The sequence below is a fragment of the Enhydra lutris genome, unplaced genomic scaffold, assembly GCF_002288905.1.
Source record: "Enhydra lutris kenyoni isolate GAN:26980312 unplaced genomic scaffold, ASM228890v2 scaffoldscaffold90, whole genome shotgun sequence".
Taxonomy (NCBI): Eukaryota; Metazoa; Chordata; class Mammalia; order Carnivora; family Mustelidae; genus Enhydra; species Enhydra lutris.
Window position 1 is genome coordinate 942,154 of NW_019154174.1, and position 60,948 is coordinate 1,003,101.

Here is a 60,948-nt window from a genome sequence, read left to right on the forward strand (position 1 = left end):
TAGCTATGTTTATGAGCACAGGATAACCTAGAGGATAACCTAGAGACCTGTTGAGTAACTATGTTGTACACCTGAAACTAATGTAACATTGTATGTCATTTATACTTTAATAATAATAAATTAAAAAGTGCTCAGAACTGTGTTTGGCACACGTTAATCGTAATATAAGTGTTTGATAAATATTATAAACTTTCCGAGGGACACTGAGCCAGTAAGTGGTAAAATGGGATTTGAACCATCACAGCCTGGGTTCTAGAATTGTCACTCTTCACCACTCACTATGAAACCCATGGTAGCAAAAAAATGTTTTTAAAGGTGTCCTCTGGTGTCCCCTTCCCTGACCTCCATTCCCACTGCTCAGAAGTCATCAGCATCAACGGTTTCTCGGGGGTTCTCCATCAAAGTAAATACATGTATCCCTTATCATTTTTCACATGGCTATTTTTAGAGGTTCAAAAAAATAATAACTCAATGTCCAGTCCGTACCAGACTCTCCGTTATGAGGGTGAGGCATCTATCTAGAGAACTCAACAATGTTTCCACATGCACTGAAGGAATTATGTTCTCAGCTGTGGGACAGAAACCAGTAAAATGCTTGGTACCCTGAGAACTGAAATCAACCTCTTCAATGTTATCACTTTTCACTGATGTCCAAAGCATAATGCTTAAAATGTCCAAACTTAGGAGACTGCACAAAAATGACACATTAAAAATACAAATGCTTGTTTTATATTGCTGACGCATGTTGGTTAGGGATAATTGGACCCAAAGCAGGTTCAGAAAATATTTTTTTAATCCACTGGATTTACATGCTAGGAATAAACTAGTTTTAGGCACTCCTTTGATGTGTGCCTTCAAGGAGGATGGGAAATGAGGGGCGGACTTTGGAAACGCAAGTGAAATATATATATATATATATATATATATATAATTGGCATAGTATCAAAATGAAACTGTATTCAGCTTCTAGTAAGAGATCCAATTACCATGATTAAACAATTAAGGGTTTATTCTCGGACCTAAAAGGCTGGAGCTGGTATGTCACCTCCACAAAGTTATTTGGGATTCAAGCACCTTCTCTGATTCTTGGCACATAACTTCAAACCTCAAGGTGAAGGTTGTTCAAGTTCACATTATGGCTATGGCACTCATACCCTAAGCAGGCAGAAGAGGAAGAGACGAGTGGGATGTTCTCTCCCCCTGAATATCCCTCTATAAAGAGCTTTAAAGACCTGCTTATATAGCTCATTGGCCATCCTTAACTGCAAAGGAAACTTAGCTAAGCACTCTGCTACTCCAAATAAAATCAGCTTTCTATGATTAAAGAAAGGGAGAATGGATGGGCAATAAGAGACATCTAGCTGTCTCTGCCACAGGCTCTCTCTCCAAGAAAAGATAACCTTTGCACAAAACTCTTTATTTTCCAAATGTATTTCCTCCCTAGGATCTCTGAGCTTTATAAATGGCACCATCCTCCAACCGGATGCTCAAGCCAAAAACCTATGAGCCATCTTAGAATCTCCTTTTACCTTATTACCTCCCATTCAAACCTTGAGCATGTTTTGTGGACTGTACCCTCAAAATAGGTCCCATGCCTTTCTCCTTTTTTTTATTTTTAAGTAACCCCTACACTGAACGTGGGACACGAGCTCATGATCCTGAGATGAAGAGTTGCACGTTCTACCAACTGAGACAGCGAGGCACCCCATCCCATGCATTTCTCAATTTAACCTCTATTGTCCTCTCCTAGTCTAAGCCACCGCACTGCCTACCTGGTCTTCCTACTTCCACTCTTTTCTTCTTTTTCTTAATGACATGTCCCTACGAGTCCCCAGACCGGGGAAATCATCAGCTCTAGAGAAGACCTGGGAAGCTGCATTTTTCATAAAACATGGGGTAATTCATCATCATCATTATCATAACTGTGATGGTGGTAAAATACACATAACAGTCAATTTGCCATTTTAACCACGTTAAAGTTGACAATTCAATTGCATTACATGCATTTGCAATGTTGTGTAACCATCACTAACTAGTTTCAGAACTTTACTCATCGTGGAATGACGGAATGGAAATGGAAACCTCATATCAATGAAGCAGTCAAAACCAATTCCCTAGAGGCACCTGGACGCCTCAGTTTAAGTGTTTGCCTTCAGCTCAGGTCATAGTGTGTGGGTCCTGGAATCAAGTCCCGAGTCGGGCTCCCAGCTCCGTGGGGAGTCAGCTTCTCCCGCTGCTCCTCCCCATGCTCCTGCTCTGTCTCAATCGAATAAATAAAATCTTAAAAAAAAAAAAAATTCCCTCCTGCCCCCAGCCATGACTCTGCTTCCCTGTCCCTATGCATTTACCTATTCTAGAAGGAATTATACAATCTCTAGCCTTTTCAGGATGGCTCCTTTCACTCAGCTTTGTGTCTTCAAGGTCGTCCCTGTTGTGGCCTGTATCCACACTTCTCACTGTTGAAGCTGGGAGACTAGAAGGGGGGGCTTTCACACCATACCACAAACCATCAATCACAGGAAGGACCGTTAATTACAGACCCTAATAGAAGAACTTTCACCGGGAAAGAATCATCAGCTACAGTCCCCAACAGGAAAAGATGGACAGTGCATCTCCTGTGAGACATTAACCACCCCTGCGACTTAGTGAGTGAGGAACTGCCACCACCCCGACCTCCCGCTTTTCTCCAAGCGACCTCCCGAGAGAACAACCCCATCCAGCTTCCTCCCTCCTCCTCTATAAAAATAACATTCTTCTGCTCCTCTCTTTGTTGGACTGGTCTATGTTTTTGGCCAGAGCTTGCTTGTCCTGAATGGTAATTCCCTCCTATTCCCGAATAAACCCATTTTTGCTGATAAAATAAACTTTCAGTATTTGAAGATCTATTTGTTTATTTAAGTAATCCCCCCACACCCAACCTGGGGCTTGAACTCACAACCCTGAGATCAAGAGTCACATGCTCTACCAACTGAGCCAGCCAGGCACCATCTATAAATTTTTATTTTTAAGGTCAATATTACCTAGGGTTGGAACTGCTGGGTCATATGGCAATTCTGTTTAAGTACTAAGGAACTGTCAAACCCCACTTCTACTCCACTCCCTCCTAATCCATTCTCCACACAGCAACCAAAGTGACAAATTTAAATTTTACAAAATGTCATAAATTGCCCCCATTTAAAACTTTCCGATGCCTTCCTGTGCTTCCTAGAATAAAACCCAAAATTTATACTGACCTATGTAATAAAGTCTCCACCTCTTTCAATATATCTTTTAACTCTCTCGCCTCACTTACTGAATACTTTCTGTTCCCACCTCAGGACCTTTGTACTTGCTGTTCTTTCTGGCTGAAATGTTTTTCCTGCTGACCACTGCATGGCAGACTTGATCTCAACCTTCAGGTCCCACCTCAAATAGCACCTCCTTCACCAACCATCTTATCTAAACTGGCCCGTCCCCAGTCTCAGTCACTGCCTATAAAGTCACCCTGCTTTTCTTTCTTTCAGCACTTAATCTGTATTTGAACTTCACTTTTTGTGTATATTTACTTTCGGTATTGTCTTCCAGAATAGGAGCTCTATGAGAGTGGGCTTGGTTTGCTAATCTATGTTATATCTGCTTGGCTTGTCAGTGTTAATGAATATTAATAGTTAATGAAGTAATCATTTGCTTGAGACGGAGTCTGAAAATACTGCTCAGGGTCAGGAGGGAGATTGGTAGGGGTTTCGATAAGAAGTGAAGATTTCAGTGTCACACAACTTGTGCTGGGAAGGGACAAGCAGGTCTCTTAAGTACTGTAGGGGAGGACAGCTTTTCCTTTCTTCGTTTCTAAGTTCTTTGGTCTAATAATTAAGTTGACGTAAAACAGATTAACAGGAGAAAAACAAATGTAATTTTATACATGCAAGAGATCATATGATAATATGAGACTCAAAGAAATGACCAAAACAGGCAGTGTGGTTCTTTTCAGACAAAGAGATAATAGGTTTGTTGACTTACACTACACAAAGTGGTTTGGGCTTGGGGTAAGCCAATTCATGAAGAAGTAATAAGAATGTTTCTACAGCCTTGTCGCCCCACGTCTGGCGATAAGGACGCCTCTCTCCTCCAGGTACAGGGCAGGGAATTCCCTCCTGCTCTCTGGGGATAGAGGAGGACACGGGTGTCCTTCTGGCACCGGCTGTTTCTTAAATAACTTCAATTCAAAATAATTAATATGCCCAAGTGGCATATTTGGGGGCAGCCTGCCCTGAACCTTATCGATATCAAATGAGTATACCCTGAGGGAGAATTAGGAGATTTCGCACATAAAATTGGAAGAAAATCAAGGAGGATGTTTAATGCAAAGAGATGCCTATGTGACTGGAAACCAACAATTTCTCAATAGACTAATGGCTTAATGATTTAAGGGCAAGAACCATGAATTTCATGACTTACTAGATACACGACCTTGAGAATAGGACTTCACATACATAACATGGAGTTAATAAAAATACCTAGCTCACAGGTTTAGTGTAAGAATTAAATGACATGATGCTTGTGGAGGGCTTCGTCCAGTGAGAAGTAACTGTAACTATTATGACTTTATACTTACAATTTAGTAAAGAATATATATATATAACATTTCAAATAGTGTAGTTTAGAGCAATGTTACTAGAAAACCTTGGTCATCACTGAAAGAGAAATTTCAAGGGGTACCTAGGTGGCTCAGTGCATTAAGTGTTTGGCTCTTTTTTTTTTTTTTTTTTTATTTCTTCAGTGTTCCAAGATTCATTGTTTATGCACCACACCCAGTGCTCCATGCAATATGTGCCCTCCTTAATACCCAGCACCAGGCTCTCCCAAAACCTCACCCCTCTCCCCTCCCAAACCTTCGGTTTGTTTCTCAGAGCCCACAGTCTCTCATGGTTCATCTCCCCCTCCGATTTACGTCAACTCACTTCTCCTGTCCTTCACCCAATGTCCTCCGTGTTATTCGTTATGCTCCACAAGTAAGTGAAACCATATGATAATTGGCTCTCTCTGCTTGACTTATTTCACTCAGCATAATCTCCTCCAGTCCCAACCATGTTGATACAAAAGTTGGGTGTTCATCATTTCTGATGGGGGCATAATACTCCATTGTATATATGGACCATATCTTCTTTATCCATTCGTCTGTTGAAGGGTATCTTGGCTCTTCCCAGAGTTTGGCGACCGTGGCCATTGCTGCTGTGAACATTGGGGTACAGGTGGCCCTTCTTTTCCCTACCTCTGTATTTTTGGAGTAAATACCCAGTAGTGCAATTGCAGGGTCATAGGGTAGCTCTATTTTTAGTTTCTTAAGGAATCTCCACACTGTTTTCCACTGTGGCTGCACCAACTTGCATTCCCACCAATAGTGTAAGAGGGTTCCCCTTTCTCCACATCCTCTCCAACACTAGTTGTTTCCTGTCCTGTTCATTTTGGCCATTCCAACTGGTATCATGGGGTATCTAATGTGGTTTCGATTTGAATCTCTCTGATGGCTAATGATGATGAACATTTTTTCATGTATCTGTTAGCCATTTGTATGTCTCTTGATTTTAGCTCAGGTCATGATCTCAAGGTCATGAGATTGAGCCCTGCATTGGGTTCCATGCTCAACAGGGAGTCTGTCCCTCTCCCTCTGCTCCTCCCCCTGCTCTTTCTCTCTCAAATAAATAAATAAATATTTTTAATTTTTTTTTAAAAAGAGAGATCATTCTAAAGCAATACAAAAATACTTAGACATCATAAATTGTGTGAAACTATTTAAGAGTTTAAAGGAGAGGAGAGGATCCAATGAGACTTTGGGGTTTTTAATGGTTTAACCTCTTAGAACATTTGTCTTTATATGTTTATATCGATTTTTACACATGCTCTCATATGAGTCATGCTGTACATACTGTCTGTCAACGACAATAAATATTCTCTAGGGGCGCCTGGGTGGCTCAGTGGGTTAAAGCCTCTGCCTTCGACTCAGATCATGATCTCAGGGTCCTGGGATCGAGCCCCGCATCGGGCTCTCTGCTCAGCAGGGAGCCTGTTTCCTCCTCTCTCTGCCTGCTTCTCTGCCTACTTGTGATCTCTCTCTGTCAAATAAATAAATAAAATCTTTAAAAAAAAATAAGTACTCTCTACAACATCATTTTAAGCAGATAAATACCATCTTGTTTTATGAATGTATCATATTAATTTCACCAGTCCCATTGTGGTGGCTTCATTCTGCTTCCAGTTAGCTAAGCTGGGATTCCATTTCTAATTCCCTTCCCTCATTGGTCATGAGCAAGATGTGGGCAAGCTTTGACAACTGGAAGTGAAGAGACAGCCATTTGTACGCTCTGAAGGTCAGCATATGGTACCACTGCCAGTCACATACTTGGAAGCCAGGCCTGCAGCAGCCCCAGCCACTGGGTGGCCTTTAGTTCCTCCAAATCCTGCCAGTTACCCACAATCATGAAGGTTGGAGGCGGTAACACATGCAGATTCCGGTTTGTCCTTGTAAGTTCCATGCTGTCCTCACGGCCCCCCGTTCATCTTTGCATTTCCGCACGTCATATGTATCTTTCCTTCCCAACTGCTGACCCTGCTGACTTCACACCCAACACCAGATTCAGAAAAGCCACCACCTTGCCCAGTGGTTACCCTTCCACTGATTCCCTGCTCCTACAATAAATCTCTCCTTCCATGTCACCCTTAGTGGTTCTGCTTCTCCGATCAGACGGTAACTGATCTCTGACCCACTGACTGGGCTCTGTGGGAAGCAGACACTGAGATGGAGTTAGGAGCACAGAGGTTTACTGGGCGTGACACCTGGAAACATAAAATGGTGAGGAAGCATTGGCCAGAGGGAATCCCAGACTGCCATGCACCTGGCAGAGGGTCAGCCAGCCCAGTGGGGAGATCAGGAGCGAGACTTCCGGCTAAAGGAGTCCCACAAATGAGCAAAATCCCCCTGGCTAGAATCTGTCAACTCTAGCACACCATGCAGCTGAAGGACAAGTTCCTTCCTTAAAGGAGACCCCTAGTGCTGCACCCCAAAGCTGTAACCACCTACACAGTTAAACAGTTGGCTGACTCGGGTTTTTCCCTTTGTTATAAATAATACTTAAGTGAACAACCTGGTAGGTCAGTCTTTCTGCACATTCAAATTATTTACTGAGGATAAATTCCTAGAAATGAGAGCTCTAGATCAAAGAATATGGCCATTTTTAAGGCTTTTAATTTATAAAACCAAATCTGGTCCTTAGAAGCATCATGGTTCCAATTAGAATTTAATCAGCATCAAGGCTGGACATCTTTTTTTTTTTTAAGATTTTATTTATTTATTTGACAGACAGAGATCACAAGTAGGCAGAGAGGCAGGCAGAGAGAGGGGGGAGCAGACTTTTAATGAGCCGGGAGCCAGCCCTCTCCACTGACGTGGACCGAATGGAACAAAGATTTTTGCAGGAAAAAAAAAAATCATTTCATGATAAATGAGAATTGCGAAAGGGTGAGGCCCGTCTTAAAATTCAGTCTTTAGGGGCGCCTGGGTGGCTCAGTGGGTTAAGCCGCTGCCTTCGGCTCGGGTCATGATCTCAGAGTCCTGGGATCCAGCCCCGCATCGGGCTCTCTGCTCGGCAGGGAGCCTGCTTCCTCCTCTCTCTCTGCCTGCCTCTCTGCCTGCTTGTGATCTCTCTCTGTTAAAAAAAAAAAAAAAAAAAAAAAAAATTCAGTCTTTATTTTTTTTTCAAGTTTTTATTTAAATTCTGGTTATTTAACATACAGTGTAATATTAGTTTCAGATGCAGAATTTACTGATTATTAACTTCCATACAACACCTACTGTTCATCACAAGTGCCCTCCTTAATCCCCGTCACCCACTTAACCCATCCCATCACCCACTTCCTCCAAATTCCTTTTTTAAAAGGTCTGTTTCCCGGGTCTCCTGGATGACTCAGTTGGTTAAGCATCTGGCTTTGGCTCAGGTCATGATCCTGGGCTGCTAAGGTAGGTCCTCAGGTCAAGTTCCTTGCTCTGCGGGGAGCCCGCTTCTCTATCTGCCTGCAGCATCCTCTGCTTTCCTCTTTGTCTCTCTCTCTGACACATAAATAAATAAAATCTTTAAAAAAATAAAATAAAATAGAAAAAAGGTCTACCTCTCTTCCCTGGAAGATTATGCATCCATATAATCCACGTGGTAAGTAAAAAATAGGCATATATTTTTTAATACTTCTCTGCTACAGAGAGGGACTGTGTATTCCCTCCATTTGTAGGCTCTATGACTGTTTTGTCCCGACACGCTTCAGCAGAAGTAATGTGCCTGTGTACGGCCTGGGCTTTCCCACATCTTGTCTCTCGGGACACTGTCTGTGGGAGCCCTGAACTGTCAGGGGGAGAAGTCTTCACATTGCCAGCTGGAGAGACCAACCTTCCATGCATCCCTGTGAAGGTCCCAGACCTTTGAGTAACGTCAAATCAGACCCTACAGACCGTCTGCCAGCTGTATACCACAGGACAGCCTCAGTCCACACCACAGGCAGCAGCAGAATTACCCGGCTGAACCCTGCCCTGTTCCATGATCCACAAAGTCACTGGTTCTGATAAAATGGTGGTTGCTAGGGTGCCTGGGTGGCTCAGTGGGTTAAAGCCTCTGCCTTCAGCTCAGGTCATGGTCTCAGGGTCCTGGGATCGAGCGCCGCATCGGGCTCTCTGCTCAGCAGGGAGCCTGCTTCCCACTCTCTCTCTGCCTCTCTGACTACTTGTGATCTCCGTCTGTGAAATAGGTGAATAAAATCTTAAAAAAAAAAATGGTGGTTGCTTTAAGCTGTAAGCTTAGAGTGATTTGCTGACACAGCAACAGATAACCAGAGTGTCACGTGAAAGGCAGTGGCTCCATGCGAAAGGAGTAAACCTTCCTGCTCCATCAACCTCAGGCTGCAACGTGACTTGCTTCGGCCAATGGTATCCAAGGAGACAAGTCATACGGCAGGTGCATGCCAAAACTTATCTGTTTCCTGCAACAATTTTGCTTTGTATTCTCCCATGTCCCTGGCAGGGCTGCCCCTTCTGCCTTCTGCCTGGGTCCTGCAGCATGTAGCCTCATGGAGCAAGATGTCTGACAACACAGAACATAGGCAAATAAACTCTCGCTGTTACAAACCTTCCAGTGGCTATCCACATCTGCAGTCACACTCAGAATCAGTACACTGTATAGCTGTTATTTCTCCCACCCTTTATCATTATTAGGAAAACCCATTTCCCATGACAGAATCTGAAAATGTCAGATACTCATTTCTCCAGCCTCGCTTACAGCTAGAGGTGTTCTTGTTCCAACAGGTGACAAGTGATGGCTAGTCAATGAGGGGAGTATACTTCTGGAAAAGATTGTCCTCAGTGACCAGGAGGGGGGACATGAAAAAAGTTACCTTTAGCTGCCTTGACTGTCCACTCAGACAACTGTTCTAGACACTGCTCCTGTAAAGAATGTGATAGCTACAGCCACAGCAGCCATCTTGTAACCATGAGGCAACAGATTGGAGAATTTAAAGAGAATATACTGAGAAATGAAAGGATAAAAGATCTTGGGTCCTTGATAAAATTGTTGAACCACTCAGCAATCTAGTACTGCCTACCACCAAAAACATCTTGTAATGGGAGAAAATTGTCTTTATTGTTTAAGCCACTGTTAGTTGCTAATTCTTTTATTTAGAGCCAAAAGAAAAACCCCAACCTGTATATAGTTTTTGTTGATTTTGCAACAGCATTCTGATTTTCCTTTAGGGAAAAGACATACTGCAGCACGCACGCACGCACACACACACACACACTGCATTTGGTCCAAGTGAGATTGCACTCTTCTGTTGCTGGGGCGAGCACATGACCAGGTCCGGCCTGGTCATCAGAGTGGCCCATGCATATAGCTACTGTGAGTAAGCTGAGGTTCCCTTCTGGGACATTGAGCCAGACTATCCAGGAAGAGAGGCTCCCTCTTCATTGGGATCGCTGCTTAGGAATTAAACCAACACCGAGGAGAGCAGAGCTGAGGAATGGAAAGACTAATTTCTGATGGTATTATTAAACTTTTGAGACTTTCCTTTGTCTGGTCCACCTTTGGACTTTCCTTTCAGTTTTATGAACCAGTAAATTCCTGATCTTTCATAAACCAGTTGACAACGGGAAGAATCCTGACTTATACAGACCAGAGTCCTAGTTTACATTTGGGGCCAAAGGGCCTCAGCTGAAGTAAAGCAGAGTTGGGGGGTTGCTGGGGAGGGGAGCAAGCTATGGAAGGCCAACTCCACAAGGTGGCTGCTTGCATCTGTTTCACAGATAACAGAGACTGAGACACTGAAGGGCAGTGGGATCTTACCCAAGGTCGTACAGTGAGTAACCAATTGGAAGGGTGCAGATTCAATTGCAGGCCTAATAAAACTCCAAAACGCAAGTCATTTCTACTGACCCACACTGATTTGCAGGGCAGGTCTCTAACCAGAAACCAAGCCCGTATATTGACTCTCTTTATTGGTGTTGGCTGGGTGGGGCTGAGGACGACTCAGAGTTTCCTTGTATTTGAGAGTCAAGTTCAAGATTCTTCACTGTTTTCCTGATCAGTTAAGAAGAGGCAATGGTAGTCATGATTAAGTCTATCCAACATCACTACCTGGTCCTTCTACTTGCTTCCCTTCCCAGGGCTCCCTACACACTGTCTCCCATTCAGTCCCCTTGGTGAGGAAAGGAGCTCCCTCAGGAACTCCCATCTTTTCTTCAGGATATATAGATGGTATATGGGTCCAGGTCAGTTAAACCCTGTCAGAGCATCCTTGTGGCACCAGCTGGGACAGCTCCAGTGCCTGCCACACAGCCTTCTGGGAGGTTCCTCTCAAGGTAGGATTCCACGCACAAGCTTATAGATGCCTGCAGCCCCTCCCTGACGACTCACCCCTCCAGCTCTATAATGAATCATCCATCCTATCACCCTGCTCCTTTTTCCTGGACTTGACCTTGTGAGTTGACTCCATTTCCATGGCCAACATCTTGCCAGTCCCAATCTAACCAGCAGCCAGCCTGAGGACCAGGATGTCTAGCTCACTTTTGGCTGCCTCCAAACTGTCCCAGCAGAAGGCAAAGCTCTGCCCAGGACTTCTTGGTCACAGTGCCCTTCAGCTTGGGGTTCCCACAGTGTAGGGAATACACAGCTCATGTACATGGGTTGGTGTCTGGTAGTAACCTCTCGGCTTTAGATAACATCCTTGAGTCACGTGGTGCAAAGTTATTTCCTTCCCAAGTCTTCCTCCATCCTTCAGGTCACCAAAGAGAAGCTCTCTTTGGTACAGACACTTGCTAATCTCCCTTTTTGACACTTTGAGGAGGAGGGCTGGTGGCCATGCCCCACCAAGAGGAAAGAGCCCTTCTGAGAATAAAGCCAACACAAAAGAAAGCCGACTGAGAAATGAATCACTGAGTCCTGATAGCATTGTGTGAGCCCTTTGAATCTAACTGTGCCAGAAGACCCTTCCGGACTTTTCCAGCATTCTGAAGATACTTTTCAAACTTTTTTAATTCCATGAGTCCCTAAAAATCCCTTTTTAACTGAAGTTGCTGCAAGTTGGGTCTTCAGTTGCTTGCAGAATATTGCTGGCTGATTCACAAATTTGAGATCAAATGAGTTAGGCTTTATTTAGTACACGCCCTTCCGGCTTTCTCTCCTTGGCCTTGAATGGAGTTTAGTATAGACACAAGAGTACAGTTTATGGAGGCCCTGCCTCTGTCGGGGGCTGAAGACGAATCCCAGGCTGAACTGGCCCATGTAAGCTAGCCAGAGGCACAAACGGGGTCACTTCAGGATCCGGATGCTCATTTTCTGCTCGATGTCCATCTTCTCTAAGGACTGGTGGGGGAAGATGGGAGGTAGTCAGGAGCTCAGTCCTCTAGGCTTCTAACTTCCTCTCCCATCCCCAAAGCCCCACCTTTCCTCGGCGACCCCGGTCTTTCTGCCCACCTCCTCCCAAGTTCCTGTCCCACGTCCATCTGTCCTAGGGACTCCTGATGTCAACTCCCCAGGCCTAAGGTCATTCTGACCTTGGTGAACTCCAGGAAGGACACAGCCCCATCCCCATCTTCATCCGCTTCCTGCACTGTGCGGTCGGTGATGCTCTCCAACTGCTCTTCTGTCACCTGCACCCCAACCATCAGCCGGAGGACCTGGGAGGCGTGGAGGGGGACAGCCATAAAGAGGAGGCCCTAGGGGCGCCTGGGTAGCTCAGTTTTTAAGCATCTGCCTTTGGCTCAGGTCAGGATCCCAGGGTCCTGGGATCGAATCGCCCACATCAGGCTCCCTGCTCAGCGGGAGACCTGCTTCTCCCTCTCCCACTCCCCCTGCTTGTGTTCCCTCTCTCACTGCCTTTCTCTCTGTCAAATAAATAAATAAAATCTTTTAAAAAAAATTTTTAAAAAAAGAGGAGGCCCTAGCTCCATTCCCCAAACCTCACCCACATCATCCAAAATATTACCTATTTTGTAATCTATCCCTCAGCCATTTTTTTCACTCCCCACCGTATCCCCCCAATAATGTCCCCTACGGCTTCTCCATTTGAACCCCCACTTGTCTATTTTACACTCACTTGAACAGTATACTCAAACTCATTACCCAACTCCATATCTTATAACCCAAGTTCCCTCCATCTTCCACCCCATCCCCCACCTCATCTTCCAACTATTCCCCATTCCATCCCTATCCCCCCCACCGCCACTCACTTCACCATATCTATTGCAGAGTTTCTGAATCTCAGCACTCTTGACATTTGGGGCCAGGTAACTCCTTATGGGCGTAAAGGAGTCTATCCTTTGTACTGAAAGATGTTTGGCAACATTTTTTTACTTCTACCTACCAGATGCTGGTATTACTGTCCACTCCCCAAGTTGTGACAACTAAAAATGTCTCTAGATATTGCCAACAGCATTTAGGAGGCAAAATCACCCCCCGGTTAAGAACCACTGATCTATTTCCAACCTCACCCCCAACTGTTCCCCATCCCATTTTCCAACTAAACCCACCCAGTGACGGATTCCCACTTAATACCCCCCCACCGGCATCTGCACCCCCATTGACCCGTCACCGGCCCCATCCCCCCACAACCTTTCACTTCAACCAACCACACTTCTCACATCACATCCCTCATCCTTTTGTTCTTCTAACCTGTAGCATCTCATGCCTGGAGATCTTTCCATCTCCATCCAGGTCATAGAGCTGAAATGCGACTAGAAGAGAATGGAGGGGGACAGAAAGGTGGGTCTTCTCTGGTACTCTTCCAGCAGAAGGTCTCCCTGGAGGTGTGTGTGGGGGGGTCATCTAGAGGCTCGCTAAGAGAGGGGGTTGCCCAGGGCCTCTTCCTGGTGCGGTATATCTAGGGTCTCTCTTGGGGGGGATCGCCACAAACTCACAACGAAGTTTGTTCATTCTGCTGTTGAGGGGTTCAGGTTGCTTGGGATCTCGCATGCCTGAGTCGGTGTCATCGACAGGTCGAAAATGAGCCAGGACTCTGACAAAGCCTCGGAAATCCACTCGCAGATTCCTGGGGGTAATGGAGCGGAGGCAGTGGTCCCCTTCGGCTTCCCTCTGCTTCTGTCCCTAACTCTTCCCAAGCCCTCCCCCAAAAGTCCCCCCCAACCCCGCCGCCCCCAGCGAGACCTCACCCGTCAGGGAAGAAGCTGTCTATAATGCGTTCCCCCAGGGGGTTCACGGCCAGCGCCCCAATCTGTTGCAGATCCACGCGGCTGTCAGGTCAAAGTTCAAGCGGGGTAGGTAGGGCAAAGACAGGAGATGGAGGGTTAGTTAAAGAGGGGAGTGGGCCCAGAAAGACAGAGTGGCAGGTCCTGAAGCCGGCGCCCCCTCACCTCAGGTAGCCCTTCTTGTTCCTGTCCAGTGCCCGAAACCGGTGGTAAAGGCGGAGCAAACTGGCCTGCGAGACTGCGGGGCGAAAGGCGGAAGGGTGACAGGACCGCCGGCGCTGGGGACGCGCGGCGGGACCCTCCCTGGGCGACCCCCGGGCCGCGGGCGGGGGACCCGAGCCCGCTGAAGGGGACGCCCCGGGGACCCCAGCGGGGCTGCAGGGGGCGTGGCGACGCGCTCCCGCGGGGGGAACCGAGGCACCAGGGCCAGCCCCCTCCGTCCTCACCCCCGTCCCTCCCCGCACTGCAGAGCTCGAGGACACCTGGCTGCCCGGCTCCACCTGGCCGCCGGGAGCCCGGGTTCCCGCGCCCGCCATCCCGCACGCCCCCTGGAGCCGCCCCGGCTCCGGACCCCCCGCGTCCCGGGTCGGAGCCCGGCTCCCCGCTCACAGCCGGTCTCCCGCCGGATGCTGTCCCCGTCGGGAATGCGCGCGGCGTGGGAACCTCGGGAGCCCATGGCTGCGCGGGCTGAGCCTCCCGGCCCCGCACGCTCGCCTCCCGCTCCCGGGCGCGGCCGCCCCAGTGGCCCCAGGGCCGAAGGCCGCAGGCCTGGAGCGGAGCCAGGCTCGGGAACCCCTGCGTGCCTCGCCTCCCACCCGCGACCCGGGCGAACAGAGAACAATGCCCAGGGTGGCGGGGTCAGAGGGGCGGCGCAAACAACGGGGCGTTTCATCCCGAGCCGGTGAGGTCGCCAGGGCCCCGCCTGCCCCACGCCCGCCCGCCTTGCGTTTTCAAGCTACAGGACAACCGACCCACGCCCCCCGCGCCCCCCGCCTCCCGCTCCGGCTCCCGGTAAGGCTGGGATCCCGACTTATCATCCAGAGAAGGAATCCACGTCCTTCTGGGAAGGGGACGGGTGGTGGGGAGGGGAGCTGGACCCCTTTGTCCCAATCCCCGGAAGGGTCCAGCCTGGGGCCCCTTCCCCAGGCAAGAAGACAGAGAAGAGGCATCGATGGACACCCGCGCCCCCCCCCAGAAGGGTGGAGTGGGGAGAATCGTGAGCGGTAGAGGGGAGACTGGGTCGCATGGAGGGATCCCTGGATTTGGAAAGAAGTGGATTGGAATCCCAGCTATGCGATTAACCCTGGACAAGTCGGTATGACTGGGCTTCATCTCTTTTGTTCCGTCCACATCGCATAACTGTTGATGTTTAATTGGGTCAGTGTACAAATCAGGAGCTTTAAGGAGAAATCCAGTTCCCAGCTTCTGAGCAATCAAGAGTTCAGACGCCACCAAAGCCCCTTTTATGCCTGGTACACCTGGCTAACCCTGGGGAGCAGTTGTCAAGGGTAAATAGGGCGCTGCTGCCTGTCCACTGGCTCCAGTCCCCAACCAGCTCAGTTCCTTCCTTACCTACCCCGTGGGGTGTCTGGTAGAAGCTCCAGGTTGAAATGCCTTGGACGTCTGGCCAGCCCTCAAGCACCACGGGAACCCACAGTCTGAGAAGTGCTTATAAACATCACTGTGACCAAATTTAATATAATACTAATGGCAACAACAAGGGCTGTCGTTTTGCCCTCATCATGCACCAAGCGCTTTGTGAAACACAATGTACGCGATTAGCTCACACTCCTCAAAGCACCTGCTAGACTGCCTGCCTCCCCCTTGTACATGGTGAAGGCTGCTGAGGGGGTGCTTATGAACTACCGAGAAGCACGTATCCTCAGTAGGAGACATATCTACCCCAGGGGGCAAAAAATCCTAGTATTCTTGTGTACCAAACACAGATACACATAGAGTGCATAGCCTATAGTATATCTGTGGTATTGAAACTTCACAGTATTAAAATTCCATGATTAGGAAAAATAGTCTGGAAACCCTATTAAGTGAGGGCCGTAATGAGGAAAGTGTGGAGAAACTCAGTTGTAAAGGAAGAGGCACCACAGGTGTCCAGTTTTAAATCTGCCATTATCCCATCTTCCCCCATCATAATCACACATTCACACAAATTTCCTAGGAGGAAAAATATATATAAGCCATTTATTACAGGAATTCAAGTTCATAGCTACCTTGGAGAGAAAAAAGCTGAAAAAACGATGGATCTCCAGTCGAAGCCTCCATGCAGAGACTTGGGTCAGATCAGCCTTGAAAATATTGATCGAAGAAGTGTTTACTTCTCTTTCAGACACCCCAGGGACTGAACAACAGGCATAAGGAAAGCTTGATTCCCTTTCAGATGTCCCCCAAGGACTGAAGTGTGTGGGAAACCACATGGCTCCCTAATGTAGCCCAGCAACCACTCCTGTCCGAGGCTCTGAGTCAAGCTGTCAGTGTAGTTTGGGTTAGATTCTGAACCCAGGGAGGCTCAGAGTCCCCGGGATCAAGCAGTAATCACCTCAAGCCAGCTGGCAATGTTGATCTTGGAAGGAGCCACTCCAGCCTTAATCTCTGAGTCAGCACTACACTAAAGTAAAGTGGGCCAGAGATTAATTAACAAATCCCATCCACACACCATCAACAAGCCTAGAGGAAAACACTGTGCTAAAGCGCATTCCTGCTATATGCACATAAGTAGGCTTTTTTAAAAAATATTTTATTTATTTGATAGAGCGAGCACAAGCTGGGGATGGGTGTGTGTAGAAGAGGGAGAAGCAGGCTCCCCACTAAACAGGGAGCCTGATGCATCCCAGGACCCTGGGGTCATGCCCTGAGCCAAAGGCAGATGCTTAACTAACTGAACCACCCAGGAACCTGCAAGCGGGGTTTAAATCAACTTCAAAATATGCACAACTGCATCTTTTGGGGTCATTTAAAGGAGAGATGCTTTGGGGAGAATTTCATCTACTTTGAGGAGAATCTATCTGGCCTGGATTCAGGCTGAACATTTGGGGGTTTTTGGTTTGTTTGTTGCTAGAAAGCCACATAAAAGTTGCTAGCCAATTTTGATGAGGCAATACTGAAGTTCAAATGGAAAAATGCAGATGTAAAAGTAACTGGGGGAGCGCCTGACTGGCTCAGTCGGCAGAGCATGCAACTCTTGATCTTGGGGTTGTGAATTCAAGTCCCACTGTGGGTATAGAGATTACTTAAAAACAACAACAACAAACAAAGTTGGGGCATGTGGGTGGCTCAGTGGGTTAAAGCCTCTGCCTTCGGCTCAGGTTATGATCCCAGGGTCCAAGGATCGAGCCCCGCATCAGGCTCTCTACTTGGCGGCGAGTCTGCTTCCCCCTCCCTCTCTCTCTCTCTCTCTCTGCCTGCCTCTCTGTCTACTTTTGATCTCTGTCTGTCAGATAAATAAGTAAAAAAAAAAAACAACTTAAAAAAAAAGAGTAGTCAGGAAAATATAAATCTCTTACAACTCAATAACAAAAAATGAACCCAATTTTTAAATGAGCAAAAGAACTCGAATAAGCATTTCTCCAAAGAAGATATACGAATGGCCAATAAGCCCATTGGCTTATCGCTTACCATTATTAGCCATCAGGGAAATACAAATAAAACTGCAATGAGATCATCACTTCAAACTCACTAGACTGGCTAGAATTACAACAAAAACAAACGCAAAACCCCAACAAAACAAACCAAAACCCAAACTCAAGACACAGTAAATAACAAGTCTCAGCCAGGAGGTGGAGACATTGGAACTCTTTCATGCATTGCTGGTAGAAATGTAAAATGGTGCAGCTGCTGTGGGAAACGGTTTGGAGTTTTCTCAGTAAGTTAAACAGAATCACTGTATGAGTAATTCCACTGCTAGGACATGCTGTAAAGAATTGGAAACATACATTCACCACAAACACTTGAACATGAATGTTCATAGCAGCATTATTCAGAGTAGCTACCAGGAGGAAACGACCCAAATGTCCACTGACGAGTGGATAAACAAAATGCAGTATGTCCATGAAATGGCATATCATTCAGCCATAAGAGGAAGAAAGTACTAATGCACCCCACAGCATGGGAGAACCTTGAAGACACTATGCTAAGTAAAATCAACCAGTTACAAAGACCACATATTCTATAATCCCATTTATTATGAGACATCAAGAATAGTAAAATCTATAGAGACAGAATGTAGACTGATGGTTGTTGAGGGATGGGGGATAAGGGAATAAGGGAATGAAGCTAAAGGGTATGAGGTTTTGGGGTTTTTTTTAAAGATTATTTATTTATTTATTTATTTGACACAGAGAGAGAGAGAGAGAGAGAGAGAGAATAGATCACAAGTAGGCAGAGAAGCAGGCGCGCGCGCGTGCAAGATAGGGTGGGGGGGAGAAGCAGGCTCCCTGCTGAGCAGAGAGCCCGATGTGGGGCTGGATCCCAGGACTGCGGGATCATGACCTGAGCAGAAGGCAGAGGCTTTAGCCCACTGAGCCACCCAGGTGCCCCATGAGGTTTATTTCTGAGATGATGAAAATGTTTTAAAATTGACTGTGATGTTACAATTCCCATTTAATATTTTAACTACATTTGTACGTCCTCTTAAACCACATTTAAAATTGCTTTAGGGGGCACCTGGGTGCGCCTTTGGCTCAGGTCATGATCTCGGGGTCCTGGAATCGAGCCCCACATCGGACTCTCTGCTCAGCAGGGAGCCTGCTTCCTCCTCTCTCTCTACCTGCTTCTCTGCCTACTTGTGATCTCTGTCAAATAAATAAATAAAAAATCTTTAAAAAAAAATAAAATTGCTTTAGGGCACCTGGGTGGCTCAGTCATTGGCTGTCTGTCTTCGGCTCAGGTCATGATCCCAGGGTAGTGGGATCAAGTCCCACATCAGGCTCCCTGCTCAGCGGGAAGCCTGCTTCCCTCTCTTTCCCTCCCCCTGCTTGTGTTCCCTCTCTTGTTGTGTCTCTTTCTGTTAAATAAATAAATTAAAATCTTTAAAAAAAATAAAATAAAATTGACTGTGATGATGGTTGCACTCTGAACATGCTAAACCCAATGAATTGGATGCTGTAAAGGGAAATTGCATGCTGTGTAAGTTAAATCTTAATAAAGCTGTTTTGTTTTGTTATTTTTTTAAAGAATATCCAGGAAAGCTCTGGAAAGTAAAAGTAATGAAGGCAAACTAGCTTGAGCAGATTTTAAAATCGACTATTAAAGTATAATAACCCATGTGGTAATAGTGCAGGTGTCAACAGATAAAAAAGAAAACGGACAGGAAAGTCAGAAATAGACCCAAAAATGTATGTGAATTTCACATGTGATATAAGTGGCATCTCAGATCAGCGGGGGAAATGTGGATTACTCAATAAATGTCATTTGGGACATCTATCTTTTGGGGGGGATTTAAAGCTGTACCCTTACCTCCTTACACCAAAATTAACTCCAGATAGAATGAAGGTTTAAATGCAAAATGAAATTGTGCAAAACTTGAAGAAGTCTCAGAATTTGTCATAATCTTGAACTGGAGAAGGTCTTTTTAAACATGAAACAAAGCCCAGAAACCATACAGAAAAGACTGGCAAATTCACAATGTGAAATTAAAACTTCCATATGGTCAGAAAGACAAACGGGAAAAACATTAACAGTCTATATCAAAGATAAAAGATAATTTCCTTTAAAATATTTTTTTAGATTAAAAAAAATTTTTTTTTAATAATAACTGTGTATTCTGAGCCCAAAGCACCCACTCCACACTCTCAAAACTAACCACAAGGAAAAAAAGAAAAAAAAAATTTCCTTAAAAAAAAAAAAAAAAAAAAAAAAAAAAAAAAAAAAAAAAAAAAAAAAAAACAAAAAGGAAAACAACAACAACAACAACAACAAAACCCCACCTTTCATTTATTAGGAAAAAAACTGATAAGATGTGAAATAAAAAGGGTAAAGAAGTCTACAAAGATACCTCAACATCACAAAATTTAAAGTACAAATTAAAACAGGAGTTTTTGGGAGGCACCTGGGTGGCTCAGTTGGTTGGGCATCTGTCTTCGGCTCAGGTCATGATCCCAGGACCTTGGGGGCAGGGGGGGCCCCTCCTCAGCAGGGCCTGCCGCTCCCCCTGCTTGTGCTCTTTCTCTGTGTTAAATAAATAAAATCTTTTTAAAAAATAAAAATAAAACAGATTTTTTTTTAAAAATTTATTTATTTATTTAAGAGGAAGAGTGGCAGAGGAGCAAGGTGGGGTAGAAGCAGACTCCCTCGCTGAGCAAGGCATACTGAGTATCTTGAAGCCAACGGACAGCAATGGGAACAAGTGGCTTTCACCCATCCATCCCAAGCCATCATTCTGGTAGACCTTTAGGATAAGTTTATCCATCCCGGGAGGGAATCTCAGAAGTAAAGCCAAACTGTTCCCCATGCACACTCTGTTCTTCCTATCCATTCACATGAAGAGTAGTTATGGAGCGGGCATGGGCTGCATGAGGGGGGTCCCAGCTGTGGGATTTTCACTTCATATTATGCCACTGATGGTCAGCCCGATCATGGAAGGTCCTTATAATTCATGGTTTTGGCTCGACCAGTATTCACAGTGTGACGGCTGCACAATCCACTCTCCCACTGATGGACACCCAGATTTCAGTCCTCATGAATGATGCTGATACAAATATCCTTGTCAGTGTTCAGGAGTTTTCCTTGGGTAGAAGACACATTTCTTGGTGAGGAAGGACTGAAATTGAAATTGCTCCATCACAGAATATGTGAATATTTAACCCGAGGACATAAAGCCAAACTGGGTTCCATAGACTGTGTTGCCCACAATGTTGTATATGTTTTTACACTTCTGTCACCAACGTATAAGCATCCCATATATTTGTAACTCAAATGTTCAGGATTTGTTGAACGACATTAAATAATTAAAGAAGAGGAGTATTAGGGTCAGGATCAGAGGAATCTCATGCAAACATAGAGTAGGCAGCTCTCCAGCAATGCAGCTCCCTTTGGGGCAGATCAGTTTCCATCCCTGTTTTCTTCTTTCAGGGTATTCCTCTCTCCCTCTGCAGGTCAGTATCTTCTAAAAGGCGCCCAGTACCCCTCCGCTCCATAATTTAGAACTGCCCTTGACTTTGGTTTCCACAACATCAGCTCTGGCTCCAATTCCACGTTATCTCACCATTCTAATGCTCCCCAAACTCTCCTTCCATTCATTCAGATTTTTAAGAAGAATAGACCTAGTTGGCTTAGCTGGGTTTAGCCAGTCCACTCTGAGGTCAAGCAGTCTTGGTCACTTTGAGACAAACATGACTCCCTAGGTCCACACTTTTGCAGGGACTCCAAGGGCTATTCTAAACGAAGAATTACACGTGAGACATGCATCCCCAAGGTGTTTTCCACCTACCTTTGCCTCCCTCTCTCTCTGCCCCTTCTCCTCCTTTTTCCCTTTCTATAAATAAAGGAATAAATAAATAAATGTGTATTTCATCCCTAATGCTTTTCATCCATGACTATCTATGTATGGGTATTCTATCAAAATAATTACGCTGAGTGAAAGAAGCCAGACTCTCCTCGCCACCCCAAAAGTAGATCCTGTCTGATGCCATTTATATAAAACTCCACAAACTACAAACTTATCTATAGTGACAGAAAGCAGATGGGTGATTGCTTGGGGAGGGGGGGTAGGCAGGAAGTGTGGGGAGAAGCAATTACAAAGGGGCACCAGAAAGCTTTTGTGTATGATGGAAATGTTTACTCTCTTGATTGCCTGATGGTTTTATGGGAGTATACACATGTCAAAACGTATTAAATCATGCACTTTTAATATGTGCAGCTCATGGCTGATCATACCTTACCTCAACACAGCTTTTTTTTTTTTTAACAAAGCATTTAGTGGGATTCCTGGGTAGCTCAGTCGGTTAAGTGACTGCCTTCCGCTCAGGATCCCACATCGGGATCCTTGCTTAGCGGGGAGCCTGCTTCTCCCTCTGTCTGTTGCTCTCTCTGACAAATAAAATCTTTAAAAAAAAATGTTTTGTAAAGTTAATGTCACCATTTCCTGTATTTTTTATTTCGCTTTGTTATATTTTGTAACATACCTATAATTAACATATCTATATTTTGTAACTATATCTATAATTTAGAATGGGGATTGGGCATGTAATTCAGCAACAATTTTACATATACTTGAGGGTGCGTGTTCGAAAACCTTCTGGCTGAGTGAGGTGTGTAATCAGGAGCACCCGGGAACGACCGACTGAAGCCGCGGCAAGCCCCACTGACCGCTGCACTCTACTGCCCCCTGCTGTAAGTAGGTTTGTAGCCACCTTTACACTCACGCTCAGGATTTCAATGATGAGGAAGAACGACTAGAGAAATGTACCTAGAAACAAACTCTTATAAACGACATGCACGCACCGCACACACACGCACACACACACACATACATACACATACGAATGCGTTCACACATATTGCACACAAGCACACACGCACTCACGTATACATATACCGCACACACTCGCATGAGCACACACGCCCGTATACATACTCACATGCATGAGCCCGCATTCACACACGCACAGCAGGAAGCACCTCCACATCTTTTCACCACCACACAGCCTCAAGGGAGAGCAGAGGAACAATTCAAAGCCACGAATGAGGAAAAAAACAAAACCAAACAAACAAAACAAAAACAAAACCAAAGCCAAAGCTGGAACTTCAAAACCTTTTCAATGGGGGGACCTGGTTGCAAAGGGCTCTTGGACTCCTCTCCTGCCTAGCATTCCCCTTCATCTTTTCTCACAGTAGCTCAGAGACTTAAAACCAAACCCTTCATTAGCCAGCCGACACGAAAAGTTAACCCTAAGAACTGTCCTGGCCATAGTCTGAGAACGACTCCCCAGTGAGCTCTGAGAGAAGCCCATGCTCAGGGCAGGACCAGGCAGGGGCCTCTTCCCTGTTGTTTCCAAACACTTCCAAGATGGGCGAGCCCACTGCTTCCACCTAGGTTTGGGTTTGGGGGCAAATTAAGTTCTTTTTTATGATGTAATTATATATTAGGAAGAAAACAAAACGAAACTCTATGTATGAGACCCCTCACACTTTGTCTGGAAGAGCACAGCTCCACAGGTCTGCTTCTCTGCTTGTTTTTAACCTTTTACAGAAATATAATCAGACGCATGGCCTGGTAAATTTCCAACAACCAGCTTTCCAGATGTAGTTCTGAAGTGCACATGGCTTGATATTTTTATTTGCATTAACAAGGAAGTGAAAAGTAACACAGCAAAGACGTATTTTCGAACTTCCCAGTTCTTCAATGACGTGAACAATGTCTTTGCTAAAACAGATAAGAGGTTTCCAAGACCAGAAGAATATTTCTCTCATTTCTTTTATAGCATTCCCAGACAAAAAGCTTTTTTTTTTTTTTTTTTAAGGTTGGCTCCATGTCCAGCATGGAGCCCAACGCCAGGCTTGAACTCATCACCCTAAGATCAAGACCTGAGTTGAGATCAAGAGTCAGATGCTGGGCGCCTGGGTGGCTCAGTGGGTTAGGCCGCTGCCTTCGGCTCGGGTCATGATCTCGGGGTCCTGGGATCGAGTCCCGCGTCGGGCTCTCTGCTTGGCAGGGAGCCTGCTTCCCTCTCTCTCTCTCTCTCTCTCTCTCTCTGCCTGCCTCTCTGTCTACTTGTGATCTCTCTGTCAAATAAATAAATAAAATCTTAAAAAAAAAAAAGAGTCAGATGCTTATCCCACTGAGCCACCGAGGTGCCCCATAAAGCACTTTTAAAATTCATCTACATCATTAACATTTTCTGCACTTTCTTCAGCCCAGGCAGTCAACAAAACAATAAATCAAGCCCAGCTTTGCAGTATCTGATGACTTCTGTGATGTAAACTCTCCCGCTGCCTCTGGTTTCAAGCTGCTAATGAGATGTCGCCCAGCGTGCAGCTGGAATTCGAGGCGCAGTAGCGATCATTCCATACTATTTCCACCACGCAGATAGCATGTATGCTAATCATCTCAAGAGCAGAGAGGACAGTAAAATGATTACGAAGTGATGCGCTTTGAGTATTTATTACATTCATTTTAAATATAATGTATTTAATCGTAGGTTTATAAAGCTAATTTTTTACAATGGTTGTGCTTCACGAACATTCACAGAATTCTGGAAAATATAACAGTGGGCTCTCACGAACCTATTCTGGCACACCGAGAGAACATACACAAAGACGTGCCATACAATCAGCACGCATCTCAGATTTCCTCAAGCCGACCGCGAGCCTCCTCGCTGTCACTAGTCTCCTCTCCACTGCCCCGTTGGTGGGTAACCAATCCGCTGACTTCGACTGCACCCACTAACGGTGTACCGGCTTTTGCAGGTGACACAAGAGGAATCATAAACCTGCAGTTTGAAGTCCCACCGCTAGAGGCCTCTCGAGAGGCAAACAGAAGGCTCCTCCCAAACCCACTCCTGGGAGCTTACTCAATTCCCTCCGGTGCAAGGAGGCGGTGTGTTACTCACGACCCAAGCTGGGAGGAGATGGAGAAATAACTGAGCACTCTGTCTGAGCATGGGTGAGTCCCCGGAGGAGATCTAGAACCACAAGTTTCCCAGGCGGAGATCTGGGGACCAAGTTTGGGCAGAGGAATCTCAGCTGGGCATTTGACCTCAAACCCCGGTGTGGTCTGCCCAGTGAGCTAGCTGGGCAATGAGCAATGAGGACTGCTTCTGCCGGGCTCAGAACAGGCGCCGCTGCCCCAGTGCCTTGTTTATCTAGACAAGGTGAACCCTCTGAAAAACACACCGAGGGAAGAATAGAGGAAGGAAAGTGTAACACAGAGGTTAAGTTCTGGGACCCGGGGGCCGAGCAGAACTAGCTTCTAGCTTTGAAATCACTGCCTCTTCACTTCTAGTTTTGTACACTTGGGCGATTTGCTGAGACTTAGTTTGTTCATCTGTAGAATGGGAACAATAAAACTCTCCTTGCAAGCTGGCTAAGGGATTAAGTAAGATCATATATGGGAAGCAAAAGTCATATATATTTTTAAAGATTTTATTTATTTATTTGACAGAGAGAGATCACAAGTAGGCAGAGAGGCAAGCAGAGAGAGATGGGGGGAAGCAGGCTCCCTGCTGAGCAGAGAGCCTGATGCGGGGCTTGATGTGTGGCTCGATCCCAGGACCCTGAGATCATGACCTGAGCCGAAGGTAGAGGCTTTAACCCACTGAGCCACCCAGGTGCCCCAGTCATATATATTTTTAACGGTGGTTATTGTTATACCCAGAGGATGAAGAGAGGACTTCTATTTTGTTTGTGAAGGCGTCCTGTGAGCTGAACTCCTATGGACAGAACTGCCAGGGTATGAAACAGGGAGATCAACGCTGCTCTGTGTAGTATATAAACAGGTGCTTTGTTTGGGCAAGGACTTAGAAGCATACCAATGCACATACCCCCCACATATGTATGCTGACTTTTTCATAAAGAGAATAGATGATTTTTTGGGAACAGCTTTTAATTTTTTTGCTACTTTTACCTCTTTCTGAATATGATATATTCCTATCAGCATATCATAGAATCTTTGTCTACAAAGCAATACATTGCATTCTATATTTTTATCCATGTTTGTAAAAAATAATTTACACATAGGGGCACCTGGATGGCTCACTCAGTTAAGCATCTGCCTTCAGTTCAGGTTGTGATCTCGGGTCCTGTGATCGAGCCCTGCATGGGGCTCCCTGCTCAGAGGGGAGTCTGCTTGTCTTTCTCCCTCTGTCCCTCCCACTGCTTGTGCTCACTCTCTCATTCTTGCTCTCTCTCTCAAATAAATAAATAAAATAATTTGCACATATATACATATGCATGGTTTTACCAAAACAGGTTCCTATCATGCTCTTTTCTGCATCTTGCTATTTTTTTTAAAGATTTTATTTATTTATTTCTCAGAGAGAGAGAGAGATCACAAGTAGGTAGAGAGGCAGGCAGAGGCAGAGGGAGAAGCAGGTTCCCGGCCGAGCAAGGAGCCCGATATGGGACTCGATCCTAGGACTCTGGGATCATGACCTGAGCCGAAAGCAGCCGCTTAACCAACTGAGCCACCCAGGCGTCCTGCATCTTGCTATTCTTAATAAAACATAAAGATCTTCCTGAATTAACAGATCTATTATTTTTTTTAAGATTTATTTATTTATTTATTTATTTATTTATTTATTTGACAGACAGAGATCACAAGTAGGCAGAGAGGCCAACCGGCAGAGAGAGAAGGGGAAGCAGTCTCCCCGCCGAGCAGAGAGCCCGATTCTGGGCTGGATCCCAGGACCCCGGGATCATGACCTGAGCTGAAGGCAGAGGCTTTAACCCACTGAGCCACCCAGGTGCCCCCAGATCTATTATTTTTAGTGGCCATGTAATACTCTGAGGTGCCAATGTTCTGTTAACTAGGTCAGCTGTTTTTCAGTTGAAGAGTACTTGCTTTGCTTCTCCTTGTTTGCACAAAGAACAATGCTGTGGTAAGTGCTCTTAGACCTCCACCATTAGAAACCTTTAAAAAATATTTTCAATGTGTTTTTTTTTAATATAAAATCTTCTGTTGTTATGGGAAAGATTTCCCAAGCATAAGTTTTCCAGGTCAAGGGGGTTATGTGGTTTTTATTCTAAATAAATTATTTCCAGATTGCATTCACAAAAGTCTATAACAATTTCCATCCCCAGTAGCCCCATATAAGAGTATGCTTGTCCCCAGATTCCTGGCAGCAAGAGGCTTAGCCTTATTTTTTCTTTGTTTAGACTTTTTTACTTCTTTTGATTATGGACATTTTCAATCTTGAAAGCAAATAGAATAGTATCATGAGCCCCCAGATACTCACGACTCAGCTTCAGCAATTATCAGCCTTCTGCCATTACTTAGCCTTCATTTTAATTTTTGCAAATTTATGGGCATAAAGTGATATACTTGTTACTTTTTAAAAATCTTGTTTTTACATTTCTCTGCTCATGATTTTGAGCACATTTTCACATGTTTGGAGTGGATCTTATGTAAGTTCTTATTCAAGCCTTTGCATATTTTTTGGTTGTTTTTCTTTTTCTTGCCAGTTTATAGGAGAAGTTTGTAGTATAGATGTTAATTCCTGTTTGTCTTCTGTCTTGCCAGTATTTTTCTAATCTGATGTTTGTTTATGGTATCTTTTGCCCTCCTAAAGTTTTTTATTTTTTAATTTTTATTTACTTATTTATTTATTTTTAAAAGATTTTATTTTTTATTTATTTTATTTATTTGTCAGAGAGAGAGAGCATAAGCAGGGGGAGCGGCATGGCAGAGGGAGAAGCAGGCTCCCTGCTGAGCAAGGAGTCCAAAATGGGACTTGATCCCAAGATCTGGCATCATGACCTGAGCGAAAGGCAGACACTTAACTGGTTAAGTCACCCAGGCATCCCTAAAGTGTTTTTTTTTTAATTTTTTTTTTTTTTAGATTTTTATTTATTTATTTGACAGAGATCACAAGCAGGCAGAGAAGCAGGCAGAGAGGCAGGCAGAGAGACAGGCAGAGAGACAGGAGGAAGCAGGCTCCCCGCTGAGCAGAGAGCCCGATGCGGGACTCGATCCCAGGACTCCGAGATCATGACCTGAGCCGAAGGCAGCGGCTTAACCCACTGAGCCACCCAGGCGCCCCGTGTTTTTTTTTTTTTTTTAATATTTCAAATATATCCGGGTTTTCTTTTCTCTTTTATAGCTCTGTATTTTCTTTAATGCGTAAGAAACTACCCACCACTACCAACACCAAATGTAAGCTGGTAAAATCACTTTGGAAAATTGCTCAGCAAAATCTACTGGAGCTGGACATACACATATCCTATGACCCTAGCAGGTCTGTGCCTAAGGAGATAAGCAACAGAAATGCATAGATATGATTACCAAGAGACATGTGCAGGAATATTCATAACATTCCATAGTAGCCAAAAACTGGTAGGAAAAACATCAAATGCCCATCAAGGTCAATTACCAGTACAATGAGGTAACTGGTAATTGTGGTAATTCGTATAATGTAATATAATACAGGAAGGAGAGTGAACTACCAGTACATTTGGCTACATGGACAATCTCACAAAAATAATATTGAAAAAAGAGCCAGACATAGAAGAGAACATATGGTATGATACCATTGGTATTAAAAAATCAGCATAACTCATTTATGGTGTTACATGTCAGGATAGAAGTTACTCTTAGAACGGGTCCTAGGCGACCTTCCTCGGGCTGCTGGTCATGTTTTATTTCTTGATCCGTGTACAGGTCAAATAGATGCGTTCCCTGTGTGACCACGATTTGTACACTTTTCTGTAAGTTTGATGTATTTTAATAAGAAACTGACAAGATCCACTTGAAAGCCTGTACACGGGTGTTTATAGCAGTTTTATTCATTACTCCCGAGACTGGGAAGTAATCAAAATGCCCTTCAGTGTAAATGGATAAATAAGCTGTGTTGCCTCCAGATAAAAGAATATTATTCAGTGCTAAAAAAAAAAAAAGTAAGCTATCAAGCCATGAAAAGACATGGTGGAAACTTAAATGCATATTACTAAAGAAGACCATCTGGTCTTCATCTGGTTAAGCCTCTGCCTTCAGCTCAGGTCATGATCACGGGTCCTGGTATTGAGCCCCATATTGGGCTCCTTGTTTAGCAGGAAACATGCTTCTCCCTCTACTTGCCACTCCCCCTGCCAGTGCTGTATCTCTCTCTGTCAAAATAAATAAATGAAAAATTTTTTAAGATTTTATTTATTTATTTGGCAGAAAGAGATCACAAGTAGGGATAGAGACAGGCAGACAGAGAGAGATGGGGAAGCAGGCTCCCCACTGAGCAGAGAGCCTGATGCGGGGCTCAATTCCAGGACCCCAGGGTCATGACCTGACCCGAAGGCAGAGGCTTTAACCCACTGAGCCACCCAGGCACCTACTAAATGAAATATTTTAAAAAATAAAATAAAGAAGGGAAGCCTGGGAGGCTCAGTCAGTTAAGCGGTTGCCTTCAGCTTGGGTCATGATCCCAGCGTCCTGGGATCAAGTCCCAAACCAGGCTCCTTGCTCCGACCGGGAACCTGCTTCTCCCTCTGCCTCTGCCTGCCACTCTGCCTGCCTCTCTCTCTCTCCCTCTCTCTCTGACAAATAAATAAATAAAATCTTTTAAAAAAATAAAATAAAATAAAGAAGGCCACCTGAACAGGTTGCGTACTCTATGATTCCAACTATATGACATTCTGGAAAAGGCAAAACTATGGAGACAGTGAAAAGATCAGTGGTTGTCAAGGATTAAAGAGGACAGAGTGGGGGGCACCTGGTTGGCTCAGTTGGTTAAGCATCTGATTCTTGGTTTCAGCCCAGGTCACAATCTCAGGGTCCTGATATCATGCCCCACATCAGGCTCCATGCTCAGTGCAGAGTCTGCTTGTCTCTCCCTCTGCCCTTCCCCCTGCTCTCTCTCTCTCATAAATAAATAAAAATCTTAAAAAAAAAAAAAGTAAGAGGAGGGAGGGAATCATAGGCAGAACACAGAGGATTTTTAGGACAGTGAAAATACTTTGTATTACTTTTTAATGGTGGATACATACCATTATACATTAGTCCAAACTCAAAATGTACAACCCAAGTGTGACCCCCCAATGTAGACTGTGGACCTTGGATAGTAGAGACGTCAGTGTGGGTTCATCGACTGTCACAAAGGTACCCCTCTAGTGGGGGACGTTGATAATAGGGGTAGCTTATGAATGTGTGGAGCAGAGGATATATAGGAAACCTCTGGACTTTCTACTCAGTTTTGTTGTGAATCTAAAACGGCTCTGAAAAATCAAAGGTATGTTAAAGAAAGAGAGAAAGGTCACGGATGGAAGCTCCCTTTGCAGGTGGCACAGCACCAGGAACAAGAGCTGTTGAAACCCTGGACCACACACCTAAGACTAATGTAACATTGTGTCAACTAGACTTCAGTGTTTAAAAATGCAAATCCAAGAGGAAGAAAGAGAGAGAGAGAGAGATTTACTTTCTTCCTGATACGTAAATAATAATGCCAAGGACTTTCTAAATTTCCCATTGAGGGGGGCCTGGGTGGCTCCGTCAGTTAAGCATCTGCCTTCAGCTCAGGTCATGATCTCAGGGTCCTGGGATCAAGTCCTATGTCAAGCTCCCTGCTTAGGGGGGAGCTTGCTTCTCCTTCTCCCTCTGCTCTCTCCTTGCTTGTGTGCTTTCTCTCTCTCTGTCAAATAAATAAATAAAATCTTAAAAATAAATAAATTTCCCATTGCATTAAAATATCATCTTTGTCATTTATTAAATTCTCCCAAATACTGATATATATTTATGGATTCTCTGTTTGGTCCAACTGATATATTTCTCTATTTGTCAGTTCCCATGAGGAAATGACATTGATACTGTACTTTTATCAGGTATTCTGATATCTGGTAACATAAGCACCCTTCCCATTTTTCTTTATTTTCACACTTTTCTCAACTATTCTCAGGCATTTATTCTTGCATATGATCTTTATGTTAGCCAAGTTTTAAAAATCCTGGGTTAATAGAATTTCATTATACTTGGAACTAATTTGGAGAAAATTGACACTTTAATTATGTTAAATCTTCCCACACAGGGTCACATCTTTCCATTTGTTCACATTTTTGTTTTATATCCTTCATAAAACTTTATAGTTTTCCTCATAGAGGTCCTGTGCCTTTCTAGTTAAATTCATTCCTAAGCATTTTCTTTTTATTGCTATCATGATCAGAATATCTCACCCATTACTGTTTCTGTTTTCTCCCCTCTTTTGCTAGAATGGAGGAAGGCTTTTGGTTTATGTGTACTTGTCTAGAAGCGGAGCACATAATAGCACAAATTGACGTTGGAGAAGAAATGTAGCTTTATTTCTTTTTTTTTTTTTAAGATTTTATTTATTTATTTGAGAGAGAGACAGTGAGAGAGAGCATGAGCAAGGAGAAGGTCAGAGGGAGAAGCAGACTCCCCATGGAGCTGGGAGCCCGATGTGGGACTCGATCCCAGGACCCCGGGATCATGACCTGAGCCGAAGGCAGTCGTCCAACCAACTGAGCCACCCAGGCGTCCCAAAATGTAGCTTTATTTCTATATAACTCAATTTTACTTTTTATTTTAAGCTCCTTTTGTGACAGGTGGAAGAAATTCAGCCCCATCTGTTTTCTCCCGGCTCTTTTTCAGGGTGGGTTTAAGTTCCATGGAGTTTACATAATGCCAAGAGGCAAGAGGGCACTAGTCCTTGTCATCATCATTGACCATCCCAGCTGGTATCTCTTGAGATGTCATGCGGTCTTGCCTCCGCCATTGGGTCTGGTCTCTTGTCCTTATTAGTCTCTGCTACACTGTTCCTCTTCCTCTTTCTTTTTTTTTTTTTTAAAGATTTTTAATGTAATCATTAGAGAGAGAGAGCACGAGCAGGGGGAGGAGCAGAGGGAGAGGGAGAAGCAGGCTCCCCGCTGAGCAAGCAGCCCCACGTGGGGTTCATTCCCATGACCTTGGGATCACAACCTCAGCAGAAGGCAGACACCCAACCAACTGAGCCACCCAGGCGCCCCTGTTCCTCTTTCTTTCCAAAGACTCTCTCTCCCCATCCCCTCTCTCCAGCTCCTCCTCAGGCATTTGGAAAACATTTTCCCACCTCTACCCCACACTAGATGGTGGGAACTTCCCCAACACCCCCGTCTGCCCAGACACAGCATGTGGTGTCTCCAGGGCTCACTACCTCTCCAGATACAAAGCCCCTCTGCTCTTGATCCCACAAAGCTACACGGGGGCCGGTCCTTGGGTGACGAGGCTCTAGCAAGTTCTCACCCCCTACTCCTCCTTATTTTCCTTCTCTCTGAGCCTGGGGAGCGATTTTTCCACTTTTCTGCTCTCATTATTTATTCTCTCAGGTCTAGGTTCGTGCTCTGAAGTGTTCAAAAACAAAAGCTAAAAGAAGCTTTGTTTTCTCTCTGTCCCTCCTCTTCCCTTCTCAGAGGCAATAAATTCAGAGCAGCCTCGCCTGAAGAGAAGAGCTATCGGGGGGGGAAAAGAAGCTCTGGAGGAAGGAAAACATCATTAGTGTTTGAACACAGTAGCCCCCTAAAGCATATAGGCATAGGAAAAAACAAAACACAGGAGGAACTATGACAGAATGTTAACAAAGGTACTCTGTTTCCAGGAGGTGGAACCATGAATGAATTTTCTTCTTCCTATTTATATTTTCCTGAATGTTACAAAGTCTCTACAGTGTGTATTATTCATATCATCACACACACAAATGATTTATTCGGGTTCATTTGTAGGTTGTCTATGCAAATTGAATGGATTTGCATGAGACATGACTATGAATCCAAGCATGATGAACAAACACCATGTACATTTCAAAGCGGATCTACAGTATACAAAATACAAAGCATAAAGGAGGACTCATTCACACCCTCGGGAGCTTGGGCTGGTTTCTAGAGTGACAAGCAATCACTTCTGTTAGGAAATTAGGACCACCTGGCCAATTGGGAGTATTGGAACAGCTAAGCTTGAAGGAGTAACCACGTAAACCAAAGACTTTATGATGTACACGTTTCTAGAAGAGACTTCTTGCCACGAGGCAGTTGGGTTTTCTAAGGCTGCATTTGATGAAAATGGGATGACAAGGTGCCTCAGATCAGGTAGGTTCTTAAAAACAGAGCCTGAGGCAGGGGTTCTGACTCAAGCTGAGGTTGCGCCCTGGGAAGAACTCTCTAAGAGAAGGGGAGTGAGTGAAGGACAGGGACCTCCGCAACCCAAATTGTACCTCAGAGTTGGTTCCAGCTTGAGGGAAAGGGGCCAGTCTTTTGTTTCCCCATGTCAGTCAGTCGTGGGTAGGAGGGCACAGGGTGCTTTAGTCAGCCGAGGGCAATTCTGTGGAGAAAGCAGGCACCTGTGAGCTCTCAGCAGCCCATCCTTGGAGCAGCAGAGGGATGGGGGTGCCAGCCTAGCAAGATGGGGTTACTTGGACAAGCCTAGGAAATCGAGAGTTAATCACAGCTTGGGTCTGGGGCATGTGCGGCAGCAGGCGATACTAAAGACACCAGTGATGGTGGCGTATTTGGGGTAGAGGCTGTGAGCCAGCTAGCAAACTCTTCTGTGACTATGGAGGCATGCCCAGGAGGGTCAGGGATGCCCAGAGAGGCAGAGGCAGAGAGGGGCAGAGCCGAGCTGCATGATCCTCAGATCAGCAGTGATTTTTACACCAGGAAGAAAGAGAAATGAGTGAGCCCAAATGTGACAACTAATGGGATCCCTGCAGGCCCACTCTGAACCAAGTCAGGGAGGTCTGCCTGCAGCAAGGACTGGAACCACCACAGCAAGGAGTGCTGGATGCTTTCCTGTCTGGTATCTAAGGCATAGGAGGCTGTGAGTTCTGCAAAGACAGGTACTCTATCTATCCTGCCTTCCAGACTGCTTAATAGGTCAATATTTATTGAATGAATGAGTCCATCAGTTCATCCATATTCCACAGTCTCTCAAAGAAAGATGCCCTAGCACAGTAACAAAGAGCACAAGCTCTGAGGGCAGACATCTGACCTTGAATTCCAGTGCCCAGACTCTGCTTTTCCATCGGTAGTGCTGGGACCATTGAATAACGGGGGAGGATGCCGAGCGCTTGGTAGAGTACTTGGTGCGTGGGACCGTCTTCATGAATGGCCTCGGCTGCTAACCTCCCCGCACTCTCTCTCTAGCAGAGTGACTGGGGGTGCCATTGTGGGTGTGATGGGAAGGGCAGGCGGGGCAGGGGTGAGGGGGAAGGGCGGGACACCAGCTGAGGTTGCGCTCTGGCTACTGTGTACCAAGTGGCCCAGCCCAGGGTGGAGTCTCCTCCTGGCTAGGCAGGGTCCTTGCTGTCCCCTGGAGGCGCTGAGGGACCTGCCATGGTGAGTGCAGCTGGGGGCTGCGGCCCATGGCCCCCGCTCCGCCTCGGGCTCCTGCTCCGCCTCGGGCTCCTGCTCCAGCTCATGGTGCTGCTCCTGTCGCCAGGGCCACAGGTGAGACATGGGGCGGCTGCGGGACCTCCCAAGTTCTGGACCTCGGACTGAGGGCGGGGGCAGTTGCTCAGCCATCAGGTTGAGGGTGGGGAGTTGAGGCCACAGGAGGCGACTTCCCCTCCTCCAGGTCCAGAGGGCCTCAAATCGGACCCTGGCCAGGAAAAACCTCCTAGGTTTGAGGGCTTGCCAGGTGCCCCCACAAACACCCAGCTGGAGAGATGTGCCAGCGTGGAAAGGCACTGAACAGGTGCCCCCTTCTGCAGTGTGGGGGTGCAGGTGGAGAGAACAGCCTGGACTGGGTGGGGGGCCTCCTAAAAGTCCTGGGATCCCTGGTGGAGACACAGGGTCCACTTAAGTGTCCTCTGTCGAGAAATTCAGGTGGTTCATGGCCAGTGTCCCTTACCCATACCTGGACCCTGGGTTCAGAACCTCTGGGATAAATAACTAGGAGTTGTGGGGATCAGGTCCTGTCCTGCCAGCAGGTAAGAGTCCAGTTGTACAGAAATGCAGGAAGAAGGCAAAGGCGCCCAGAATAAAAATGACTTGTTCAGCCTGCAGTCCCCAGAATGGCAAACGGGATCATGGTGGGTTCGCCGTTCACGCCAGATTCCTGCCCCTCATCCCACTCTGGGTCCACCCGTGACTGCCGAGTAGGAATGAGAGACCAGGGTGGCCAGAGCAGGTGTTTCCAGAAAAATGAGAAAAACTAGAAAGGAGAAACATTAGAAATCTTGACTTTAAAAAATGGAAATAGTTCCAATTGTAAAAATGGTTAGCTAATCAAAAACAAATGTGTAGGCATGATGATGGTCAACCCACCTCAGCTCTGGGCAACCTGTCTGCAGCTTCTTCTCAGACCAGAAAACAGGCTTCGAAAAGAAAGGGGCTGGGGCGCCTGGGTGGCTCAGTGGGTTAAGCCACTGCCTTCGGCTCAGGTCATGATCTCAGGGTCCTGGGATCGAGCCCCACATCGGGCTCTCTGTTCAGCCGGGAGCCTGCTTCCTTTCCTCTCTCTCTGCCTGCCTCTCTGCCTACTTGTGATCTCTCTCTCTATCACATAAAAAAATAAAATTAAATAAAAAAAAAAAAGAAAGGGGCTAAGAGGCAGTTTTCCAACTCACCATCAAAACCACTGGCGTAGCTCCAAACCTGAGGGTCCCGGAGCAGGATGTGGCTTTTGCAGGGGTGTGGCTGGGCCACCCGGATGTTAGGGTTCCTGCTGAGCACTCAGCCTCACCCTGTTTGCTCAAGGAGGGGCTAGAGCAGGTGAGTTAGCCCAGCAGGGGCCCGATGCAAGGGCAGCTCCAGCCCTCCATCCCTTGGCTGCCCCCAAGCCTTGGTCCAGAGGACCCCTAGGGCCTGGCACCAAAAGCAGCTGGACTGGTCTGGGGAGGCAGAAAGGGGTCATCCCAAGAGAGCCAGACAGTGTGGCAAACGAGTATGGGACCAGGCCCTGTAATCAGAGACTTGGTGGTTCAAGTACCCATTCTGTGTGGTCTTAGGCTCATTACCTACCCTGTGTAAGTCTTAGTCTCTCACCCTCGTTTATATAATTTACATAGTGCTGGGGACAAGAGCACCGGTCTTATTGGGAGGCTGTGAAGTCCTCTCATAAAGGCCCCCAGTCTTCTCTAGAAAACCAGAAAGAATTGAGTGGTGGGGAAGGGGAGGAACTTTAGAGAGCCCCCCAGCTCCCATCAACGAGGGAGCCAGTCATGCTTCCTTCTTTGTCTGTCCCCTTCTGCGAGAAGGTGACTTTGTTTCCCACTTCAGGTCCAGACCCTCAGGCCAGAGAGCCTCCTACTAGTGTCCACCCTGGACGGAAGTCTCCACGCACTGAGCAAACAGACGGGGGACTTGAAGTGGACACTGAAAGATGGTGAGCAGCGGGCAATCCCCTTCCTTCCTTGGACCTGTGACGTAGAAGATAAGTGTCTGGGATCTAGAATCCAATAAGCCGGTGTCTGCAGGCAACTGGACCACTTCCCAGCTGTGTGGCCTTGGGAAAGTCACTTCCCCTCTCTGAGCCTCCATGTCCTCACCCATAAAATAGGACCAAGGGTGATGACCCTACAGAGCTCTTTGGAAGGATTAAATTACATGCAGACGAATGTTTGGCTCAGTGTCTGGCACACACTTAAGCACACAACGAACATGAGCTAGGCTTATCAGCGGGGAGTTGGAGGAGGTTACTCACGCTTCATGTCCCTGTGCCTGCAGATCCCGTCATCCAGGGGCCAATGTATGTCACCGAGTAAGTGAACCTGCGGTCTTTGAAGGAGAGGGGGTCTGGGAGATGTGGAAGCCACGGTTGTGTGGAGGGAGTTGGGTGGAGTGGGCATGGGGGCATGTTGGAAGGAAGGGAAGAGTTTGGCTATGGAGCTCTGTGGTGCCTCCCACAGGGTGGGCTTTTACCAGCTGGGAAGATGGAGGGAACTGGGGCATCCTTGAACCCAGGGGGTGTGTGTCTAACTCTCCCCCTGTTCTCCTCTGCCCCACAGGACAGCCTTTCTCTCAGACCCAGCTGATGGCAGCCTGTACGTCTTGGGGACCCAGAAACAACAGGGATTAATGGTGTGTTTCCTACAGTGTTTGGGGTAGAGAGAGAGCCTGGGCTTCTGTTAGCTGGAGCACCGAGGGGGCTGCATGGTTGGTGTCTGAGGGTCCTGCAGGGGACTCTCTGCAGAGGGCCTCCTGCAGAGGGCATTATGGGAAGGCTGTCCAGAGGCACCTGTTGAAAGGGGGTGGTGGGAGCAGCAGACTGTTGGGCCCCTGAGGGTATCACAGGGCTTCTTCAGGACGCTGGGGTCTTCAAGGGGGAAACTTCCATCAGTTAGCTTTTACCAAATAAATAGTCACCCTGAAACTCAATGGCTTAAAAATACCAGCCGTTGATTTAACTCATCATTTTGTGGGATCACAGTTTTGGCTGGACTCAGCTGGGTGGTCTTGACTGAGCTTGCTCCAGCGTCTGTGGTCAGCTGGATGGCTGTCTTTCTGAAAGTTGGTTGGTGGGTTGGCAGGCTTCTGAGAGGGACAGCTGGGCCAGGCATCGCTCATCCTGATCAGGAGAGCTTGGGCTTGTCCGCGTGGTAGCAACAAGGGAACCAGAGAAAAGGCAAGGCCAGCGCACAAACCCTTGTCCAACTTTGCTTGTTATCACCTTTGCTAACGTCTTGCCAGCCAAAGCAAGTCCTGTGGCCAAGTGTAGAGTCAAGCGGTGAAGAGATAGATTCCACTTGGTCATGGACATGGCTGACAGGTCGCCTGCAAAGGGACATGCACACAGGGGAGAGAAGGCATTCGTCTTCCACAGCGGGATTCCAATGGGGGCTATGGAATAGCACTCTGGATTTGTCACAGGGAATGGGGTGGAATGTTTGTTAGAACTTTATCCCATCAGAAGCCCGCTGTTACAGCCAAGTTACTGACACTCTCTGGGAAATGAAAATGATACTGATTGCCTCTAGTGAACAGGTTGTATGTGTTTTTCTGCCCTTTCTCTTTCCTGGAAATGTTCCTTCTCAGAGGCTGCCCTTCACCATCCCTGAGCTGGTTCATGCCTCCCCATGTCGCAGCTCTGATGGCGTCTTCTACACGGGTAAGCATCTCTCCAGCCCGTGGGTCCAGGTTATGGGGGGTGGGGACAGCTGGGTACAGGACAGCAGGTAGCACACCCTGTCCCAGGCCATCTTGAGGGCTGGGCCACTTTCCACCTCCACAGGCCGGAAGCAGGATGCCTGGTTTGTGGTGGACCCTGAGTCAGGAAAGACACAGATGACACTGACCACAGAGGGTCCCTCTACCCCACGCCTCTACATTGGCCGAACACGTGAGTCATGTCCCAGTGGCTCCTGGCAATTGCTTTCCAAGTTGAATCCTGCCCAGTCAGTCAATCTGTCAGTCTGCAAACATTGCCCTGAGCTGAAGAGACAGTGGTGACCCAGACAGATTGTGACCCTCGCAGACTCTGGCCTCCAGGGTGGGTGCACAATGACATCCCCTGGGGTGGGTGTGGGAGGAATATCGCACGGGCATTCCTGGTCACCCTGCTTCTGGGCATTCGCAGAGTACACGGTCACCATGCACAACCACCGGACCCCGGCCCTGCGCTGGAACACGACCTACCGACGCTACTCGGCGCCCCCCATGGACAGCTTGCCTGGAAAATGTGAGTGCTGCCTTTCCCTGGCTCCAGCTTTTGAGCAAGTTCTCCGACTCAGGGAACGCTTACGCCTCACCACATTCTGAATGACACACCCTTGGTGGACGACCCTAAGTGACCCCCCTCAACCCCAGCCAGACCCTCCTTTACCCTGAGCCGTCTTTAACATCCTCACTCCTCCATATTCCAAAGGAGCTAAGCCAGGTAACCCGGTGTGGCCCCTGTTGTCCTGAGTGACCCCAAGCAACCCACAAACACTCTGATGGGTCCTCACTGACCCTCAAAGTTGAACAACTCCCGAGAGATGACCCTAAGTGAACTCCCCCAAGATTAACCTCCCCCAGGTAATTCTGACCACCCCCTTGATATTATGACCATCCCATCCAACGGCCTGAGTGACCTTACAGGGGTCCCCAAGCCACCCCTTTTACCCTGACTTCATTTTGCATGGAACCCACACAAGTAACCATAACATATCCCAGCTGACACCCCCAGGGCCCCTGACTCATCCCTTTCTCACCCAACATGACTCCCAAGTGACCCACATGCCTCCAGGCCACCTGATTATCTCCTGGGTGACCTCAATCAGACCATGGCTGACTACCCCACATTCTAAGTGACCTCTCTCAAGTGACCTGGACTGAGTCACACACCTAAGTCAGTTCTGGATGACCCTGACTGACCCCCATATCTTACATAGCTCCCCGGTTGACCCTGACTGATCCCCTGATGGATCAAGGTGACCCAATACACTCTGACTGAGCTTCCCATGTCCTCCTAACCCTCCAGGGGATCTCACCTGACCCCCACACATGTGAGTGCCCTCCTGATAGCCTACCCTACGAGGAATTCCCCCCACCCCCCAAGATGCTCTGAGATGCCTCAGGTCAGAGCTCCTTGCCCACACCTCCCTGGGGTCTTTCTTGCAGACATGAGCCACCTGGCATCCTGCGGGATAGGCCTGCTGCTCACTGTGGACCCGGGAAGCGGGGCGGTGCTGTGGACACAGGACTTGGGCATGCCAGTGACGGGAATCTACACCTGGCACCAGGACAGCCTGCGCCAGCTGCCTCACCTCACGCTGGCTCGGGACACCCTGCATTTCCTTGCCCTCCGCTGGGGCCACATCCGACTGCCTGCCTCAGGCCCTCGGGACACGGCTACCGACTTTTCCACCTCAGACACTCCACTCCTGTAGGTGCCCATCCCTGAGGACTGGGGAGGAGCCCCCTGGGTGGACTGGACGTTTAAGCATGACACACCTATACAGCTGAACCAGGAGCCAAAATATTTCAAACTGGGTATTTATAAAACTGATTGGCAAATAACCAGTGCCCAGCACCCCGCACCCCCCACCCCCCACAGTGTCCCCAGGACCTTCGGGATAGCCTTCTATTTGGCAACTCTAGGGCAAAATTGGCCTCTGGGTCTCCACTCCAGTGTATGGATGGTGCTTGTTCTGCGTGGCAGGTGCTGTGCCTTAGTGACTGTTAAAGACAAACCTTTCCCTTTCCCTACAGTACTGAATGCTTTAGAGTCCCCATCTTAGGGGACAAAGAGACAGGCTGGGGAAATAACAGATTATCCATTCATTCATTACACAAATATTAATTGAGCACTACTGTGTATTAGTTACTTGTCAGGCTCTGGAAGTACAGTAATACAGCCTGTGTTCTTACCTACAGAGATCTTAGAGTCTAGTGTGGAAGATGGGTGTGTAAGAGGACAATTGTAATAGGTATGATAGAGAATGATAAAAGAGAAGTATAGATTTGCCATGGGAATGTATAGGAAGGTTACCTAAATTGAGACTGGGGGCAGGAGGCAGTCATGGAAGGCTTCCTGGAAGAAAGGACATCTAAATTGAAAGCTGAAGGATGAGTAGAAAGCGAGAGAGAGAGAGAGAGCGAGTGAAAGCGAGCATGCACATGGCAGCCAGGGAACAGAAATTAAATAAGTCTGGAACATAGATCTGAGCATGGAATAAGGTCAGAGTGTGTTAAGCAGGGATCTTGTAGGATCATTGAAATGTTTGGATATTTTCTCCTAAGGCTAAGGAAAAGACATTGGATGGTTTTAAGCAAAAAAGTGATTAGAATCATCTTTTCATTTTAGAAAGACAACTCTGGTTGCAGTGTGGAGAACAGCATAGAGTGGTAGAGCAAGGAAGTGTCCATGCACAGAATACTGCATTAGTTCAGACATGAGATGAAGGCCCTTTGGAATAAGGTGGAAATGCTAGAAATGGAAATAAGTGGAAAGTAAGAGATATGAAGGGGGGAAAACAGTAAGAATTTGGTGATCAGGGAATTTGGCAGTTGTGGGCAAGGAATCAAGGTCTGTGAGCAAGTGCTCTGGTTTCTAGAAGCACATAAGTGCTGTCCTTTTCAGAGGTAGGGAGCTCTAGAGGAGGAAGGGGATGTAAGGAATGAAGTGCCAAGTTCACACTTAGAAAACTGAGCTCTTGAAAAAGGTCTGGGCTAGACACAGATTTAGAAATCGTGACTCTAGAGTTTGTATCTGTTAGCTTCTGCCACATAACAAAGTACTCCCAAAACCTAGAGCTTAAAAACAATGAACATTAGTTATTTTTCAAGATTCTGTGAGTCAGCTGGGTGGTTTTCTGATTTGGGCAATCTGGTGGCTTGGCTGAGTCTGGATAGTTTAAGATGACCTCTTTCAACTCTACCATAATTGGTGGAATATTTGGCCTAGGGTGTGTCAAATGAGGTCCTCTCGTGCCCCGGCAGGCTAGCTGAGCCCTTCTCAAGCCACTGCTTATGATATATTTGCTATTGTCTCATTCTCCAAAGCAAGTCACATGGTTAAGACCAGAGTCAGTGTCAGAGAGCGCAACACAAAGACACAGGTACAGTGGTAACTGAAACTACCCACCACCATCACTCATCCTTCTCCCCTTTTTCTTCTCCCTCACTAGGATGACACTGTACGTGGGGAAGGATGAAACCGGCTTCTATGTTTCTAAAGCACTGGTTCATACAGGGGTGGCTCTAGTGGTGAGAAGGGGTCTCTGAGGGGGCTGGAAAGAGGGGATGGGGTAGGAGAGGAGCTCCCTCACTCATGACTCTCTATCTTCTGCCACAGCCTCGTGGACTGACCCTGGCCCCCATGGATGGCCCCACCACAGAAGAAGTGACACTCCAAGTCTCAGGAGAGCGAAAGGGCTCACCTAGCACTGCTGTCAGATATCCCTCAGGCAGTATAACCCTTCCTAGCCAGTGGCTGCTCATCGGTGAGATTCTCCTGGCTCAAATTTTGAGTAGATGAAGGGCCTATGAGCCCTGCTTCTGATGTGGAAGGCTGATGTCACCTTCAGCCAGCTGACCTTTGTTCTGCCCCTTAGGATACCATGAGCCACCCCCAGTCCTGCATACCACCATGCTGAGGGTGCATCCCACCCCACAGAGTGGGACTGCTGAGAACAGACTCTCAGAAAACACACAGGCCCCCACCCTCTTCCTGGAGGTCAGTGCTAGAAGGGCAGAGGACATGGCGGGGGCGGGGGGCTTGGCAGGTTGGGAGGGAGCTATTGGTATTGGACCTTCCCCTCAGGCTTCTAGGAGTACATCTGGGTGTGGGTCAACTGACATCACACAATCTCCTGGAAGAAAAACATACATATATGTTGTTATTGCCAGAAACATATTAGAAGTATCAAAGGATATTGGTTATCTAAATTGTGAAATAAGGATCACAGTTTTAATTTTTCAGTGTATAAATTACAGAGTATTTCTCAAGTTAGGAAATGTAAACAGAAAAACTATAAAACCATGCTCTACTGGGAGAGGGTTGGGCAAGAATCCCTAGTGGTTCAAGGTTAGAACAGCCATGACCTGCTCCCTCTCCCTCGGCCCCTACCCCCGCCCCACTCTCTTTCACTCTCAAATAAACAAATACATCTTTTAAAAAAAGAGAGAGAGAGGAAGGATGGAAGGAAGGAAAAACAACAGCAACAACAACAACAACAACAAACAAACAAACAAAAAACCCTAGCCATGAGGTGGAGCAGTAATTCTCAAATCTGGTTGCTCATTAGAGTAACTGGGAAGCCCACTCAGTCCCCACTGAACTGGAGATGGATATCTGAATTTTTTGGTGATTTCCCAAGAGTATCTGTGTTTTTTAGTGATGCCAAACCTTCCCACCCCCAGTTGCCCCAGATGCTGGTCAGTCATCAGCTAGTTTTGGAAGACCACAGTCCTGGGACACCATGATGCTTCAGCACCATGGAGAGCACCTAGGCTCCTGCCTCATGGATACTCACTCTCTGCCCGTCATGTGTGCTGGGTGATGGAGAAGGGTTAGGGTTTCTATAGTAGAAGGGTCAGGGTTTCCATAGTGTGCTAAGAGTGAAAGCTCCTTTGTCCTCAGCTCCTGAGCCTGAGCCGTGAGAAACCTTGGAACCTGGAGATGCATCCTGAAGAGAAAACCCCAGACTTGTATCCAGGGCTGGGACCCCAAGACCTGTTGGCAGCTAGCCTCACTGCTGTCCTCCTGGGAGGATGGATTATTTTCCTAATGAGGCAGGTAGGCCTATTACCCCTGACCTCAAGTCCGTCTTAAGGTTTTCCTTGGGGGAACCCTGCCCCTCCTCTCCAAGACCACTCAGTAGCTCTCTCTCTCACCCAGCTCTGATTCTATCCCCTGTCTTTCTCCCAGCAGCTCCCTGGGCCTCTGCTACTATGTTATGTATGTTCTTGGTCTGGTGCCAGGCTGTCTCAGGCACGACTGCTGGGCCCCACCACAGCAGGGCCTGGCCACGGCTGAGTCCTCTTGTGCCCTGTATTTCAGCAGCAACAGCTGGTGGAGAAGGAGCAGCAGACCCTCTTGGCACCAGCAGACCATCCTCACATCTCACAGAATGCTCAGCCCCCACCATCAGGGGCCACCCCCCAGGGCCAGAAGAAGAGTCTTCCAAGCCCCTCAGAGCAAGCCCAGGCAGTCGAAGACCCAGAAGGTGAGCTTAAGTGAACAGGAAAGGGCAGAGTCAGGCACAGAGAAAAGATGGGGCAGGTTTAGCTTCAAAGTTGTTTATTAGAAGTCACTATAGTACAGTGCTTAAGCCTGAGTAATAAGAGAGGATTTACAGCCTCCTATAGAGTTAAGCACTCTAGAAATGTCTGCCATCATTCTTTATTTTTACCTTCAAGGACTCTCCGGCGCAGATAGAACTGGGTATAGATCTAACTCCACTAGCTGTTCACTTTGATAGGTTGCCTTCCTCCTCTGAGCTTTGATTTTCTCATCTTTCAAATGGGAGTAACAACACCCACCTCATTGTATCACCTCATAATGAGAAGTTACTGCTTCCATTATTATTAAATCAGTCTTAGGTGATGTTAATAATATTTGTTTTAGTTTAACATCATATTTGGTGACAGTACGAGTAAATTACCTAAGTCTCATTTTTTTTTCCTTTGTTTCTCTCTTTAGGACTTTTTACTTTTAAACATTTCTCTTTTGTCAATTAGACCTTATAAATTAGCCCTTTCAAGCTCCCCCTAGTATCTGAAGATGGCCCCAGGGGGGCTTTTCCATGCTCTTATTGGTCAGCCTAGGCTACTTCTCCTGCTTCTTTGGCTCTGGGCTGGACTGGCCTTCAGTACTTTGCATGAGCTGCTGCTGGCACCTCCTGGTCTCTGCTCAAACCACTGCGTCGTGCTGTTGTCCCCTTAACTCAGGCTGAAGTCCGCCCCACTCTTGGCCTGATGCTTCAGTGCTGCTCCCTGCATCCACTCTGTGTTCACCCTGCCCCGGCAGAGACAGAGCAGCTCCCCTTCCTGAGGGGCTGGCTCTTCTAGCAGGTACCCACCGCACCTGCAAAGGTGCCTGAGCCCCAAGGGGTTGTAGCTCTTGTCAGTTTACTGGCTCTGGGGGGGGTTCACTTAATACTCACTCCCTGCACCCTGAAACACTCATCTCCTGGGGTCTTCAGACTCGACTTGGATCTTTCCCCAGACAGGCCACACTCCATCTTTTCCCAAAATGGCTCTCGTCTAAGCAGCCTGTTGTTCTTCTTGACATTGCCCTCCATTCGCCCCTCACCACCAGAGTCCGTCAGAGCCCAGCAACTCTGTCCCTGCCTTCTGAGCTTCCTACTCTCACCTGTGTTTCCAGGCCCTGAGCCCAGCCACTCCTGAGGGCTCTGGGTACACAAATCTACGTTACTGCCTGTATCTTGAGAGATGAGGGTGAAGTTTTCGTAAAATAACCCAGAGCAATGCTAAGGAACAGCTCGGTACTTTTCTCACTGATCTTGGTGCAGACTCTCATTTGCTTTTCCTAGAGCTAGTTGCAGAGACAGAAGTGGGCAGCCCTTCCAGAGTAGAGTGTTCTCGGGGCCACCGCACCGCACAACTCTTGGGGCACAATGTATGTTTAGCTGTATGCATGGTGTCCCTTGGAGCTGAACAGGGCACAGCCTGGCCAGACATGTGTGGGTTGTTGTGAGGGGTGTCTCACAAGCTACCCAAAGGGAAGAGCAATAACTGTCCAAGCCTATAGACCTCTGCCTGCCTGTGTCAACCCCATCCTTCTTAATAGGAAACCAAGGCATTCTGGGGGCTCCCTGGTCCCCTAGAACAAACTCTGGGTCAGCTTTGCGTCTAAATGCTCATTGCTGTTCTGTCCTATCCCGGGGGTCAGTCTTTCCTGGAACTGCACTCACCCTCACCATACTGACAGTTGCCAAGCCCACCTTCCTATTTGAAGCCAGTTCCTCAATGAAAAGGGTTTGTTATTAACTGGTGGAGGTGGAGAGAGTGGCAGAGGAAGTAAAGAAAGAAATCTGGGCAGAAAATGCCAGAAGAGGGAGAAGGATAAGGAAGATAATATAGCAGCCCATACCCTCACTCTCCTTCCACACATTCATTTAACCTACGGTAATGCTGTGTGGGATCATCAACATGAGTCCTACTTTACAAATGAGAAAACCGAGGGCACTGAGGTGAAGTCACCTCCCAAACACACACAAGGAAGCGGCAGCCCCAGGCTGGGCATGAAGGGTGGGAGACCAGAGAAAGGTGGAGGCAGTGGTGGGTCTGGACTGAGCAGCCGCTCCCTGAGACGGTGCCCTCTCCTCTCCCCTCAGCTGACCAGCTTACCGTGGTGGGCAAGATTTCCTTCAACCCCAAAGACGTGCTGGGCCGTGGGGCAGGTGGGACGTTCGTTTTCCGGTGAGTAGGTAACCAGAAGCTGGGCCGGACATGTGACTCTCATGGCACTTTGGGCCAGTCCTTCGGGCAGGCCAGTCTTTCAAAGGCTCCCAGAGGCGGGTGCAGAAAGGAATCTTTTCCTTCGTCTTCCTTCTCTGAACGCCCCAGGGGCCAGCTGGAGGGGCGGGCAGTGGCTGTGAAGCGGCTGCTCCGGGAATGCTTCGGCCTGGTCCGGAGGGAGGTCCAGCTGCTGCAGGAATCGGACAGGCACCCCAATGTGCTCCGCTACTTCTGTACCGAGCGGGGACCCCAGTTCCACTACATTGCTCTAGAACTCTGCCAGGCCTCCTTGCAGGAGGTGAGCCAGAGCTTCAGGGGTGGTGGGGTGGTAGCGGGGGTCCCAGGTTGCACAGTGATGCTCTGTCCCCTCTTCAGTACGTGGAAAACCCAGAGCTGGAGCACTGGGGTCTGACGCCCTTGATGGCGCTGCAGCAGCTGATGTCCGGCCTGGCGCACCTGCATTCCCTACACATAGGTAGGCCCTGCCCCTGCCCCTGCCCCTGCTTCCACCCCACCCTCCAGCCCTGGCCCTGCCTTCCCCACAGCCCTGCTCAGCTCTGCTCTGCTCTTAGTGCACCGGGACCTGAAGCCGGCCAATGTCCTCATCGCCGGGCCTGATGGCCCTGGCGGCACAGGCAGGGTGGTGCTCTCGGACTTCGGCCTCTGCAAGAAGCTACCTGCGGGCCGCTGTAGCTTCAGCCTCCGCTCGGGCGTCCCCGGCACGGAAGGCTGGATGGCCCCCGAGCTCCTACAGCTCCTGCCCTCTGACAGTCCTGTGAGTCCTTCCCTGGCCCCGTGCCTCTCCTGCTGTGGCCAAGCCTCTTTCTTCATCTGTAAAGTGGCGTAGTTCATCCCTTCTTACCTAGAGCAGTGGCTCTCATCCAGGGACCATTTCACTGTCCAGGGGGCATTGGGCTCTGTCTAGAGACACTCTTAGTTGTCACACCTGGCAGGGGAACCGTCCTCTGGTGGGTAGCGGCCTGGGATGCTGCTGAACATCCTGCAGCACACAGGACAGTGCCCCACATTGTGTGGTAGGGAGGGGCGGTGTTGGAGCATCCGGCCCCAAAAGTCAAGAGTACGAGGGTTAAGGAATCCTGAGCTAGAAAAGGGTTTTCAATCTGCACTGTGCTGCAGAATCATTGGTAACCTTAAGAGAGTCAGAAGCCCAGGCCCCACATCCAGGGATTCTGACCAGACTAGCCTGGAGCAGGTGATTCTAATAGGTAGCCAGGGAAAACCACTGGTGTCCAGGGTTTGGGGAGCACCAGAGGAGCGAATATAGGTGAAGCCCAGAGAAGTGTCTGACCCCCAGAAACCCCAGGATTATGGATTTCTGAGTTGTCAGTGTGTGGGTGGAAGATGAAATCATGCACACAGATGAGAGCACAGGAAAGGTCAGTCTCTAGGCAAACCCACATCTAAATCAAGAGAAAGCAGGAAGTGGCCACCCAGAGATCCAAGGACTAAAGGATCTGATGTTATGAACTTGTACAGATTTTAATTAGTGGCCAATATTTTAACTTTTGGGAAATTCCACATAACAATCTTGATTTTGGATCCTTTGGAAAAATCACAGCTCTGCACGTGGGAGAGTCCCCTGGAGACCATAAAGTCTCACTGCCGCTTCATTCCCTCGCACCCGGCCAGCCTCCCTCGCTTCTGTTACCTGCTATGCTAGGCCTGGAGGAATGCAGCTTGCACACGCGCACTAGCAGCTCAGGAGGGCCAAGATTTTGGATGAAAACCGTGGGCCCTTTCCAGTGGTGCAGAAGGCGGGAGGTCTCAGGTCGAGGAGATGGTGCTCAGGAAGCATCCTTGAGTTCTAGTCTGAACCAAAGCCTTGGCTAACATAACAGCTTGTGGGAGAATTGAATCTGGCAGGCTTCCCGGAAGCAGGGACTGCCTCCTTATGTTGGTCTCTCTGGCCCCCAGACAAGGGCAGTGGACATCTTCTCTGCAGGCTGTGTGTTCTACTACGTGCTTTCTGGTGGCAGCCACCCTTTTGGAGAGAGTCTTTATCGCCAGGCCAACATCCTTGCAGGGACTCCCAGCCTGACTCACCTGGAGGAAGAGGCACATGGTGAGGGGGGATGGGGCCTGGCAGGGTCTGGAGGAAGCAGGGCATGGGGCTGGGTGGGCCTGAAGCCATCCCTCCGACTCTCCATTTGCCCCTACAGACAAGGTGGTTGCCAGGAACCTGGTGGAGGCCATGCTGAGCCCCCTGCCCCAGGCCCGCCCCTTGGCTCACCAGGTGCTAGCCCACCCCTTCTTCTGGAGCAGAGCCAAGCAGCTCCAGTTCTTCCAGGTCAGAGGGAAATCTTGGGGATGGCCCCAACTAAGTCAAGTTTGGGTTCTGAGTGATAAAGAGGAATCCAGAGTGGCTGGGAAAAGAGACTTGTCTGCCTGTTCCAGAAAGTCCAGCTCCTTCTGGGAACCAAGCTCGGGCCTAGGCACCTATACGTTGCCATGCCGGCCCTCCACGGTCTGCTCACGACCAGACTTCCCAGCCCCAGCCTCCTCACCCCTACTCACCCCCAACCCCCCATAACACATGCGCCATGCCATTCAACCCTAGTTGTCACTCATGCTACACTGGTGCCCAGATAGCCCATCCCACTTGTGTGAACTTGAGCAAGGGACTTGGTGCCTCTGAGCCTGCTTGCTCATCTGTAGAATGAGGACAAGTGTACCTACCTCACTGGTTGATGAAGACCTAGCAGGTAACATGGAGACAAGGCACCGGGAAGCTGTACTCGAGGGGCAACAATCCTTTCCTAAACCAAGAAGCTTTTGCCGTTTTGCTCCCACAAGCCATAGGGCACTCCTGGGCCTTGGCCTCTGAAACTGGTCATAAGGCTCAAGAGCTCTGTGGGATCCTAGGACGTCAGCGACTGGCTGGAGAAGGAGTCTGAGCGAGGGCCCCTGGTGGCAGCGCTAGAGGCGGGGGGCTCCGCGGTGGTCCGGGGCGACTGGCACAAGCACATCTCTGTGCCGCTGCAGACAGGTAGAGGCCGGCCTTGGGGTGGGGCTGCCAAATGGAGGGGAACCCAGTGGGGGCAGCCTTGCCAGAGTTTCCTGTCCACAGATCTGAGACGGTTCCGGACATATAAGGGGACGTCAGTGCGAGACCTGCTCCGTGCTCTGAGGAACAAGGTGTGCTCTAGGGTCTGCGTGGGGCCTGGGTCACAGGGCATCCTGGTCATGGCTAAGCAGGGCCCTCTCGCCCTTCCTCCAGAAGCACCACTACAGGGAGCTCCCGGTGGAGGTCCGGCAGGCACTCGGCCATGTCCCCGACAGCTTCGTCCAGTACTTCACGGCCCGCTTCCCACGGCTGCTGCTCCACACGTACGGCGCCATGAGGAGCTGTGCCTCCGAGAGCCTCTTCCTGCCCTACTACCCACCGGCCTCAAGGCCCGGGAAATCATGCCCAGCCGGGAGCTGAGGCCGCCAGACCAGGAGTGGGGCCCATGGCTGAGGCCAGCCTCGGTGGCAAAAAAAACTGGCAGAGTCTTGGCAGCCCGGGGCTTCTGGAGCAAAGACGTGTCCAGAGCCCAGAAGCCAGGTACTCTCAGGGATTACAGAAGAAATAGAAGATTCACATGTGTTTAATGTATATAAAGGCAAGGAAAGGACAGTCCCAGATTCAAGAGCAGTATTCTGTACAATGCATATGGTGGGGCTGAGGGGCAAGGGGAAGAGGCCATAGAACCCATACCCAAACATGTACAAAAATAACTTACACGACGACCCCCACCAGCAAGGATGATGGAGCTCTCCCCAGCCCCCAGGGCTGGGGGGCATATTCTAGAAAACGGCACGAGGGGAGCTAACCAGTGCAAGCCAAGGTGCTGTGGGGGAAAGAAGGGGTGCCAGTCCGGAGGGGAGGAAGGCCTATGAGGAGGCCTTGAGACGGCTGGCGGCCGAGCGGGAGCTCAGCAGTTTGTCCACCATGGTGCGGGCATAGCGGAGCCGGCTGGCCAGCTCCTTGGAGCAGCCGTATTCCTCCAGCAGGCTCAGGCGGTACGTGCGGAAGTCCCGCCTCTCGTCGATGTAGGTCACAGCTGCCATCAGTGGGCACAGGATGAGTTTGGTATGGTCCTAGGAGGGGAGACAGAGAGTTACGAGTGGCCTGAAGGTCCCAGCTGCTAGTACAGGCCAGGAAGTAGAGGGGAGACATTCCAACTGACGAGGGGTTCCCGCCCCCACTCCTGTTCTTCCTATTGCCTGATGCCAAGCACAGGTCCCACACCTCCCACTCCCCACCCTACTCTGGGGGCCTGTGGACAGGTACAGGTACCTCACCCCGACCTCCCCACCCTGCTTCACCTGGAAGAAGTTGATCTGCACACAGCCATTGCTGAGGTGAAGGATGATGGCGCTGCGGGTGCGAAACCAGGTGCGCAGGTAGGGTAGCCGGGCGAGCTCATCGCCTTCCCGGGGCGTGATGTTGGCCCCCGCCTTCAGCAAGTGTTCACTCATGTAGTTCCGGAAATACTTCAGGAGGGTGATCTGGTTGGAAAAGGAGGGAGGGAGGCCAGAGTTAGAGCCTAACTGCCCTGCACGTGCCTCCCTCTCGGCAGCCCCAGACCACGCGGCCACCAGCCACCGGCTGGTGCTCACCTTCTTCATCAGGGAGTTGGGGTGGGAGCTCACGGTGAGGTAGGACTCGGTGCCATCACGCTCTATGTACTGCAGGCTGTCACCGTCATTGTAGAGGATCAGGCGCGTCGAGTCATTGAAGAGCACCCCCACACTGTTGTCACATAGCTGGTACCCTGGTGGGTGGAGGGAGACCTCAGGAAGGGGGAGAAGGGAGCAGGGCAGGGCACTAGTGAGAGGCCTGGGATGGAGACAGGAGACTGTTGACAGCAGAGGATCAAGGAGCCAAAAAAGGCAAGAACCTGGAACAGCTCAAAGGGGCACCTGGCTATACCCGAGCCACCGCCCATTCTGGAAGCAACCTACCGAGGCCGTACTTGTCCGAATAGTCCACCCACTTGCTGACCCAGAAGATGGGGATGCAGGCAGGATCCTCAGCCTCCTCTGTGACAGAAACAGACAGATGGTTGGTCAGCACCCACATCTTCCCCTCCATTCCACTCATGTGGCCCATGCCAGGGAGGATTGCTGGGCACCCCACCCAGGCTCTTTCAAGAGTCCTGGGGCCCCAGAGAAAAGCCAAGCAGGGCCTGTGCCACCACCAAGCCCTGGCAAGCAGCGGGACAGAAAAGTTCCAGTTCCATTCATTCATTCATTCCGTCCATCCATGCATCAGAGGCCACCCTGTGCCAGGCACTGTCACAGATGCAATGAGCAATGGCATAAAACCCAGCCTTCAAGGAACTTACATTCTCGTTATAGGGACAGAGGCTGATCAACATAAATATGGACAAAATAAATGTTATTTCTATCATGACGAGAGTCAGTGGCTAATGGATTATCTAATTTTTTGGTTCTGAGTTATTAAGAAATTATCGGAATATATACAATTCCAAATACATCAAAATGTTATGTTCGGGGAGCCTGCGTGGCTGTTCGTTATGTGTCTGACTTCGGCTCAGGTCATGATCTCAGGTTCACGGGATCAAGCCCTGGGTAGGGCTCAGTGGGGAGCCTGCTTCTCCCTCTCCCCCTGCTTGTGCTCTCTCTCAAATAAATAAAATCTTTAAAAAAAAAAACTGTCATGTTTAGTGCATGTGATAATCCCTTATTTAAATACAGGGGAGTAAGAAGTGCTCAGAGTTGGGGGCCAGGGAAATGCTCATGGAAGGGACACTGGGGCAGATATCTGAAGGAGGCGAGTATGAGCCTTGCATATATGTGGAGGAAGTACATTCCAGAAGAAGGGAACAGTATGAGCAAGAGCCCTAAGTCTCTTGAAGACTAAGCAGGAATCCCCTGGACAGCTGAAGGAGCATATGCAGATGTATAAGGTACCACATGGAGGTGCTGGAAGATGGGGCACTTGCAGAGGTAGAACACATGAATCAGAAAAAGATAGGCGGGTCCTTGAGTGTCAGGCTAACCCATTTGGATTTTAATCTATAGAAAAGCAGGGAACTAACAGTATTATGGAGACGGGGCCTGGACAAGCCTCAGACACTCTGCGGCGGCGACTTCCCCACCCTCTCCAAGTGCACAGGCAACCCCATCCCCAGGCCCCTACCATGCCCACCTTGCCTCACCAGCCCCCGCTCTGAGGGCTTGGATGCATTGACGCTGTGTAGCTGCTGTAGCATATCGCCCAGGTGGCAGTCAACCACCTCATTGGTCTCCCGGACCCCTGGCTCCTCTTTTTCCCGGGGCCGCTCAGGCATGGGGTTCTCCGTGCCTGTGAAGAAGATGATGCATAGTCATTAGCTGGGCACAAAGGCAGCAGGTGGGAGGGGAATGGGACCCTCTGCCTAGCTGGTACTCTCCCCAGAGAAAAATTATTTTTGCTGCCATTGCTTTGGGTCAACGGAGTCAGTGCTGGGTTACAGAGCAGCAGCGGCCACACTCATGTGACAGGAGCATGGGACGCATACCTCTAGGGCCAAGCCAAGCCCTTAAGGAAGGTTTCATGGTCACACACACCAAAGAGCTTCAGATGCTCTGGCCTCTGCCCCCATACTGGGCCCTCCAGGACACCACCAGTCACTCTGGGAGACGGTGTGAAGGCACCACCAGCTCGGAGCTGCCCAGCCAAAAATTAAAACCCAGGAAAACAGGAGGGCTTGGTTAATCGTATACAGCTCATCAACAAAATGGATTAAGCAGGCATTTGTTGAAAACATGAGATTTTTTTTCCACCCCCAAGTTTTATACAAACGTCCAAAGAGTCTGAAAAGATACTTTCAGATTTTCTCATTGGTTATATTTGGGTTAGAAAAGCACGGATGATTTTTTTATTGTCTTTATGCTCTAATGTTTCTTTCCCCACCAACACATGTTAGTTCTCCTTGTAGAATACGGAATTTGTCTTATAATATTTTTAAGATCAGAGTTTTCAATTTAAAAATACTATGCTGTGGTAAGAACTGAAATGTGAAATAATATATTTGGGACTTGCTTTAAAAACCCTAGCAAAGGAGGGTGCCTTTGGCTCAGGTGTTGATCTCAGGGTCCTGGGATGGAGCCCCGCATCGAGCTCTCTGCTCAGCAGGGTAGTCTGCGTCCCCTCTTCTCTCTGCCTGCCTCTCTGCCTACTTGTGATCTCTGTCTGTCAAATAAATAAATAAATAAATAAAAATCTTAAAAAATAAAATAACAATATTTTATACATTATAGGCCAAAGAATAAATCCATGAGTACATGTTGATACAATTAACGGAATAAATACTTGAGAGAGAAGCGACAGCTCTTCCTTAGAGAAGAATTCTGATAAATTAACTTAGAAGGAGTGGGGAAGAGAGAGGAATCTCCACTAGAATAACACATTAGCAACTGCCTTAATGAGATCCAAGGGGATCCACTGAGATCCACCAAGGATATGAGTTTGAGGAGAAACAAGATTATCTCAAAGTAGCTCAAGCAAAGGTATCTGATTAGTTACGAAGGGAAAAATTGGAACTCTGAATCAGACCCCACTCTAACCAACTGCTCAAGATTAAAATTACCAATAAAAAGAAATGGCAAAAATAAACAAAAAAGGAATCCTTAACGGTTTAATTACCAAAACAAAACAAAACAAAAAAAACCCACCCAAAACCAAAACAGTATTAGATTACAATAGAAACAAATGAATTTATATGTTAAATTGGTGCTATATCCACACAGAGGAAAAAAAGTATTTCAAATAACCTTTATAAAAGCACTAAATACCCTTAGTGAAATATTCTAAAGACAAATGGACTTGAACAAGCTAAAACATCACTTGAAAAGAAAAACAGTAAGAGGAACTAGTTTATAGATGTTGAAAAATATATGCATGTTAGTATAAGGAAACAAGATTGTCAGTTGAAATACAAGAATAAAATCAAAGAAATAAAAATCTTAATATTGTATTTGAACTGGACACTCATAAATTACAAAAAGTAGTAACTCCACAATAGACAAAACAATATTGTACCAGTGTTAAGTTTCTTGAACTTGCTGTGTCATGTGCTACAGTTATGTGAAAGAATCTTTGTTTTTAGAAAAAATACACTGAAGTATTAAGTGGTCAAGGGCAGGACATATACAACTTACTTTTAAGTGGTTAGGGAAAAAAACTGGGTGTATATACACACACATGCACATACACACTTACATAATTTATATATATACTAAAGAGAAAAAGGTAAAGTTTAGAAAGATATTAATTGGTGGAGAAAAGGGAGCTTTTGTCTATTCTTCCACCTTTACATAATCTGACTGTTGAATGTGGTGGGGAGATCCACTGCATTATGCCCTACATACATACTTGAAATTTTCCATATTTATTTTCAATGAGCCATCATTGTGTGATGTTAGGAATTTTTTAAATGCTAAGAGTTTTTCAGGTGTGGCATTCAGTCCACTTGCCTTTTTCTAGGTGACAGGTCTGATCCAGCCATGGTTAAAGTCTGTCTTTCCCCACTAGGGCCCACCCAGGGGCAGGGCAGTTTGCCCTGAGTGGGGTGGGGGCTGTGGATTCAAGGACAGGGGCGGGTCCTACACACGCCTGGGCTCTGGGAGCCACCTATCCACACAGCTAGAGCCTAGGCTCTCTCTGGGGGCCTACTGTTTTACCTTTATTGAGGACTGTGAGAGGTTTCCGGCTGTTGGGGTCCAGACTGCTGGGAGCGATGGAAAACCGGGGTGCAATTGTGAGACAGGTGATGGGGAGCCGGGCAGGGATGTAGCCGGAAGTAAAGAACTCGTCATTGAGCAGCTCATGAATGGTGGGGCGGGCAGTAGGATCTGTCTGAAGCATCTTCTGGATGAGGGAGGCGGCCACAGGGTTGACATGCTGGAGCAGAGAGGGAGCGCCGTGAGTGGGACATAATGGGGAACCCGAGTGCAATGCTGTCATAGGCACTGCAGCCCCTGGCTCACATACACCATGTGAGCTATGTTTCCCAAACTGGCTTTACTGAGTTGACACATGTCAATCTAAGCTGTGAGAATGATCACTTCTCTTTTTTTGAGCCTCAAGAGTCATCGGATTTCCCTTCAATTTATTCCAGAGCAACTTAACTTGTTCACCACTAAGGTAGCACTTGAGAACATAGGTTGTGGGGTCTTAAAGACTTGATTAGCTCCCAGTACTCTCCCTAGTACTGTCCCTGATAGCAGCTATGGCAAGTAACCCGACGTGCTTAGGACTTTGTGTCTTCATCTGGAAAGTAAGGACATAGCAATGAGCCTAGAATCCTACTAGGATTCGATGGGGTTTAACCCAGCACAGGTCAAAAGCATAGTAACAGCTTAGCATTAGCTGTACACTTACTATGTGCCAGGACAGTGTTCCAAGCTGTCATGTGTATTAATTTGCTTACCCTTCACAAAAACACCTAAAGGGGCAGAGGTCTCTATTACTATCTCTCTTTTGCAGAGAAGGAAATGGAGCACAGAGAGGTTAAATGCCTTTCTAAGAATATGTATTTAAAGTGGTGAAGTCGGCACCCACTCCAAACCCTCAAGGGTCTGTCCATCTGAGAGTTAAATGACGCTTTGTGAGAGATTTTGTCTGTCCTTATGCAGACAGGGCCCTTGACTTCAAGGCTACCACACCGGAAAGCAGCCACTTGTCAGGCTTCTGCACAAACAGGCTATTCCTTTCAATGCACTGACGCCAGTGGTTGTGAAAATGCACATCACTTTGGATTTGGGGTGGTTCAGGACTCTCCGAGTGCTTACTGTATACAAGGTACCCTGTGAGCTGCTCCCTTTTATAAATGGAAACTAGAGTTCAAAAGATTCAGGCCACTTGCCCAGTTATCTGGCTACTACGTGGCAGAGCCCAGTTAAATCAAGGTCCATTCCCTGAGGTTAAGCAGCACTTCTGTGTCTGCCTCCTGCTCCCTCCCCATTTTTTTTTCTCTTTCCACATCTTTTGGGTCATCTACCCAACCTCTGAGAATCTATAAACTCTCTCCTCTTAGAAAAAATGCTTCTGTGCACACATGTCAAGCTCTGTACGTTTTAGTCAGAGCCCTGTGGCTATCCTAGGGGTAGGGGTGACCTAGCTCTGTCCCCAGGATATGGCTTGGTTCAATAAACAGCTTTTGGGGGGAAAACCTCCAAAACAAAATATATTTAAACTTTAAAAAAAAGTGCTTTAGTCACCTTGGGAATACTGTAGTCATTCTTCTTGATCCGGAGGTAGGTCTCTTTGAGGCAAGAGGTCTCAAAAGGTGGTTTGCCCACTAACAATGTATACCTGTAAGCACAAGGGGGCGGATTTGGCTCAAGGCTGCCAACCAAAACCTACCTGCCGGAGGAATCATCTCAGGGTGGGCATCTGGAAATTCTGACTTTGGGGTCCTTGAGGATAGTCATCAAGTCCACAGGAGCCAGGGCATGGGTGGGGCTGAGCCCTCAGAAGAAGACAGGTGACAGCACCAGGACTCTTAAGGCCAGTAGTGACTTTCCAGCTGGAGCCTGTAGGAATCCAGGGCCCCAGAGGCTGCAGGCCAGTATAAAACAGGTCCCAGTGTGCAGGCTACCTGCCCTTATAGAGGCAGCCCCACTTTGATGACTCTGCACTCAAGGCATGAAGTTTTCATTTGAAAAACTCTACTGCAAAGAAGTCTAGAAGCCACTGCTACAACTCACTTTTAGTTCTCCAGTACCTTGGCCAACAACAACCAAAAAAGAGAACACCCAAAAAGGCCCAACCCTCTGCCCACCACCCACCTGCTTTAGGAGGTCTTGATCAAGACTTTACTGTGCATGGAAATCACCTAGGGATTTTGTTAAAATCCAGATTCTGAGCCAGTCAGTAGCCTGCGTCCTGAGATTCTGCATTTCTAACAAGTTTCTGGGCAATTCTGCTGCTCTGTGGACCACACTTTGAGCAGCAAGGGCTTAGAGCAGGTTTGTGGAGGTCCCCCCAGCCCCACAGCCCAGGCCGCTGCAAGAATCCCACAGGATACACCAGTGAGAAGAAAAGGTATGGAAATCAGGCTTTGTTTTTGGGCAATCTGTTCTCTGGAGCAGCCTCTCCATAGGCAGAAAGGTCCGAAGGATAAAGTCAGCCAGGTAAGATGTCCAAAAGGGCCAGGTGGGTCTGAAGACAACTCCCAACTTACATGATACACCCAATGGACCACACGTCCACCTCGAAACTGTGCCCTTTCTTGCTCAGCACCTCAGGAGCTATGTAATTGGGAGTCCCGCACAAGGTCTTCTTGCGTTCCCCGTCATATTCCACTTTGGTTGCCAGTCCAAAATCCCCTGGGACAGAGGGAGGAAGAGGGGGTATTCAGTTGCTAGCCTGTCCTCTGCCAATGCAGAAAGCTGGTACAGGTGTGACTGTCAAGAACCAGGGTCATTTGATCCCTCTGGCTCCTACTCCTCATAGGCAGCAAGGCTTGTCCCGGATTCTTCCCAGGGCAGTGCCCCTCCTTGGCCCTCCCCTTAGAAAGGAGGGCCACATTTCTAAAAGGGAACAGATGGAAATGGCACAACTCAAATGCCCTCAAGGAATCAAGCAAGTAAAGGTCAGCACTGCTATTTGGCAAGTTTGTGAGTTAAGAGCAGGGAGAGTTGGGGGCTGTGGCAAATCTGAGGGAGCCTAAGGTGAACAGCAGCTTTTTAGCCCAGCAAAGAGCTGCGTGAGGGCATACTGTCTTAGAACCGCAGGGGCTTCCAATTGTTTAAAGAGAGTTCCAAATCTTAATTTTTATAACAAGCATCCCAATTTATGTCAATGGAAACGAATTCAAATTCTTTTAAAAAGTACTGTGTAGGAGCACTAAAAAATGCATCTGCAGGATACAGGCTTGGGCTCGGTTTTAAATTTTCTGTGCTAAAGAGAGGATTCTAGAGGCCATCAACAGCCCAGACTTCTACCATCCTCTTTCTCCCTCCTTTGTCTCCTTCCTATTTCCTCTCCCAGCCTCCTCATTTCGGCTTCTGGGGGTGTCAAGCACCCCTGCAGGCCCAGCACTCACCTATTTTCACCTCCAGATCCTCATTCAGGAAAAGGTTGCCCAGCTTAAGGTCCCGGTGAATAACCCGGTTTCGGTGCAGGTACTGGCAGCCAAGGACAATCTGCCGAAGGTAGTAGCGGGCTTCCGGCTCGGTCAGTGCTTTCCTCCGTTTGTGCAGCTCCAGGAGAGACTGAGTGGGGGAAGGAGAGGAGTAATGGGGAGTACCAAGGCACAGAGGGAAGGGCTTGTCATTTAAAGCAGCCCAGGACACCCCCCCCACCCTCCAGGAGAGCTAGGAGCTGTTCTCTCCCTAAGACTGGCCCCTACCGCTCATAGAACCCCTTCTCCCACTAGCTGCCTCCCAACCCTCCTACCTGGAGCACCTCTTTCAGCCGCGCTCCCCTCCCGGAAGCTCGGAGTCCACAGTATCCCTCCCTAGGCCTTTGCGCGGCAGGAGATCCCTCTCCAGCCGCCTCTCTTTCCGGAAGCTCCGGAGCCAGCTCCAACCACCCTCTCCCCGACCCAACCCTACCCCGGAAGCTCCCGACTCGCAGCACCCCTTCCCCGGGACTCCTCCCTTAGCAACTCCGGAAGCCCCTACGTCCAGTACCAGGATTCTCCTCCTACTCGCGCCTGCCCCGCTCCGCTCAACACCTAGGGTCCAGGAGCCTCCTTCTCCACCAGCAACAGTTCTCAGCACCACTTAACCGGAGCCCCCTCCCCTAGCGTCTCCAAGTGCCAAGCACCCTCTCCCCTCTCCTCAAGACCTTTACAACCCCTAGCTCGAGGTTCCCAGCACCTCTTCTCTAGCAGCTCCAAGCTCCCGGAGCCCCCAGCCCTGGTCCCGAGGCAGCGACACTCACCCTCCGGCGGCAGAGCTCCAACACCACGAATACGAAGTCATTGTCCTCGAAAAAGCCGTGGAAGCCTACGATGTGCTGGTGGGCGAGGCTGCGGTGAATGGAAATCTCCATGGACATCTTCTCCTTCTGGTGCGGCTTGAGCAGCAGAGACTTAGGCACGATCTTGCCCGCGAACACCTCCTTAGTGTCAGCGTCCGAGATTTCGAAGCACTTAGCAAAGCCTCCCTTCCCCAGAAAGCGTCCCCGCAGGTAGCGCCGCCGGCTGCGCGGGTCCACTAGGACCTCCGGGATCTCTTTCGCCGGCGGAGCAGCCGCCGGGGCCCCGGGAGCTGCACCTCCGGGACCCCCGGCTTTCCCTGGGTCCGCTGGTGCCCGCGCCAGCTTCCCTGCAGTTGCCGCCGCACTCATGTTCCCGGAGCTGCTCCACGGACCTAGCAGGGTCTGGGTAGAGGCTTGGCACCGCTTCGCTCCTCCTCGAATTCAAACGCGGCGCCGGGAACGTTACAAGAGCCTGCGCGCCACTGATTGGCCGCGGGGATTTAAAATCCAAACCCGCCCGCCGCGCGGCACGATGGGAGCGCTCTACACCGCTGCCTCCTTTAAACCCGTACGCAGCCCGGGTGGCTTGGGGAGAGAAGCTTGATTGACAGGGACTCGTGCACAGCCGACACGTGGGAAACCTGGGAAACCGTACCCAGCGAGCGGATGCCGAGACCGGCCGGAGGAGACCAGGGAGTTCAGGATTTCTTCCTTTCTCCGCGGCCGGGAAAGGTCCTGCAGTTCCCATGTACCTCCTCCAGGAAGCTTTCCCCAATTCCTTCCTCCACTCCCACCCCCACCCCGCCTTCTAGACTATAAACTCTTGAGAACAGAGATCTGTCAGGGCAGCCTTAGGCAGCCGCCTCCGAGACAGCTGAGCTGTCCTCAGCAATGTTCCGAGACACCCCAATAAGCTAAAATCCAAGTAAAAACACGGAGCTTGCCAGGCTGATGCACTTTCGTGGCTCGGTCCCTACCTCCGGGGTAACAGCTGCTCCTAAGTCCCTCCAGAATATAGAGCAACTCCACTCAAGCATATATGGTTCAGGGACCACCAGCATTACCATCACCTGGGAACTTGTTAGAAAGAAAATTTCAGACCTTACCGCAGACCTCCTGACTCGGGAGTCTGCCTTTCAATGTAACTGCCAGGTGATTCCCACACATTCTGATGTTCCAGACGCACAGTACCAGGGCCCCCCACATGCAAGAAAGTTGTCTGGCTTGCTCACTGCTCTATTTCCCAGGGCATAAAATAGTGGACCCTCAAGTCTCTGGTGAGAGGAAGGACGGCTGGTTGGCAGAATGCCCAGCAAACTGGCAGGCCGAGGCCATACAGCTCGCAGGGGTGTGTTTTGTTTGGCCTCCCACTTTTGAAAAATTGGATTCATTTACAGCACTTAAAAATCAAGAGAGCTCACATAAAAATTCAGATTGGTGTTTTTTCCTAACAAAAACTAGAAGGTCCCGCCACTCTATGTCTACCTATTTTCCCAGTTTGTGATAGTGCCCAGCTATTTCCCTCTCTGCCCATTTCCCTGACTTCCCAAAGTACTGGAGTGGCAGACCTGGAACAGCAAAAAGCCCAAGTTCGAAGCCCTTTTTCTGTGCACCCTTGTACCCTATGATGTCTCGGGTAGAGCCCACCAAGTATCAACCATAGTCTAAGTATCTCTTTACCTGCCTCCCAGTAAACTGAGAGGTGATGATGACATCTTTCCTAGCCCATGTCCCAAGCTCCCAGAGCAATGCCTAGTAAAAAGGAGTAACTGAAATGTTTGCTGAATAAAAGGAAGTTTTTTTAAAAAAAGTTATTATTTTTTTATCCTTGTGGTGGGTAATCTTTTTATTGAAGTTTAAGATACGTAGAGAAAAAGTTCACATAACTGTACAGCTCAATGAATTTTCACAACTTGAACCCACCCCACGTAAACAACACCCAAAATGAGGAAGAGAACACTACCAACACCCAGAAGCCCCCTGTGTGCCCTGTTTTGGGAGCCCCCAAAACCAGCCCACAGTTTGATGACTACTCACAGGACTCAGCATAGAGTCTTACTGTCATCAGGCTATAATTTATTATAGCGAAAGGCTACCAGGCAAAATCAGCAAAGGGAAAAGGTACAGAGAACAAAGTGCCGAGGAAACCGGGCGCAAACTTCCCAGAGCCCTCTCCCAGTGGAGTCACACAGGACACACTTAATTCCTCCAGCAGTGAGTTACGATAACAAGTGTGAAATGTTATTTGCCAGGGAAGCTCCTTAGAGACTCAGTACCAGGGCTTTTACTGGGGGCTGGTCAAGTAGGCACCCTCTGTCTAGCACATAACAAAATTCTGGATTCCTGGAAGGAAAGCAGGTATTCAGCATAAACCATATTGTTTTACACAGTTCAGGCAGGGAGCCACTCATATCATTCAGGGAGTGTTGAGAACCCTCTCCACATCCAATTATCCAGGTGTCAGCAAAGGGTCAGCCTTGCAGACAAGGAGAGCAGTGTCAGGCCTACTCTATTAACTCTCTTCTGTACTGGCCTCCACCTAGGCTGTTGGCCCAGGCTTCGATACAGCAAATTTATTATCAGTAGGACCCCATGCAAAAGGATGAGACCATCCTGCCGTATACTGATCTCAGTTATGCTCCTTAGGGGTCCCGTGTTTAAGCCAGTTAAAATAAATCCCATTAACAATACAAGTCTATTTTAGATATGGTATAAGTGAACTATACCTCAAATTTAAAAACAAAAAACAAAAAACAAACAAAAAAACACAGTCTATCTTAGAATGCCAAGTGGCTTCCTCCAAACTTCTGTA

At 48.2% G+C, this 60,948-nt stretch overlaps 3 protein-coding genes across 4 annotated transcripts; 1 reads left to right on the plus strand and 2 right to left on the minus strand.

Annotated features, from left to right (window-relative positions):
- Nucleotides 1-11,564: 11,564 nt before the first annotated feature.
- Nucleotides 11,565-14,387, minus strand: LOC111162345 (calcineurin like EF-hand protein 2). The gene is made up of 7 exons (XM_022526711.1): nt 14,321-14,387; nt 13,877-13,949; nt 13,676-13,756; nt 13,424-13,554; nt 13,179-13,240; nt 12,062-12,184; nt 11,565-11,870 (listed from the first exon to the last, which is right to left on the minus strand). The coding sequence occupies exons 1-7, from the start codon at nt 14,385-14,387 to the stop codon at nt 11,817-11,819; spliced, it is 591 nt and encodes a 196-aa protein (XP_022382419.1). The 3' UTR covers nt 11,565-11,816.
- Nucleotides 14,388-33,679: 19,292 nt separating this feature from the next.
- On the plus strand, nt 33,680-48,638 carry LOC111162194 (endoplasmic reticulum to nucleus signaling 2). The gene is made up of 22 exons (XM_022526425.1): nt 33,680-33,793; nt 35,567-35,672; nt 36,014-36,047; nt 36,295-36,367; nt 37,322-37,394; nt 37,518-37,625; nt 37,863-37,964; nt 38,888-39,152; nt 40,897-40,975; nt 41,064-41,211; nt 41,323-41,444; nt 42,351-42,506; nt 42,771-42,936; nt 45,070-45,154; nt 45,302-45,491; nt 45,569-45,668; nt 45,766-45,968; nt 47,129-47,276; nt 47,374-47,501; nt 48,077-48,200; nt 48,282-48,349; nt 48,432-48,638. Exons 1-22 carry the CDS (start codon nt 33,680-33,682, stop codon nt 48,636-48,638), a joined length of 2,799 nt encoding a protein of 932 aa, XP_022382133.1.
- Nucleotides 48,639-48,687: 49 nt separating this feature from the next.
- On the minus strand, nt 48,688-59,919 carry LOC111162240 (polo like kinase 1). Of its 2 annotated transcripts, XM_022526512.1 has the most exons (10): nt 58,098-59,919; nt 57,256-57,424; nt 56,392-56,536; nt 55,427-55,520; nt 53,888-54,107; nt 51,372-51,527; nt 50,162-50,239; nt 49,817-49,971; nt 49,523-49,705; nt 48,688-49,294 (listed from the first exon to the last, which is right to left on the minus strand). In XM_022526512.1, the coding sequence occupies exons 1-10, from the start codon at nt 58,503-58,505 to the stop codon at nt 49,088-49,090; spliced, it is 1,815 nt and encodes a 604-aa protein (XP_022382220.1). In that variant the 5' UTR covers nt 58,506-59,919; the 3' UTR covers nt 48,688-49,087. The 2 variants fall into 2 exon arrangements, with proteins under 2 accessions (XP_022382220.1, XP_022382219.1); XM_022526511.1 differs by having other exon boundaries at nt 48,804-49,294; nt 49,523-49,971.
- Between the last annotated feature and the right edge of the window lie 1,029 nt (nt 59,920-60,948).

Coding starts and splice junctions, on each gene's coding strand:
- LOC111162194 (XM_022526425.1), top strand. CDS start 33,680: ATGGTGAGTGCAGCTGGGGGCTGCGGCCCATGGCCCCCGCTCCGCCTC. Junction 37,395..37,517: donor TGATGGCGTCTTCTACACGG/GTAAGCATCTCT, acceptor CCACCTCCACAG/GCCGGAAGCAGGATGCCTGG. Junction 40,976..41,063: donor ATACAGGGGTGGCTCTAGTG/GTGAGAAGGGGT, acceptor CTTCTGCCACAG/CCTCGTGGACTGACCCTGGC.
- LOC111162345 (XM_022526711.1), bottom strand. CDS start 14,387: ATGGGCTCCCGAGGTTCCCACGCCGCGCGCATTCCCGACGGGGACAGC. Junction 13,950..14,320: donor CATCCGGCGGGAGACCGGCT/GTGAGCGGGGAG, acceptor TTCGCCCCGCAG/TCTCGCAGGCCAGTTTGCTC. Junction 12,185..13,178: donor CCAGGCATGAGATGCTACAG/GTTAGAAGAACA, acceptor CACGCCTCCCAG/GTCCTCCGGCTGATGGTTGG.
- LOC111162240 (XM_022526511.1), bottom strand. CDS start 58,505: ATGAGTGCGGCGGCAACTGCAGGGAAGCTGGCGCGGGCACCAGCGGAC. Junction 54,108..55,426: donor ATGACTACAGTATTCCCAAG/GTGACTAAAGCA, acceptor TCTCTGCTCCAG/CATGTCAACCCTGTGGCCGC. Junction 51,528..53,887: donor TCTCACAGTCCTCAATAAAG/GTAAAACAGTAG, acceptor TCTTCTTCACAG/GCACGGAGAACCCCATGCCT.